Raw genomic sequence first — 62,137 nt, 5'->3', positions numbered from 1 at the left:
TATATATATATATATATATATATATCATGAACACAAGTCATTGTTTTTCTACAAGTCATTTTATCCCTAGCTTAATTGTTTCTCTTTTATTTCTTTCTACAAGTAATTGTTTTTCTTGTAGTGAATGCAATGACCAATCGTGTAGATTAAAATCTCATTTTTATCATATTAATTGCTCACTCCATGCCCACTTCATTTCTAAACCCAGCGATCCAAATTTACTTCCATCGTCCCTTCATATCTCGTCTCAACATCCCTCTGCAGTCCGTCGTATCCCCAAGTTTCGTCCTGCACCCTAGTTGCATATCTCAATCGTGTTTCGCGTATAAACGCTTCTCCAAAGATATTCTCAAAGATTGTGGGGCTTAGAGGTTTAGATTCGTTTATTGCAACAACATCATAATTTTTTCTTCCGTTTGTCACTGGCCGATCTATATTGTAGCATTTCTTTCTAATCTCCCTTTTTATGTTACTGATTTCTTATATTTCTTATTAATCCACACACACTCATTCTCTCACTTATTTGGTACGAATAATAAAAGGTGAATATGAATACACTTTTTGGTTAAATCTCCCACCTATACAATATACGAGCCTTTTTCATTGAAAATCCATCTTAGTAATCGAGATGCCATTTCTTTTTTCAAAAAAAGACCTCTCATTATTGCTGATTTCATTCTTTAATTATATTTATATATAATATATGCTATATATGATATGGTTCTATCTTATACAAAATATTTTTAATTGCAAATTGAAGCAAAGAAAAAAAATAGTATTCTCACATGTGTTTCCAAAAAAAAAAAAATAGTATTCTCACAAATTCATAAAATAATAAAATCTCTAAATTAACATCATTTATATATTTTTGTATCAACTTCTTTTTTATTACCTCCATCTATATATGTACTGTTTGTTTGTAAAAAATTGTTTTTTTTAATAACACTGTTCAAATTCCAAATACATCAAAATAAGCACACAATGTCTCAATTGATTGGGACAATTTTAAAATGATTCATATATTATCATAATTCACATGCTTCATCAACATAAAAAAAAAATTTATTCTATTTTTTGAAAAGATTATCATGCTCATGAAGACATGCAAAACAAATAGTAGGGAAGGTAAATTAATACATGACTCAATAACAAGTACAATGACTTTGTACTAAAAATGTGATCGACATATATGGATATACGAAAGCAGTAATGGTAGCCACCTGCATGCATGCAACAAATCCCTCCTAAGCTTGACAGTTTCACACTATGACCATTAGGCCAACTTGATACCCATAAGGCCATAACTAATAAGGAGGGAATGCAATAAAAATACATAACACCATTTAGAAGCAATGTAGGCTTTTGATATCTTCAGTGCAAAGATTGACATAAAGCTACACCTTTAACAATGACTTAATGAATAGTACAAAGTCATATGATCTTCAAACTTAATCTGCATTCCCACATTAAAAACAATCACAAAAAGATAGTTTGAAGGGAAGTTGGTTTATGCAAATCCTAGAAATAAGAAGAAGAAAAAGTTCCATAGTAGATGGTTTGTGCACATCCTAAAAGACATAAGTGTCTTTGACATCACTAAGCCAACAACACACATTAATTTATTTTTTATAGAAGGAAAACAAAACTTCAAAGAAAATTTAAATCAAATATGTGAGTTGAGATAGAAGACAATAAATCCCAACAAAATAGTCATTTACCAAACAAAATAGCAAGCAAACAAAAAACATCTTCAAGTGCACCAAAATAGAGAAACCAAGTGTGAAAATAAAATCATTAGAAAAATAAGTTGCCATATATCCTTACTTGCCAAGCAAGTCATGTGACATTAAAACTACCCCTTATACTATTGTCAAGTTTTTCGGCATTAACGTTCTATATTTTGAATCACAATAAAAATAAACTGAATACTGAGTGCATAATTTTGTGAGAAAAAGCTAAGATAGATGGCACATGGTATTTTACACACTCCTATCAAACTCTAATAATAATACATAAATTGAAAAAATTGGATCATTCATTAGTATTTTGTAGCGAACTCACTTGATCCTCGTGTATTTCAAATAACTTGGTCAGTTCATCAAGTAAAACATAAACTTCAAACTATATTATAAAAATCAATAAGAGATCAATTTTTCTCTCAATAGAGGTAATCCTATTTGTGTCTCTGTCGAGCACTAAATATGGTTTTATCTCCCATTCAAGAATCAAACATTGGTCTAAACAATAACTTAAGTAAATTATTCATGTATTGAAGATTCTTATTTTTCTAAAATTAAACTAGGAGCACTTACACACACTTCCCCAAGCATTTCATTAAACAAAATACAATCACCAAGAACATTAAATAATTATTGTGAAATAAGATCTGATCATAGTTTACTCAAATAAGAGTAAAATTTATGGTATAGCAAGTTATCTATTCTAAAGTTTCAAGTCATGCTGAGATGAATGGTTCAACTATCATGTGTAAAAAAATTTATTTACAATATAGTCTGCTCAAATAAGAGTAAAATTTACAATGAGAGGAGTGTTTAATTATTACTCTAATAATTCTACTAGAAATATATATACCTCATAAACCACCTACATTACATCAATATTCTATAATATCATATTATTATTTTAACTTAAAAATTTTAAGAGTCAATAATTTAAACAAGTCCTTTGATTTTTTGGTTTCAGATATATGCACACCATGATTGGTACATATAAAATTCTATTATGTGTTCTTTTATTTTTTCAAATGAGTTTGCAAGCCCAATGAGAAACTAATTATTAATTCCTCCAATTGGAAAAAGGTTTTTCTTGTAAATTCCTGTACGACATTCAGCTCTCGTTCCTTTAACACCAATTTCATCAATTATTTGAGTGTTTAAATCAACCCAAACTATCTCATCATCATATGTTTTGAAGCAAATGTTGCCCTTCTTCCCAACTCCAATGGGACACTCAATGAAAGGTAAGGGCCCAACAACGAATAGTGTAATCCATGATTTCTCTACGCCAAGTTCACCCAAAGTTGAAATATGAAAGGTACTTGTTTCGGGACAATTTGAGATCAAAGAAATTGACTCATTTAACACCACCAAGTGTCTCGCCATCTGTCCAAGTTTACAACCTTCATACATGTCTAACGATGCAGGTGTTGCAATCAACGCCTCGTTGATCAAGTCAAATGATACCAAATATTCTTCCAAAGATGAATATCTTCTACACCACCAATGACACATTCCATTGATGTGCACTCCGGTACCATTACAGAATTCATCAATATAGGTATAAGGCATGTCGATATCAAGTATCCTCCAAGAGTTACTACTAAAACTATAAATCTCTAACACGGGGTCAAACGATCTATCTTTCAATGGCACGTCTACTTCTTCGTCAGTGGTTGGGAGAAATTTTATATATCGAATGACTTTATAGTCATCTCTAATATGGTCATAACCAAATCCAATCAACTCCATAAAAGGGCTCCGATAAGGTGGTACACACTCTTCAGGGCTAGGAGGAATGACAAAGAATTCGGCAGTAGTCGGGTTCCATAATACAATTCGGAGTCTTAATGGACCTTCTCGACTAACACAAAAAATACCATTAATACTGTTGAAACCTAAAATAAAAATACCATAACCAAAATTGTCAATTGAAAAAGGCAAATCTAACTTGATCCTATTATCGAACCGCTCACTTTCACTAGAGAACAAATAAAATGAGCAATCACGATATTGTTCAGGTGGCGCAGGCGGATCAACATCATTGAGTAGGAGAAAGGTATTGCTGGAATCAGAATCGTTATTATTAGATAAGAAATTGTTGCGGAACATTTTCATGAAATTATGATTTTCAAATAAAATTGACCATGATTTTTTTATGCATTCAAAACGCTTCATAGATTTGAGAGGTAGTTTTGATAGAATGGAGAAAGCAAGATCGTCATGAATATGATTAAGTTTGTTTCTTGCCTTTAACTCTTCATTCGTCATAGCTACAAGTTTCTACATCTTCAACTCCAACAAGAACGAGTTTTGATTGCGATTTAGAAAATATTCAAAGTAAGCAAACCCAACAAAATTAGAGGTTTGTTAGCGAAACACATGCATAGCCCACCAATATGAAAAGGAGTTTTCCTCGTACTTTTTTTTATAATAATTAGCCATGTATTTTATTTTATAGGAAAAAAACATAAAATAATTAATATATTTTTTTTCAAAACAAATATTTTTTTTATCTTTATCTTTTTAAATATTTATTTTGGTTATTTATCTTTATTTAATTTTTTTTTGTAAGTGGTGAACTTTAATCTTTGTCACAATCACAATAAAATTATAACAACAATTGGTCATTGAGATCATTTTCGGCCAATATATATTTGATAATATTCTTAAAAAATATCAATTTAACCTAATAATAAGTTTGCACTTGAAAAAAGTTCTCTTGTATGTTTTGAAACACATGTAAACTCTTTGTAATAAAGGACATTTATCAAAATTCTATCTATATGCATCTCCTCTATGTTAGTTTTGCACATCTAACTTTATAAATGTTCTAAAATTAAACATCAACGATTTATGATAATAACATACTACTATTATGGTGAAAATGATTAAATTTCATCACTTATAAAAAATAAATAATAAAAATAAATAAAAAGAGATACATAATCAAAACAAATAATTAATAAAAAATAAAGGATAAATAACATATTTAAACCTAATTAATAAATATGATAACAGTTTTTTTGTTGTTGAAAATTACAGATTATGTTTTTACTTTTAGATAAGTAAATCCAAAGTTATTTTATAAATTATTAAACATTGTAAAATATCACTTTGGCACATAATTTTGTTTAAAATATCACTTTGGCACATAATTTTTTAAACTTGCAATTTGACACAAAATGTCCATTTCTGCAACAGAAATGACACTTGCCATTAAAGGATGAATGGTGATTTGGCTTAGTAAAGATATCATACATATTCTTAGCAATGGCAGATTTCTGACCATGTTTGACACTTCTGGTTTGCATATAACCAATACCATATCTATTTTTATTCCTTTTAACATGCATGTTTGGTGTATATCCTAAACCAGATTTTTCATGAACATGTCTTTGATTGCTAAGTATGACATTCAGTTTATCTTTACTATTAGCAAACTTTAACAAATCAGATTTTAATGATGCAACTGTATGTTCAAGTTCAATGCACTTTGCAGATTTTTCTTGTGAATCCTTTTTCAGTTGTTCACATAAATTTTCAATTTCTTTATGCTCAACATTTACTTGTTCAAGCATTTTCTTTGTGCTTAACAACTGTTTTATGGAGTTCACATAATCATCATGCAATTCATTGAAAGCTTCTTGAAGTTCATCATATGTTGGATTAAATTGTGAACTAACCTCTTTTTCCGATTCTGAATCTGAATTTGCCATGAGACACATATTGGCTTCTTCTTCATCCGAAGAGGCAGATGATTCATCATTATCGTTCCAAGCAATATACGCCTTCTTTGTTTTGGTGACTGGTTCTTTGCCTTTTGATTTTGCAGCTTTATTTTTGTTCTGCAATTTGTAGCATTCTGACTTTATGTGACCAGTCTTCCCACATTCATAACATGTAATTTGCTTGTTGTCGCTAGTCTTGGAGCTGGATGGTTTTCTGAATTTGTTATCTTTCTTCTTCAGAAATTTCTTAAATTTCTTGACAAGCAGTCCGATTTCTGGTTCTTCATTGTCACTGCTGGATTCATTTGAGCAGCTATCGGATTCAATTTTTGACTGATTTGCTTGAACCTTCAGAGATAAACCTTTCTTTTTCCTACTTTCCATTTCGGATTCATCCAGTCGTTGTAATTCCATTTCATGTTCCCTTAACTTTCCAAATAGTGTTGCTGTCGTCATCTTTGCAAGATCTCTAGACTCAGCTATGGCTGTTATCTTTGGCTGCCATTCTCTGGTTAAACATCTCATGATCTTTCCAATCTGCTGTTCATTATCCACATCTTTTCCTAGTGCATGCAGGTTGTTGACTATGTGTGTGAATCTGGTTTGCAAATCGCTGATTGACTCTTCTTTCTTCATGCTAAATAATTCATATTCGTGCATGAGCGTATTCACACGAGCTCTCTTAACATCAGTAGTACCTTCGTGAGTTTCTTGGAGGATGTCCCACATCTCTTTTGCTGACTTGCAATTGGACACTCTAAAGAACTCTTCTGCACATAGGGCGGACGTGATGATGTTCTTAGCCTTCGCATTGAAACCAACCTTCTTCTTGTCATCATCTGACCAGTCGGCTCTAGGCTTGATAATCATTGAGTTGTCAGTTCCTGCAATCTTGGGAATGTACGGACCGTTTTCAACAGCATCAAGGATATCTATGCCACTTGCTTCCAGAAATATGAGCATTCTTTGCTTCCAGTACATGTAGGCTGTACCGTTGAAAGCTGGTGGTCGTGCTAACGAAGCGCCTTCTCCCAGAACGTCAGTTGAGGCCATCTTCTTATAAGTTTTACCTCTCAAGAAGTTGGCTCTGATACCAATTGTTGGTATCAGTGACCTCGCAATAAAGAAAATATATCAGTTTTCGTTACCAAATTAATCTGTATCAAGCGCACAGCGGAAATTAAATTTTGAGGCATGCAACGTTAGCAATATAGAAAATTAAAGAGAGAGAGTTAGAGAAGAAGACACAGAGATTTATCCTGGTTCGGTTGTTCCACAACAACCTACGTCCAGTCCTGAAAATCCAATCGGATTTCAGATTTTCTTCTCCTTCAATAGAAAGAATCAATTACAAAGATTTTCCAGTTTCCTCCCTGAAACCTATCAATCTCTAATTATATCTTTCCTATTGAATACCCTCTGATCCTTGAAGACACTCAGCAGCCTATCACAGAATCAAAGTGCGACTCTTTCTTGTTGAGTCCTCTCAACCAAGAAAGTAGCCACCAGTTTCGAGCTGGCTTTTCTTGCGTTCTATTTCGTTCAAAGTTTTATTACAGAAAGAATAAAGATTGTAAAACAAAAGGGTCTTCAATCTTTATGAATGTTGCTCTTCACAAATCTGGATATTCATGGATTGTTCTTGAGCACATTATCATTTCTCTTAGATTGTCAACAAACTGTATTGAGATCTGTAATCACAATTATGAAGTTGTTAGTTTGTTGCCATGAACCGTTTTTGAGAGCATAAGAGAAATTATGAAAGTTAGGAAAAAGTTATGTAAAAGTTATGTAAAAGTTTTTAGAAGTTATGAGAATAAAGATTGAAAGACATCTTATATAGTTTCTGAAAAACCAACTACGAAATCGATTTCCCAATCGATTTTGTAAAGTTATAAAATGAGCTAAATCGATTTGCCAATCGATTATCGCGATCTTGGTTTTCTTTAATCTTGAAACTATACAAGCTAATCGATTTACCAATCGATTCTTTAAAACAACACTTTTCAGCAGAACATGTCCAGACCTGTATAAATCGATTGCCTAATCGATTTCTGGGAAACTGTTTTAATAAAACTATTTTCAATCGATTACTCAATCGATTTGCCAAACTTCAGAGTTCACTGTGTTTTCAACAAGTTTATTTCAATCGATTTGCCAATCGATTGTTTTCAAAACAGTGGCTCAGCTATTTGATATCAATCGACTTGTCAATCGATGTGATTCAAAATAGTGATTCAGTTTTAATATCAATCGATTTGCCAATCGATTGTTTTCAAAACAGTGGCTCAGCTATTTGATATCAATCGACTTGTCAATCGCTTTGGTGTCATGTTCCTGAAAAGTTTTTACCTGGTGTTTAGTTCAATCGATTTCCCAATCGATTGCAACCAAACTTTAACAAAATTGAAAGTGTTAACAATTGATTGTCCAATCGATTGTATTTGTCACAGGTGAGGTCATTTTTCAAATGATACTTTGTCAATCGATTTGCTAATCGATTCCCTCAGCACTGGAGTGCCACTGTGACTCATTCAATCGATTTACCAATCGATGTGTTACCATCAGGTTTGATTTGTGAAATGTTCAATCGATTTACCAATCGATTTCCTCCAAATCAGAGGCTACTGACTTGGGCATTTTTCATTTTTAATTGATCTAATCGATTGCCTAATCGATTGCACATTTACAAACACTTAAGATTTCCTTACACCCTTGTTATGAAATCGATTTCCCAATCGATTTACATATTCAGAATTCAACTTTTGTTGATTTCTTGTGTTCCAAGCAATTTGATCCAAGTGTGTAGGGTTTGATTATGGTTCCTGAAATCTTGCTCAATTCAAATATTAGATTTATCATGCATTGTATGAACATTGTTGAATTATTAATTATGTCAAAATTAGGAATTAAAGGATCAAAATCCAACAATCACATCCTCCCTTATTACTTTCTTTGATCCTACACTATATCTTTGTATATCTTTTGAGAAAGTATTAAGTATCAATCACTCTCATTCTACTTTGTAATTTCCTAGTGAGTGAAGCTTGGAAATATTTGGAAATTGATTGTAAGCTTGGTGAAGCTTGATAATACACAGTTGTAATCATCCTCGGGTTGAGGATTGATCTGTTTTGAAAGTTAGTGAAATGTCACAAGGGTGTGAGGACTGGACGTAGCCATCTTTGGGTGAACCAGTATAAAATTGTGTGTGTGTCCCTCATATTCTGCTCCTATTTTTTTTACTCAGCTTAGATCTAACGATTTAAAAATCTCATCCTCGAGCTAGCCATCCTCAGCAAGAGGATAGTTTTTAAAACACTTAAAAATTGTTTTTAACAGCAAAATCCCTATTCAACCCCCCCTTCTAGTGATATTTAGCTACAACACTTTCATGTTTAATCGATTCAATATTAGATGGTTCAAATTTATCTTGCATCTCACTCAACTATGATAAAATATAAACTTTTAAAATAATGTGTTCTTAGTTTTATAATTTTAATAATAAAATTTAATCAATGACATTTTACTCTTTAATACAAAATATTGCAATTTTGATTTTTTTTTAATAGTTAATAAACAATTTTTTGACAAAATTATTCAAAAATAATTGAAATTTACTTTAAATAAATACATTTGAAGTTTCAACAAATAAATACATAGTAATACTAAATTTAATTTGAACATTCATGTATCCTTTAAGTTATTATTTTCTTTTTAATATTCTTTTACAAAAACTTATTTTTAACTGAAAATATATTTCTTTTATAAATAAATGTTAGTAAATTAGTAGTTATATTATTTTTATCTGATTTTAAACTCAAAACCTCTTAGAAACTCTTAAGTATTCGTCTACAACTAAGTTATAACTTAATTCAAATATGTATTCATGATAAATTGATAATTCATTACATATAAATACATATGTTTTCAATGTAATTCATTATATATAAATACAAAATAAAGTATCGTTTAAATTGCAACAACAAAAAATTAATAAACTTTCAAAGAAAATGTTATATCTCTAAAGTTAACAGAAAATTTCGTAAAAAAAAAAAAAAATAGACAAATTGGAACTGAAGTGTATCTCGAAACATTTCAAATGTATATATTTTGAGTTTGAAAAATTGGATTTATATGTAAGAAAGAATTCAAGTATTTACACTTCTCATTCATTCTATTAGAATTTTATCACATATTTAGTATTATCTATATCAATTTGTAGTTTATGTCGTGTTAAAAAAATGTAGCTTATGTCCTCAAATATTTTTATCTATAAATTTGATGTGACCTTCAAATATGACCCATTTTATGTTTAATCAATTTAATATTAAATGATCCAAATTCATCACGCATCTCACTCAACCATGATAAAATATAGATTTTTAAACTAATTTAAACTTATTATATTTTTAGTTTTAATAAAAAGTTTGATCAACGACATTTTACTCTTTAATACAAAAGATTGCAATTTTAATCTTTTTTAATAGTTTGATAAAATTATGTGATAAATAATTGTTATTGAAAATTACCTTAAACAAAATGTTTCAAGTTTCAACAAATAAATACACACTAATACTAAAGTTAATTAGAAAATTCAGTTATCCTAAAAGTTACCATTTTACTTTTAATTTTCCTTCGCAAAAAAATAATAATGACATATTCAATATCATTATTAATAGTTTAAACATATTTTTTTATAAGTAAATATTAGTAAATTAGTGATTATATTAATTTTATTAGATTTTGAACTCGAAAAGTTTACCTTAAACAAAATGTTTCAAGTATCAACAAATAAATACACACTAATACTAAAATTAATAGAAAATTTCAGTTATATTAAAACTATTATTTTACTTTTAATCCTCCTTCACACAAAAAAATAATGACATATTCAATATCATTATTAATAGCTAAAACATATCTTTTTATAAGTAAATATTAGTAAATTAGTAGCTATATTAGTTTTATCAAATTTTGTACTTGAAACCTCTTTCTTAAAATTTTTCGGTGTCCCTCACTTAAATTCCACTAACAAAAAGTAAATGAAATGTTACATCTGTAACAAAAAGTACTCTAAAAGTCATTGCAAATATTTGGAACATTATTGTATGAAGATCTTAATGTAACATATTAAGATTGGTCTATCTTTGCTACACAAAATGATAAAGTACAAGTTGTTTTTTAAAGTGATTGTGTAGGATACATTTAAGAAATCATACACCTATCATTAAAAAACAATATCTTTTATTATGTGAATATAATACCATCTAGGCACAATTGCAAAGATTAATCACTCAAACCAAGTTGGACCACAATAGACGACAAAACTATCTCTAAAAAGATTTAACATTATTGTATTCCCATAACAATAAATATATAGTGTAACACATTTCCATATTTACAATCTAAATAAATTATATAATTGATTTTAGTTTTTTTATGTGTTAATGGTAACATATGTTGGCAATGAAAAACTTACAATTTAATTAATTATATTTAAAAAAGTTTTATTATAATGATTCAATCTTTTACTATTTAAAAATTAACTTCATTTTAAGAATATAAATAAATAGATTATTCAATCTTAGATGATTGTAGTTTTTTTCTCCCTCTATTCTATTGTTATCGGTATTTTCATTTTATTAATAATATTTTTAGGGTGCCTAAATATTTATAGGTAAATAGAAGTTTCACTACACTTGATATGTCAATTAATCACGATGGTGTATTTACACTTTCTAACTTTAAGTTTACAATACATTGTGAAAGTACTACAATAGTGACTTGTACAATCACATACCCTTTCCAACTGCCAAGAAAGTCTTAAAATACGTGAACTGTACACATCATCTCTGTCATACACATAAACAAAATCAGATCATAACATTCTAAATTCGATAAAGTTCAAATGATTGTCTTGCATTTATGTCACTCACGAGTTCTTTATTAGATTCTAGGATCAACCTTCATTGAATGGGTCTTATCCAAATAAGTCTCATCATGTCAAATAAAAAAAACAACATACACTTGTAAACATTCTCGACCTTCCTTAAAGAGTCTAGAGAGATTGAGTGATTGTAATTTGTTTCAAGTGCATTAAGTTTCAAAAAATATTGTTGGAAGTTTGTTGAGGCTAAGAGAATACATGGTGTATAGTCCAAGTGACTAAGAAGTTAAATGTGTATTCGTTTATGATGTTGTCAAGTATCATAGTGAAAATCTTACAAATGTGAATACTGAAGTAGCTCACGTTGGGTAAATAAGAATACTTCTTTTGTGTTAATATATATATATATATATATATCTCTTATCTTAACTTTAAGAATTAATTCTCAACTACACACATTTAACACTTAAGCTTAAGGAAAAATAAAATTGCTTTATACTTAATACTTTAGTAGGTTATACTAGTAGGTTCTGAACTTCACAAAGCTTTACCTACTAATTATTATACATCATCCAAGTTTATCCTGGAACATTTTATCTTTAGTACAAATTTTAAAAACGATCACAATTCAAATTTAACTTCGTGTGACTATTATTTCCACATCAATGTCGTCCTTCTCAAGGTCTCTCCCTATCTCAAACATCATTTGTTTTTAACATGATATGATAAATTAATTCAGAAGTTTATCATATATTGTCTCTCTAATCAAAATATAAATATAAATAAATAAAAATTTGATATTAAATTAAAAATAAAATATCAATAATTAATCTTTAAAAATATGTATGCTTTTATCACAAGGGTGATTTTTTTAATTTATGTAATCTTTAAAGTAAAAAACTAGTTGATCAAGAATATTTAAAAATAAAATTTTATTAAAAAATGAAAAATATAAATTTAATTTTTAAACATTAAATCTAATTTTATTATTAGAAGTCTTGTGCTATCAACTAAACTTATTAAATTATTGTAAAAAAAAAAAAACTAAACTTATTAAATGATAGAGCAGTCCTTTTTTAAGTATATAATACCATAAAAAAATACAAGAATTTTATTTTTAATTGCTGATTTTACTCTTTCATATTGTCTCTTTTAAGGATAAGAAGAAAAAATTGTACTTAGGTTTTAAGCAATTAATCGTACATTTTTTATTTTATAAAATCGTACATTAATTATTGTAATCTATTTTTTTTTTATAAATTATTGTAATCTATTAAATTATTTATTCTTTAAAATAAAAATAACTACAAATTAATTTCAAATATTCTTTAAAAAAACATCATAAAATACATATACTATTTTTTTTTACACGATTGACAGTCTTTTAACATGATATGGGATTATTCAACTAATTATATTCTTTCAACAAACTAATATAATTTAATCTTTTTTTTAGAAAATCTTTCAAATTTATTCTTTTCTTTTGTTACAGAAATCTTTTAAGATTTGTTACAATTATGTCAATTTTTTTATTTTCTTAGTCCGACTCTATTTTTTTCGAAAACTATCTTTTAGCAAACTATTTTTATTTTGACGAATCTTGTTGCAAATTTAAATTCAAACTAAATTTTAGTAGGTTTATAATTGTATCTTTTTTGTGTTGTGAAGTATTTCGACTATTTTATATAATTACAACATTACATAACACCATATTCGATCTTCAAAAGATGAAACTAAGAAGTTATTATATTTCTAAGATGACAATAGAAGTCAATGACTTCACTAGTAAAAAATATGAAGTGGTCGAAGCTCTTCTTCTAATACAAACGTCATTTTAAAAGGAGAAGACTATGAAAATAGTTTTAAAGGGAAAAAAATTGTGAAGAAACATATAGCAATTAAGTTTGTTCATCAAAAATCAATTCTAATGTTGCTATGAGAGATCATACCACCCTCCAAATATATCCGATTATCTACATATAATGCATCATGCAGCTATAGTAGGGAAACCATATGCCCTCAATATAAAAAAAATAGATTATCTAAATTTGTTGCATTGTGCAACTATAGTAGGGAATCTATACACCAATCAGATAGATCAATTGGATCCTCTATGTAACACCTTAAATTTTATAATAAATTATTTAATTAATTAAAATATTGTTTAAAGAATTAATTTGATATTAAAAATATTTTAGAATATATGTCAATAGATACTACGATTAATTTGATTTTTATGTGTGTTTTCCATTGTGTGAAATTCTTTATTCATATTTAATTGAGTGGTTAATATAAATTGTAAATATTTATTTATTATTTCAAAAAATTTAAAGTATTTTAACAAGAGTGAGGAATAAGATTATAATTATCGAAAAGTAAAATAAATTAATTTGGATTTTATTAAAGACTTGAGAAATAAAAAGTAAAAAAGGTTTGACACCATGATACTATTCACACCCCAGTTTCCCGATCCCAAGTTCACACTTTTTCTTTCAAATACAAGTTCATCTACATCCTAATTAGTCTCTACTACATGAAATTGCTTTGACCAAGTCCATATCATATGTCTCATTAAATTCATGCCTCTTGCAACTCAGCAGATATCCCTTTAACCATCGAATAGCATCCAATCACTTTGACTAAATTAAGCTTCTTCAACAATTGAGGATACATATGGATATTTGATATTAGCAAGCATCACACAACTTTTTGGACAATTTGGACCCCAAACTTAGGTCATAATTTGGGTTTTATGGCAGTTGTCCTTGTGATTTAAGCTTTGAGACCTTAGTTTCAAGAAACAAACAACATTTGGTATCCTCCTTGTCAAAGCCTTTAAGAAACACTACTCATTGGGTTTTTCGGTGAAGTTGACGTCAAACCCTTTCGGCACTCTGACGAGTCGATGAGACATTCTCTGCAGTTTTTTTTTACTCGTCATTTTGACTCTATTCTTGCTCCTAAAATTATTATTAATTATTTAATATTGATTTTTATGCTTTGCATAATTTATCAATCTTATCTCGGTGATTTTGTGATACACCGTTTATTCGGATTCATTGTCCATCTACAGTTGCTGTTGAAAAGTTTCATTGATTTCTATGTTTGAGAAAGCGTCAAAATAAAATAAGAGGCGAGAGAACGTTTAAATTCATGAGTATAATATAGTTAGATGAACGGAAAAACCGTATTTTCAAATGATTCATTCGGGGCTGACTACGTACGACAGTAACCCTTTGAGTGATAAATTGATCAATTTGAAAATATGAGAATTGTGAGATTAAAATGTGGAATGGAAATATTTATAAGCTGTTGATTAATTTAATTTCGTTAAATGTGTGATATTTAATATTATTGTGATATTTGATTTTTTTTTCTCATTAAATGTGTTGATATTTAATATTATTGTGATGTTGGATGTCAAATAAATTTGGTGCATATGTTGAATTAGATGAGTTTATGTGAGGTGATTATAAAATATGGATGCATTGTATGATATAAGTTTATTTGACGATGATGATGTATAAATTTTATAACATCACTATCAAACTTATAAAAAATTTATAACATCACTATCAAATTTATGATAGTGATGTTATAAATTTTTTATAAGTTTATCTGATGATGGTGATATTATAAATTTGTGTTGAGAATATGGAAGTACCTCATAATTGATGGAATAGTGATGATTTCAACTTGTGTTAAAGATAATGCTCTTAATGGAGTAGTCTAGGATAACGAGGGGAGAAAATAGATGTTGGGAATATTTCAAATTGATGTGAATTTTTGAAGTGGAGCTTGTTTTGTCATCATATAGGTACGGCCTGACCAGCCTAGTGATTTTGGGGAAGTACAACTGAATGAGTCTGATTTTGGCGGTCTATTGTTAAGCCTTAATGCAAGATTGTTAGACATTGGAGGTATTCGGGTAGGGAATTCCTAGGTGACTTGGAGGTAGCACTCCAAATGTCGGGAACTACCATGCAACACACGTTTACCTCAACTGTCGCGTATATGTGTCTTGGGTTGAGTTGAGGAGATTTATGAGGACAAGGCCAATTTGAATTATTCGTCCATCGGGATGGTGACATAGTATCATGTCTCATAACCAAGTACTTCAGAGTTAGAATGATACCAAATTGTGGAGTAGAGTCTAAACTCATACATAATAATGTATTTTTTTTTTTGTGATTGTGTTTGTTGTCGTTAATGTGTTTCAAAAATGATAATAGTTTCCCTTGGATGATGTGACAATGTATTGATTTTACTTGAGTGATTTCGACATTATAATATGATATTATTTTTCTTGAGTATTTTGATATATCATGATGTGTTATGATACAATCTATTATGATTGTTTGCGTGTTCTTCTTACTTATATTACACTATCAACATGATTTCAAAACTCATCTCCTTTATTGTTTGTGTTTGACTCGCTTGGTCATGCATTTGCGAAATCGCAGTTACTGCAAGTTAATGAGTCTTGAAGTTCAAGTTTGGAAGAAACTTCGCTCTTATAGGTGATATCTAGAATAAGAGTTGTAATTTGTAATTTTACTTTTACATATTTAATTAGAAAATACTTTTTGTATCAAAACCTTAAAAGTACTAGTAAATTTTTGGAATTAAATTAAAAAATTCTAGTTAAATTAAGTTTATGGAGATTGTCATTTTTTATAGGAGGAAAAAGGTTTAAAGTGTTCCTTTTGATTTTTGAGAAACATTATTTGCTAAATTAGCTATAAACGTTTTTATTTTCTTGGAAAAAAATTTCTTTATCCGCAGTGAATTTTGCTCAAAAAATCTAGTATAAATCATTATATATGTTATTTTGGGTTTAGGGTGTCACACTCTACCGTTGTTGCATCATCTGGTGATAGCATGGTATTCGTACACCCTCTAAATAGAAACAACAATGTTACTGTGAAAAATAATTTCCACTCTCCAGATATATGAATTGGATCTTTTGCAGCATTAGGAAAGTATATTAGAGGAACCATACATCTTCCAAATCACAACAATATTGTTCTGGAAAATAAATACCACCGTTAAGATATATCGATAATTCAAGAATCCATACACTTTCAAGATAACTACAATGTTGCTATGGAAAATGAATATCACCATTCAAATATACCATCAATTCAAGGTCTATCAATCAATATTATTGGATGTAGTATGCCTTTTGAGAAGAACCTTCAAAAAAGTGATTTGGAGAAGAGTCCTAATAAATTGTTTTTGAGCAAGAAACATGCAGAAACATATTTCTTGAATTTGTTGAGAGAATGTGAAGACGTTAAAAAAAGAATAGATGTCATTGTCTATGATTTGTACGGTACTACGCTATTCATGACATTCAAGATTTGAGCTAAAAAATAATATGTTCTCATGAGAGGATGAAAGATTTTTTTTTGAAGCACACAAATTGCAAGCAGGAGATTGTGTCATAGTGTCGATGTTTCGTCATTTTGAAATCGAGTGTGTTTTGCGTTTAGTGTGAGAAGATTCCTCACCAAAAATGAAAAAGTTCTTTAGATGTCTTTCCAGCTTATTTGTAGTCTTTTGTCAACAAAAAAAGAGAGTTTTAGTTTTGTTACTTGACGCAACTTCATGGAAATTGAAACTTAATTTTTTATTTTATTTTACTTATGATTGGGGATTATTCACTTGTAACTTGTAGAAAAATACGTTAATAAATTTTAAATTTATTTTGGAATTAAAGAAAACTATGTTTTTTTATGAGTGTTTATGGTTACAAAAATTAGAAAGATGCATTGATAGTTTGTCATTTTATTCTTTTTGACTTTATTTTGATAGGTTATAACCATGAATTAAACAATCTATTCAAAATAAAGTGAAAATATAATATTTCAAAATCACAAGAACAATGGTATGCATCATGAGATAAAAAGTGTTGTACATTAGTTTTTATATATATAAAACCATTCATTTATTATGTAGTGTTAAATTGATATTAATTTAGCCTTTAAAATATAAGTAACTGTGATATAATTTAAGAGACTCTTTCAAAATAAATTTAATTCCTAATATATGTGGTTTGATTTTTTTAAGGCCGATCAATCGATATATAATATTAATGGATGTAGTAAGTCTTTTGAGAATAATTTAAAAAAAAAATTGAAGAACATAAATTCAAAAAATGAATATTAATTTAGCATTAATTAATATTATATATATCTACAACTAATAAATCATTTAAATTATTTTAATATTTTTAAGATTTTCAATAATTATCTCAATCTTGTTATGTTAAAGATTAGAAATAAAAATTATGTTATTTTTAACTTTTTAAAAAAAAATCTTGTTGCGTATAAGATGAGAAGATCGCTGACCAATGCTTTATTTTTTTTTCATTCAAATTTGAACATGATAGGTTCAATTCTTTAAATCTTAGCTCAAATCACTCTCTCCAAATTTGAGTTTCGACAACCTTTTTTAGTTTTTTCGGATGAAACTATTTTCATTCTATTGATTTAACATTCAACAATGCTTAATCCCTCACCAAACATGGTGCTTTATATATATATATACATATATATATATATATAATATGCAGGGCTGAGTGTGGACAGTTGGATGGGTAAATTTGTGGATTAAAAAAAAAGGAATAGGAGAATTGAATGTTTATGCCAAGGGGAGGATGAAGGTGATACTTCATTAATTTCTTCTAATTATTTTTTATAAACGCTGACTCAAAATCATTAAGATGCAATATCATTTAAAAAATTGAATCATTTTGTCATGTCCTCAATTTTTAATTTATAAATGTTGTCGAGTATTAAAAGTTACAAAATCTAAAACTGTAAGTATTCAATCTAAAAGAATTTTTTTACAAAGACTAAATTTTTATAAGAATTTTAATTTTTAATAACTTTTTTTAACTCAACCTTCAATAACTTAGATATTCTTTCTTAGAGATTTTTTATTTTATAAAAATTAAATTTAATGTATATATCAAAAATAATTTTACGAAGAATTTTTCAAAATAATTTTTAATTTTAATTATTTTTTAAAATTTTATTATCGAAAAATAGATAGAACAAATAGATTAAATACTTAAAATGATATTTTATAATAAAAATTTAAACCAATTTTTCATTTGATGTTTAAATTTTAAAGTTATTTTTTCTTAAGTTATATATAACAAAAAAAAAAATCATATAAATCCTTTTTTAAAACTTCAACAAACATGTCCAATAACACTTCTTTCTTTCGTGTTCTTGAGTATAAGAAGTCATTTATATGAAACTTTATCACGAGTTCACCTGCCATGACCTCGTATCTTTCTTTTTGAGACAGTTTGTTTTAGATATTTATAAAGTAATTTTGTATTTTTATAAATGATTTTTATAAAAATTTATTTAAAAATAGTAGATATTATTTCAAACACATTTTTTATTTATATTTTATTATTCAAAAAATTGTTGAAATTCAGATAAAGTTGGCTAATATAAATATTATAAAACTGAAATAAACAAATTAAAATAAGACATAAATGGGCACGCTGATGATTGTATTTATGCTAGTTTATTATACTTATCACTTAAAATGAAAAGATTTTGATAATGAAAAATATATTCTAAATAAATAAAAAATAATTAACAAAAATATATTAACTTTATCAATGGTCATATTCGTGGAATATTAAATCTATATGGCTTAAGTCACAAAGGTGTGCAGTCTAATAATTTTTTGAAAATTGATAATCGATTGAAATTAATATTTTGTTTTGTTTTTTTCACTCTTTTAACATGATATGATATGGTAAGTTATTTTTTTTTAAAAAAAATTGTCCTAAATTTGAGTTAGGTTAGAAATAAGTAGAATAGGATAAAATATAATTTAATGTTACAGTTTAAAATATGATTTAAAATATAAAACTTTAAATCGGAAAAATTATAAATATAAATAAATAAAATTTGATACTAAATTAAAAATAAAATATCAATAATTAATCTTTTAAAATATGTATAGTTTTATCACAAGGGTAATTTTTTTTAATTTATGTAATCTTTAAAGCAAAAAACTAGCTGATTAAGAATATTTAAAAATAAAAAATAAGAAAATTTAATTTTTTAACATTAAATCAAATTTTATTATTAGAAGTCTTGCGCTAACTACTAAACTTATTAATTTATTGTAAAAAAACAAACAAACTTATTAAATCATAGAGTACTCCTTTTTTAAGTATATAAATCAATAAGAAAATACAATAATTTGATTTTTAATTGCTGATTTTATTCTTTCATATTGTCTCTTTCACAGCTTCAGCAAGAGCAACATATTCTGCTTCTGTTGTTGAAGATTAACTTTTCAACTGACTGTGTTGTTAAACATTGTGAACACATATCATGTAAGATATCTTCTTCTATCTAAATCTCCAGCAAAATCAGAGTCTACAAATCATTGGATTGGTCTTGAAGTTTATGAGCTTTTGTTGTATTCCAAACACATGCATTGAGTTCCCTTTAGGTACATTAGAATTCATTTGACAGCTTGTCAATGACTAGGGATGAAAATAGGCTAGGCCGTCCGGCAGGGGCCTATGGCCTGGCCTACTTATGGTCTGGTCTGGCCTGACTCATTTAATAAAAAAGTTAAACTCATACTATTTTTAAAACCTATTTATTTAAATAGATCAGGTTTAGGTTTATAAAAAAATCTATTAGGCCTAACAGGTCGGCCTATATATATTTTACTATTTATTAATGTTATTTATTATTATTATTTATTAGTAATATTATTTCCTATTTTAAAGTCTATCAATTAGGCAATTACTTAGTAGCTGTTCCATATTCGAGCCGTTCCATATTTGGTAGCGATTCCATATTCGGTAATGTTCAATCAAGCAATCACTCAGTAGTCGTTCCATATTTGTTTGAGAATAATGAGTGCATTTGTTTCAGAAAAAATTTCTATTATTTGAAACCAAAAAATATTTTTTAAGGTTTAAATGGTGTTTGTTTCAGATTTTTTTTAAAATATTTTGTTAGAAAAATCATTTTTTGTTTAATATATATAGATATGTAAAATATAACATTTAAATGTTTTAATGTTAATAAGACTTTTAAATAGGCTTTCAGGTCAGACCAGACTTTTAAAAAGATCAAGTTGGAAAAAAAAACATATGATAGGCCGTAGGTTAGACTTAGGCCGAAAAAATTTATCGTAGGCCAGACTCAGACCTTTCAAAGCCTGGTCTGGCCTATTCCCACCCTTATCAATGACTCATCCCTGGGTTTTCCATAAATCTGCTCGTGACACTTACAACATGAGTAATGTCTGGCCTTAAACAGAACATAACATACATAATACTCCAAAATATACTCTAACTTTAATTTAGCCACTTTTTCCAACCCCTTCTCCTGAGAAAACTGTTTTCATCTATTTTCTAGATGCACCCCCTTCTTGTTGTCCAATTATTACAAGAACATGATTGTTAGTAGTTCTTGTATTCATGTTTGCAATGAAGAGGAAATATGTTCTGGTCTTTTCCTACACTTGCACAAATATATTATACTCACATTCCAAACATTAATTATCTCAAGTAAGTCATCTTATAACACCATGGTTGTATTGTAAATATTTTTTAATTTGTTTGTTTTGTGAGGTCCACATATTGATTTTCTTTCTTTGTCCCTTTACTAAAATTTTGGATTTCCTTTTTTTCACTTCAATTTTTTGGATTTCCTTTTTTTCACTTCAATTTTTTGGATTTCTTTTGTGTTAAAAAGCAAAAGAATGGAAGAATCATGTTATATCTATATATACACCGTAGATCAATATTTAAAAAATTATTTGAAATTTCAACAATAATTAATAAAAGATATTAACGTTTAAATTAATGACTCTTTTTATGTTTATGACTGGTGACTTGATTATTATTGATATGACGAGTTAAATTTTGATAAATAATTCTTTTGTGAATACAAAAATCAATAGAGTCATTTGTTTCATCAATAAAAATAAATATGAAAAAAAAATGTTATCTTATACTTCTAAAAATTATTCAGATGATTTTTATGTACTTAACGGTAGATCACGTGTAAAAGTAGTTCACCATGACATACATCTTCACTATAATGCTCAAAATAGTTTGCACCGTAAATTGTGAAATTGTAATATATACCTATCTCATATCCTAATGAACCATCTTTTGTGTGAGGATGCAGTATATATATCCAAATAAAGGGACCATAATCTAGAAGCATTTGAGCTAACTCCTTGTGCAGAACATGCCAAGGAAAAAGAACCAGTGCATTCACCGTGTCCCAATAGTATGGAACATGCACCAAATCCATTAGCTTGTCAAGGGACCAACGAAACTACAACATCATCTGTCATGGACTAGACCCTTTTTACTAATGATGATGATATGAAGCACAACTAATGGGATCATCGTTGGATTCAAATGCGAGTGATTAAGTTTCATGTTGATTAAGAATGAAATAAATGTTGGATACAGAAGAGTAGTAATTCATATACCTAATGTCTTAAGACTTTAGGTGGAAACGAAGTGTCAAAATCTCTTATAATCCTAAAATATTTAGTCAGATGCGGCTCCATGTGCCCCCAAACTGTCCAACAATGATTGATGTGTACGAGAGCATCACAACATTTTGAAGTTAATTTATTGGTGGCAAATGATATCCTTTTAAGACGTCTTTCACATATTTTTCACATATTGCGCCCCACTCATAGTGTAGTAAAATAATAGTATTATCAAATTGATGTATTTTTAATCATACACAATAGTAATAGTTGCAATGCTTTTGATGAGGTTGATTTTTTAAAAAATATAAAGGATTTATCATGATGAATTTTAAGCCTTGTTTCCTTGGTTCGAAGCCATGTCCCTGCTGTACTCAATAATATGGACATATGATGATGAGGATGATAAGCAGAAGAACAACTTAGATAGTGTCTATGAAACTTTGAGAAAATTCTCGAAGTTAATTGTTGTAAATGATACCCAGTACCAGTCCTATTAAAACTATATATATAAAATAACTTTTTGAAAGCAAGCTCAAGCCAATTCATTAATAATAATTTGTTTAGATACATATTAACCAAGTCTAGAAGGATGCATCAATGTTACATTTATATAAATTCGGTGACACAGTATTGGAGATTTGCTAGATCCCTATGATAAGAATGATATGGTGGATTCATTTGAGCTTTTCCCAAAGTATCATATAGCTGTTTTCTTCTCATAATAGCTTGTGATTGTGATGTCGGTCTTATTGTCCCATCTCATATATATGCAGGTTTTTAACTGTCCAAATACTTGACACAACCATTTTATATAGCCCAGTCCAGAAAATAAGTCCAAAATTTATCTAGCTTGATAGTCCAAAAGATTATCCTTTTATATTTTTCAGTTGTTATTTGCACTCCATTTTGTCAAATACACCCCAATACTTAAATTCATGCCCATTCTATTCATTCAGTGGGATTACACTTAATTGTTACTCCATCCGTTATTTGTTATAAATAAATGAAAAATCCAACTTTTTATTCAGTAAATTTAACTAACTTTTGATTTTTAATTTTATTATTTTTATAATACTTTTTATTTAATTTTTGTAATAATTTTTTATATATTGATTGAATAATTCAAAAGAAACTTTTAGATTGTAGTTTTAGGTAGAGGATAGTAAATGAAAAAATCACAAAAAATAAATAAAAATATTTATATATATATATATATATATGATTTTTTAAACTTGTTTTTTTAATTTTTTTTATTAACTTTACTTAATTTCTTCAATAAATGTAATTAATTTTTTTTATAATAAGGAACGAGGGAGTAATTACTTATGAACTTCAGTAAAAAAAATTACTTACGAATGGTTAACCATATAAAATACACTTATTATTCTTTATATTTAGTCTATAAAGTACACTTATTAAGTACGATTGGCTAACCATATTAGAGCTTTCAAATTGTAGTAAGAGGTTAGACGGTAAATTGTAACTAGTTTATAATAATTAAATTAAATAAAGTTAAACAAAAGTACACTTATTATTCTTTACATTTAGTCTAATTTCTATTTAGGTGATTTTAATTTTTTTTCTTTGATTTGATCTATTAAGTTACATTTTATTTGTAATATTAAAGTTTGTTTGATTGTGATTTACTTTTTAGTTTTTAAAAATTATTTTATAAATAAATTTAAAAAAATGTTTTTAAAAAGATAATTTAAAAAATATATATATGTTTGACAACTCCAATTTTTAAAATAGTTTTTGACTAGAGAGTTAAAAAAACTGAAAAATGAAAAGTAAAAATCATTTATCTGTTTTTTTTTTTAGTTTTGAAAATTATAATATTAAAAATAGTTTTACAAAACAGTTTTTAAAAACAAGTCATTCAAACAAATTTTTTAGTTTTTAAATTTTAAAATATTAAAATAGAGTTTTTGAGATGTGAATCAAACAAACCCTTAGTCTTTTATTTTATTTTCAACAACATTTAGCACAATTGATAACATATAACAATTATAATCTCTACCAAATATTACAACAACATCACTCTTTCGCACCAATTCTTCATAAAACATTTATCAAACCTTGTAAATGATTTATATTATTGATTTTCTTTACAACTATTTATACATATATACAATTTTAAAAACATGATATAACATATCTATCTATATAATCAATGTAATTAATTTTTTTTATAATGTAAAATAATTTGGACAATCAACTCAACGTGAGATTCCAACTAAATCTTAACATTTTACGATAAATGTTAAAACATATGTCAAAATTAAAAATTACAAAATAATCTCATAAAAAAATATTGGTATAAATTAAATTCTTTAATTTATATACACTATAAATATAAAGAATTTTGACAGTGTCACTTAATCACAATAATTATAAGTGGGTATGTTTAAATTTTATAAAAATTACCATAAAATTAATTTTATATTAACAGATGGTAACAATTTAACTCAAAATAAAATATAATTTAAATGATGAAATTAAGTAAAGAATAATCTAAAGATTTAAAAATGTGATATTTTTTCCCTAAAGTTAAACTCATATTCTATCCAAGAAGGAGATAGGGTGTACCTAACTAAAATGAAAAACCTTATCTATGGTTAGTTTTTGCATCCCCTTTGCTTAGTTTATCTATCATTTCATTTGATGTCATCAGTAACCGCTCAACGATACACCATTCCACAGTTCCTCTGAGACTGAGGCATCGTCGCCATTTCCATTCAATGGCTTCTGCACATTCTTCAGCTCTCAATTCACTCTCTTCTTTCTCTCTCCGCCCCTCTTCTTCTTCTTCTTCTTCCTCTCGCTTCTCTCTCCTCTCTAATACAAACAAACTCACATTCCCTCTCCTCCCCAAAACTCCACTCTCTTTCCACCTCCAAATCCAAATCCTCCGACGAAACCGACAACTCCTTCTTCGACACATCCGTCCCCGAAGAAGACCTTACCTTCAACCCACCCGAAATCCCCGAAGGTTTCGTCGCTCCTCCCTCCATCGAAGACGGACCAGTCGAAAGCGAAGACGAAATCGCCGCCGCGTATGAGGAGCTTTACGGTACGGGGTACAGTGGAGTTAGCGTGTTGGGAAATGACATATACGCGATGGACTCGAAGGCAAAGAAGATGAGTGGGTTCGGTTCGGGATTGAAGAAGGAAAAGATAAGAGATGGGTTTGAAGAAAGGGTGGTTCAAGTTAGGAGGGTTACTAAGGTTGTGAAAGGAGGGAAACAAATGAGGTTTAGGGCTATAGTTGTTGTTGGTGATAAGAAAGGACAAGTTGGTGTTGGTGTTGGGAAGGCTAAGGAAGTTATTGCTGCTGTTCAGAAAGCTGCTATTAATGCTAGGAGGAATCTTGTTAGAGTTCCCATGACTAAGTACTTGACTTTTCCTCATAGGTAACTCTATTCTCCCTTCCTCAACTTTTTTCATTTGCATTTGCATTTTCAATCTCAATTTTCCTTTCATGCTCTTACTTAAATGATATTAGTTTAGAACATCATAATATCATTTGAAAAGGGTAACTTATTGACTCTAGAGCACACTCTGACATCGAACACGACACTGACTAGTTGCCACTTATAATAATTTGGAAAAATGGAAGAAATTGAATGTAACTATATGTAGACACCGGACACTAGACTAACCTTCAAGCTACACATCTTATTGAACAAAGTTATGTTGATTCGAGTGAATATGAACTATGACCCTTTCAATAAGATTTTGGATTCTTTTGCAAAGATTAGTCATAAGTAAAGTTGGTGAATACTTTGCACAGATGACGTGATAGTCAAAAGAATAGTGAAAGCTTAATGGGAAAGGGAAATCCTTGTGGATAATCTTTCTCCCACTCTCAATGGAACAATAAATTTGTTCCTTATGTTTGCCTGTTTCTATCAAGTTTTCATTTTTCTTTCTTGGGCTCTTAACGTTTTTCCTTGACAATTAGTCTATGACCTTGAATTATATAATTCATAATTCACCTTGTATCAGTGCTTCATTTGGATATCTGTATTACTGTGTTTATAGGAATTATCGGGTACCTCATTCCAAATTCAGGAAGCTATTTCACAATATAATGAGGCATTTTTTAACCTTGATTCTAATATTATCTTGATTACTTTGTGTACTTGAACATCGAGGTACAACAAACCTAATTTTTCTTTAACATGATAAAAGCCAAACTTGACTGATTAGGTTGTGTCTCACAGTGTTGTCAAATTGCCAGCGTTACTTTATGCCATGGCGGATTCTGTTCCAGGCAGCAGCACCTATTACACAAGCCATGTTTCTGCTGTAGGCTGCAACACCCTATTTTTACGGTGGATAATTGGCTGGCCGCCATTTATATTGGATGTTGTGGCCTATTGTGGAAGCTTCTTTATGTGTGATTCACTATGCTGAAATTTTATGTTTGACATGTCACTAACTATCAACTTCTTTATAAAAAATGAAAAGCGAATACGAAAGAGGTTGAAATCTGGACATGTAGTTGCTATTAGCATCGTATGATTTTACAGGCCTTCACTTGAGCATAAGCTGTATCCTGTTAGATTTCCTTAACTCAAATAGGAACTGAAAAACCAAGTTTCTTCCTGGTTAGAGATGAAACATTTATTTCAGATGAGAAGCTTATCAATAACTTTGATCAAATCCCTCATGTTCCAAGATGCTAGCATGTTAGTTAGATATGAATTTTGAGTTTCAAATTATCAATTTCTCCCATTCTTGATAACTGCTACTAATTTTATGTTTTTCCAGATCTGACGGAGATGTTGGAGCGGCAAAGGTGATGCTTAGACCCGCTTCTCCTGGTACCGGTGTTATTGCAGGTGGGTCTGTGCGAATTGTTCTTGAAATGGCAGGTGTTGAGAATGCTTTGGGGAAACAACTAGGAAGTGACAATGCACTCAACAATGCCAGGGCAACTGTTGTTGCAGTGCAGAGAATGAGGCAGTACAGTGAGGTCTCTGCGGAGCGTGGGATCCCTATGGAAGAGTTATGGAAGTAATGAAATTTGTGTATCCAATGTGATTTTCATACGACAATCATTGTGATGTTGAACTGGTGTTAGTACCTCAGAAAGTTTTCCAATTTCTTGGAAGTAAACAACTTCAAAATGTTACTTGATCAACCTGAATCATATTCTGTATTTATGATTGTCCAGTTTATGCTTGGCTTTGACAAAACTTAGATCATATTCCTTGTATTTATACTTTTAAATTCTCAAATTGAACAATCATACGTGGATATGTTTTCAACATTACTAGCCTCCATTAAGAATAAATTTATAATAAGGATCGTGAGAAACTTGGTATAAGTTCTGTCATTTCTCTCAATTTGGGACTCAATTATGCAACACTTGAATTGTGATACTTCTTTTTAGCCAAGAAAAGCGAAGCATCAAGTGGAGTTAAAAGTTTTTATATCCAAGACTCTTGACCTTTAATTTAGCTATAAAGGATTATATAAACTATAAATGACCAACCTTTCCTCCGAGCCTTCTAAACACTATTATTACATGGCAAATAATATGGAAAAGCCCTTAACAAATAGAGTACAAATTCACGAAAATTTACATCAAAGAATATAAGTTTCTTACATGTAACATATTTAATTTGATTACATGTCTACTGTCTACAGTAGATGGCGGCCTGGCCTCAGTCTACAGCCAAACAATTTCTTTCACTATATGACTAGCTACAAACAAATTTTTGCATTTACAGAAAAATTATCTAACAAATCCTAAAACCTAAAGCAGGGAAGGAAATTTACACCAAGAAACAAAGACAAACTGGAACTTCATTTCCATATTTTCACAGTAGAGTCACTGCTAGATGATGCAATAGTTTCATTTTGCTTACAAGCTGCTAATCCAGTGATTTGTCCACTATGTGCAGGAAAAAGATATACTTGCCCTGTCTCAGGAATCCACAATTCCATGTTCTGCAATTGAAGCAATAACTTTTTTATTTGTTACATATAACAATTAAAGACAACAAACAACTTCAAGATGAAATACTTAAAACATACAAGATTTTCATTTTGAAAGCAACACATATGAAAACAGCAGATTTCAATTCATAATTCAGCACAACAGGATAGTTTGATTACCAAAGCACCACCAATAACTAGTACATCAGGGTATCTAGGATGGAATATGATGGATCCAAACCTCTTCCCTTTTGATTGATACTCAAACATGCATTTTCCACGGACCGCAATTGACCAGACTCGTGCACAATCTTCAGTGACAGAGGCAACCATTTGCCCCTGTGCATCCCAACAGATGGAACGAACTTCTTTGTCATGTCCCTTATATATAGAGATCAATATTTAATCAGTCATGGTGTACTTCTATATATGATACTAAAACATTAACACTTCAATCAATTTATAAGTGAACCTCACTTGAAAACGGTTTTGAATTCTCCAAGACTGAATATCAAGTATGTTGATAACATTTCCATTAGCAACCGCCAAAGTCTTTCCAAACACAGGCTCAAATCTTACTTGTTGTCCCCCTACCTGAAAATTCATTCATTATTAAGTCATTATTATTCAGCTATGAATAATATTAAAAAAAAATGGATCATTATTCATATTAGCTAATGAATTTACTACATAGGAGTGAGAATTACTCACGAGAAAGTTTTTCAGCCTAACACACTGAATGAGATCCCATACTTCAAGTACATCAAAGTTATCAGATGAGCAAAGAATTGCTTCTAATGGATGAAAGTCCATTGACTTTACCCATTCATTATGTCCAACAAGATCAAACAATACTGTTCCAGGCTATATAAATGAATGCTCGTGTTACAAAAGGAATTAAGGGCTAATGCATAAGAGTGAGTAGAAAGGAAAATTTTATGAAAAGAAAAGAGACTACTCACTTTGTTTGAATTCCATAATTTTACTTTGTAATCATAGGAACAGGTTGCAAATATGGTTGTTTTTTGTTGAAATCTAACATCTGAGATGGGAGCTGAATGTGACTGTGATGTAGTAACACAATCACTAGTATCCATGTAGCAAATTATTGCCTGTGATTAGTTATAAACCACACTAAGCATTAATGCATATATGGCAGAAACACGCAATAGAATTGGAAAAATTGATCACATTATTACATATTCACCTTCTTCCCTAACCCACCACTTGCCACAATCTTTCCATCTGACGAAAAATCGCAGGACGAAAGCGAGTCATTGGTATCAAAACCTTTTAATAATATAATTTCAAACATTAATTAATTAATGTCTTCTGAAAATACAATATCAAACATATCCCAAATACATTTGAAGTGTATATATGTGAATTATGAAATTAAAAATATGTAGAGAGTGAAATTTTACCACTGAGGAATTTAACAGAAAATTTTTCTCCATGTCTTTGAAAGTTAGTGTCCCATATAGTAGGACCTGGATCCTTTACAGGTGCAACACCGTACTGCTGCAGTAGAGGATCTAATCTTGGTCTAGTACTAGGGTTTGCAGGTACAACATCATGTTGCTGCGGTAGAGGTTTTGATTGTGGTATAGTACCAACATTTTTAGTTACAACACCATACTTCTGCCGTAGAGAATCTAATCTTGGTCTAGTACTAGGGTTTACAGGTACAACATCATATTGCTGCGGTAGAGGATTTGATTGTTGTATAGTACCAACATTTTTAGGTACAACACCATATTGTTGCCGTAGAGAATCTAATCTTGGTACAGTACCTAGTTTTCTAGCTACACCGTCATATTGCTGCGGTAGAGAATTTAATTTTGGTACACTACCAACATTAATAGGTACAACACCATTCTGTTGCGTTGTTATAGTACCAACATTTATAGGTACAAAACCATTCTGAACATCATTCTGCTGCGTTGGTATAGCACCAACATTTACAGGTACAAAACCATTTTGAACACCATTCTGCTGCGTTGGTATAGCACCAACATTTACAGGTACAAAACCATTCTGAACACCATTCTGCTGCGTTGGTATAGGATCAACATTTACAGGTACAAAACCATTCTGAACACCATTCTGCTGCGTTGGTATTGTACCAACATTTACAGGTACAAAACCATTCTGAACATCATTCTGCTGCGTTGGTATAGTAGGTACAAAACCATTCTGAATACCATTCTGCTGCGTTGGTATTGTACCAATATTTAGGGCCTGAATATGGATTATAAATATAAAATATATAAATGGTAAATGCCATGGTTATACTAAAATTATGAATCCAAACCATGAAACAGTAATGAGTATTAATGGGCATTTAGCCATCCTCACCTGATTGGAGGATCCAAGAGGCATTTGTAGGCTAGGGCTAAAAATACCATTTTGGATAAAAATCCAAAAGTCATGCAAGAATCCATGTGGATGTTGATTAAATTCTGAAAACACAGTTAAAAAGAAAATCCGCCACGGAAATGAAAGAGAGTAAAAGCAAAAAATAATAATAACAATAAGATATAAAGAAATGAATACCAAAGGGAGGATGTCTAGTAACAAGGGCTTCAATTCGGAAAACTTCAGCCACGTATAACATTCCTCGCTTCTTCAGGTAATCATACATATACGTTCGAAAACTACAGAGTTCAAGAAACGAAATCAAAGAAACAAAATAAAAAAAGAATAATCTATTCGAGCAATTAATATTGTACTCACATATCTTCCTTTTGAGGTGTCGAATAATTCATGATATATGAGATGATGAGAGGTCAAGAATTGGTTATATGTATATTCTTGAAATTAAGAGAATCAAATGAGATTGATTTAAGGTGGAATTAATAATGAGTATGCAGTCTCATGCAAAAGAAGAATAAATATTTTATATGATGTTATTCTTTCTTTGCGATCGACGAGCTTTGTGCTGTGTTATTGTTATTGACTGCCTGACTACGTACTCTTTCAAGTTCCATTCGACACCATCCTGCGGCCTGCCACATATATACAAGATCAACGTGTCTCTCTAAATTCTCTCTCTCTTTTTTTTCTTATTATTTATATTTATGTAATTGTACTCCAAACTAAGAGTTTTTTTTTTTGAAATAATCCTATTTTTTTTAAAAAAAAATACCAAATCACCTTCTTTTGAAAAAAATATATCAAAATACTCTTTTTTATTTTTAATTATAAGTCGCCATTTAAAGTAGCGACTTACTTAAGGAAACTCAAGTTTCAAATAGCTACTTCCTACATTTTTTTTTTTTATTTAAAAAATTCAATTTTTTTTAATTTTTAATGGAATTATATATATAATTAATTAATATAACTCATAAAAATAAATAAATAAAAATTTTAAATTACGAATTTTTTTTAGTAAATCCAAGTTCTAAATAGACATTTCTCAAAAGTTTTTTTAAAAAAAAAATTAAATTAATTTTTATTGAAATAACAAAAGTAATATATATATATATAATTAATATAATTCATAAAAATAGATAAATAAAAATTTTAAATTACGATAAAATTTTAAGAAATTCAAATTCGAAATGCCGATTTCTCAAAGGTTTTTTTTTTATTAAATATTTCAATTTTTATTGAAATAACAAAAGTAATATATATATATATACATTTTGAACTTGTACTTCCCAAAATTTTATCGTAATTTAAATTTTTTATTTATCTATTTTTATGAATTATATATATATATATATATATATTACTTTTGTTATTTCAATAAAAATTGAAATAATTTTTTTAAAAAAAAAACCTTTGGAAAATCAACATTTCGAACTTGAATTTCCTAAAATTTTATCGTAATTTAAATTTTTTATTTATCTATTTTTATGAATTATATATATATATATATATATATTACTTTTGTTATTTCAATAAAAATTGAAATAATTTTTTTAAAAAAAAAACCTTTGGAAAATCAACATTTCGAACTTGAATTTCCTAAAATTTTATCGTAATTTAAATTTTTTATTTATCTATTTTTATGAATTATATATATATATATATATATATTACTTTTGTTATTTCAATAAAAATTGAAATAATTTTTTTAAAAAAAAAACCTTTGGAAAATCAACATTTCGAACTTGAATTTCCTAAAATTTTATCGTAATTTAAAATTTCTACTTATCTATTTTTATGAATTATATTAATTATATATATATTATTTTTGTTATTTCAATAAAAATTGAAATATTTAAAAAAAAAAAAAAACCTTTGGAAAATGCCCATTTAGAACTTGAATTTACTAAATTTTTTTCGTAATTTAAAATTTGTATTTATTTATTTTTATGAATTATATTAATTAATTATATATATAATTCTATTAAAAATTTACAAAAAAGATTAATTTTTTTTTTAAACCATGTGGGAAGTCGATTTGGAACTTGGGTTTCCTTAAGGAAGTCGTCAGTCCAAATGGCGACTTATAACTTAAAGTAAAAATAGAGTATTTTAATATATTTTTTTCAAATGGAGTAATTTGGTGTTTCTTTTTCAAAAAAGAGTTATTGAAAAAGAATACCCCCAAATTAAATAATAAATGAATCAAATTTAAATGTAAATTAATTATCTTTTGATCATCGCAATTAGAACTATTCATGGTTTGGTTTAGAAAATCAAATCAAACCAAACCATAAACAATGGTTCATAATAACCAAACTGAACCAGATTGATTTTCCCCAAACCAAATTAATGATTTGGATTCTTAATTCTGAACTGTAACTGTATCATTTTCTCCCGAAGCAAACAGTTTTGGTTTTGGTTAACCGAAATGCACTTAAGTGCTTGGGTAGAAAGGAAGCAAGAGGACAAAACAAAAAAACGATAAAATTATGAATAAGTTTTTTAGCAGATTAAATATTACTCATAAGGATATTTTGGATGTGCAGACTGAGTTTATGGAGAAGGACTGCACGCGGTTCCATTCTTACATAATTCTTGAGAAGGGAGCAAGAACGTTGTTTTAATTTGATTTGTTCTGTTTTTAGAGTCAGTTATGTTTTAATAAACAACATGATCGCAAGAGAGGAGACATAACAGAAAGGAATTGGAACAATTCAGTTTTAAGACTAATACAATTCATTTTCCATCTGAATATCTGATTACATCTCAATTACATGAACACTTCTATGACTAGCTACAAGACAAGTTGTATCTATACAACAAAGATTATGATTATGTAACAAATCCTAAAAACTGAAGCAGGGAAGGGAAGGAATTAACATCAAAGAACATAGACATTGACTAAAACTTCATTTCCATATCTTCACCATAGAGTCATTGCCAGCTGATGCAATGAGTTTACTTTCCGTACAAGCTGCTAGTCCAGTAATCGATAAATCAGAGGCCGTTATACTGCGTGTTTCCCCGGTATCAAGAATTAACAATTCCAAATTCTGCAATAAATTGTACACAGATTATTATTCACTGATACACAGATCATAATGGAAGCAGAGGGAAGAGTTTACCTGAAAACCACCAACAACTAAGACGTTTCGGAATCGAGGATGGAATATGACAGTCTGAAACCTCTTCCCTTTTGATGGATACTCATATAAGCATTTTCCTTCCATGTTAATCGTCCAGACACGTACTTCATCTTCGCTGACAGAGGCAATTGTTTGTCCAGTGACATCCCAACATATGGAACGAATATCTTTGACATGTCCCTAACAGCAAATGAGATTCGGACACATGGTCTATATTATGATACAAAACTCACATTTTAATCAATTATATATGATGATATGTGAACCTTACCTGAAAACGCTTCTCAACAGTCCAAGTCTTGAAATCGCGTAAGGTGATAACATTTCGATTAACAGATGCCAAAATCCTCCCTGATCCAGGCTGAAATCTCACTAGGCTTCCACCTGCCTGAAATTCATTTTATATATGTCACTGTATTCATGTGAGCAACGAGTAGTTACTAGTGTAAAATTCACCTTAAAGGTGTTCATCCTAACACGCCGATCAAGATTCCATTCTTCAATTACACCGTGGGTATCAGACGAGCAAAGAATTCCTTCTGTTGGGTGGAAGTCTAATGATTTTACTATCCAATTATGTCCAACAAAATCGTACAATACGGTTGCAGGCTATATATATAATTGAAACATCAAGACATAATTAATTAATTCTAAGTTAAAAAGGAAGGACTAGTGCAGAAGAGTGAGTAAAAGGGGATATGAAAAAAATGAGACTCACTCTTCTTGCATTCCATAATTTTACTGTTTTATCAGCAGAAGCTGTTGCAAATAAATTTGATTCTGGTTGAAATCTAACATCTAAGATGGTAGATGAATGTGACTCTGATGTAGTAACAGCATCACAGGTCTCCGCGTAGCACAGGAAAGGCTACAAAAACCACGGTGAAAGGATAAATACATCGATCAAACACGTTGAGGAAGTGACATGAAACAAATTGAATTGGAAGATTTAACGCATTGATTATTATTCACCTTCATCCCAATCCCTCCACTTGCTACAATCATTCCATCTGATGAAAAATCGCAGGACAAAAGCGTCTGTTTGCTTGAACAACCTTGTGTTAAAAAAAGAAATTCAAATAAACATTTAATCAATTAAATTTCCTACATTGTCAAACCAACAGAGAGGAATGTTTGAAAAATATTTTGGAAAAATCAAGTATATGGAGTATATGATTAATTGACAGAATTGTGAAGGCAAGATTTTGAGAATAGAAATTTACGTGAAAGACATCGAATAGAATATCGTTCACGAATTATTTGAGGGATAGAGTCAATTAAAGCACCAACATTTGTGGCCTGAAAATTGACAAATTAATGAATGAGTGAGTTGCACTATGAAACCAAGAACCATTAATTAACATTGAACAATAATATTAAGCCATTAGAACCTGATCACTCTTCCTGGAGAGTCCTGGTATTATCCAAGCTTGATATAAGTCATAGAATGAAACCCAAAATTCGTACAAGAATCCATATGGATCATATGGACGATTAAACTCTGAAAACACAATTAAATAAGAACAAAGGGTCACAGAAATGAATAAAAAAAGAAAGGAAAGAAAATATAATAATAAGATATATGTAGCAGTATTCACAGCATAATCACACAAGCGTATATTATAAGGCAACTGAATAAACGAAGAAACGAGAAATATATACATACGAGAGGAAGTTCGTGCAGTAATTTGAGCTTCATTTCGTAAAGTCTTGGCAGTTTGGGAGAATCCACGCTTCTTGAGGTAATCATAAAGAAAGACTCGAAAACTATACATAGAACACAACAAGGTAAATTAATGTAAAGTAAAAGAAAGCAGCGCATGCAAGAAAATGAAAGAACAGTATTGTAGTACTCACAGATCTTCCTTTGGTATTTTCGGGTCCATGATGTATAAAGGAAACTGCAATCAGATGAATGACGAGAGGTCAAGAACTTTGAAAGTGAATCAATCAGAAGACAGAGAAGCAAATGAGAGTGAAGTAAGGTGGAATTTATAGCGACCATGTACTCACGCAGTTTCTTGCAAAAGAAGAAATCTTTCATATATATGTTTTTTTTCTTCTCTATGATCGACTAGTGTTGTGTTTGTTATGATTTGTAAACAAATTGTTTTTTCTTTTACATTTAGTTTGTTTTCTGAATAACTTCTTAAATTTTGTAAACTGGTTCCTTATAAAAACAAATTGTATATTGGGTTCATATCCATTTTCGTTGGGCTTAACCCTTTTATTCTGACATTATATTACTATGCCATAAATGTGTAGTCTTTTTTTTTGGTAAAATGTGTGAATTTATAAAAATTGTGTTCTTTTTCTTGTTTTATATAATTATAAATTATATTTAATTATTAAACATCTGACTTCAATCCAACCGGAACAAACTTTTGAATCTTAAACCCGTGTCATATGACTTCAATCTAATTTTGATACATTGATCATTACACTCTTCAAGTGTCATTTGGCATCATGCTGCCACATAACATCAACTAATCCAGTTTACCTGCAATCAAAAATCCGAAATCACGCGACCATAATCGGCAGCATGGTTTATATTGGTTGCACATATTTCTACAATATAAACTGCACATGTAGGCTTTGGACAATCGATTCCTTCAAATCATCACTTCACAAGTCACCAAAAAACCATCAATACATGCAATAACACTCTCCCCAATACATGCAATTAACACTTGCAGTGGCACAAGACATCAAGAAGCCACACATCAAATAGAGGACAGTAAAGTATGTACAAAATTGAAAATCTATAACTATCTTCTTTTTTGGTGAATTGACCATGTACTCTAATTTGGTCATGTATACGTACATCACATGATCATGTAAAAACAATATACTCTAATTTGGTCGTGTATATGTATATCACATGATCATGAAAAAACAATATACTCTAATAGTTATTCACTCTTTTTGTTTGTCTCTAGAGCATCCTTAGGATTCAAGCCCATCTCTCGCATTTGATGTTCAATAGAGACTAAACCAGTTTCTGCAAGGAACCTGTAGGAAAAAGAAAAAATATTTAAGAGTACTGCATTGAAGGATCACCAGAACTGGCCGAACACATTCTAACCAACAACTGATCTCATAATTAGATGTTACAAGAAACCCAATGCATTTCATGAGTTTTACTTTGATATGTGATACAACAATAAAACATGCAGTTCCTTTTCTTTTGGTTTTCTCTTAGCAATTTTGCACCAGAAGGAAACCCAAAAGCGTCTATGAATCATTTCATCAAAAAAGAAAAGGCCTACGCAATCATGATACACCAACTAATAGTATAGGCACTTTTGTTTTGCTTCCTATTCTAATACACTGCAGAAAAAAATCACTAACTCGGTGAATAATGACATTATCAATCCATCACAAAGCATTTGACACAGCAATTCACAGGGCAACAAACACACCAACCCATTAAAACTTCACTAATACTTAAAGCATATTCAGCGTTAGAACATTTAGGAACATAGATGGGAAAAATCAAATTGTTTACACAGCATCAACATGAAAAAAAGAATGTTACATTACATGCTTAATGCAAAAGAGATAAAAGCAGGCATTTATATTACATATGGAATGGAACAGAGAGGTTCTTATATGTCATTTTCTTTTGTTCTAGCTCTTTCAGTGAAACCAAGATGCATTACCTTCTCAGTGCCATGTTCCTAGATGAGTTATTTATAGTGAGACCAAATGGTTAGCAGAATGGTAGTTAAAGATAGGGACACCTAGGAAATGTTAAACCATTTGAAAGGATATGATTTGTGATTAAAAATGGTTCTTGGTAGGACAATATCATTAAGTTGTTCCCCACCCTACGTAATGCGAAATGGACTTCAGTTATTACTGTTGTTGTCCAGGCTTGTTTTGTTCAAGTTTTGAAATATAGCAAGTATAGAATAGAACTCACTTCCAGCTCTATACCAATCTAACATGTCTACAAAAAACTACTTCAGATCTTGTAAAAGAAACTACTCTTTTAGACTAGTTTCTTTTGGATCCGGATTTTCTACCGTCAAGGAAAACATGTGGTCACACAGTCAAGAAAATAGATCTAAGCCAATCCATAAAGATCAGATGGTTCATATTTAATTTTGCCAAACAAGCTGTAAAATACAGCACAAAATATGATTCATTTTATCTCCATCCAAAGACTGAGATTTGTGACTGAGTGACAGCATAGTATCCAATTCCTTACATTTTGGCCATTTAAAGCTACACATACAATAAGAAGCAGCATACAGAAATACAAACAAAAGAGATTAATTGGTACATGAATGATGATGGAAATCCTAATTTCAATTTGACAGCGATTAGATTTACAGAAGGAGATAAATCTGAAAGTCAAAAGAATCAAAGTACCAGCTGAGGAGGAAGAAGAGGGTAAGGCAAATTAGAACAAGGAACCCAACATGGAGCACCAACGATGAATCACTGGAAGAGAATGCTAAGCCCAACATAACAGCAAGACATAGACCCAACATTAAAAACGCCGACTTTAAAGTATTCCATGTAGGTCCCTGAAACAAGAAACGTAAAACAAAATAAAGAAAATGGTAAAGCGTGGAATATTATGAAATTGAGAGAGGGAGAGGGAGGGAACGAGACTACAGACGTTAACACCGGGAGCTAGAGCTCCTAGGAGAACTGCTGTGGCTGAAGATACATCTCCACCATTTGATTGTGATTCTGAATGCTCATCATGTTCCATTTCGCAATGCAAATTTAAGTTAGTTAGTTAGTTAGGGTTTTGTGTTGCACTGCAAAAGAAGAGAGATTGGGGAAGAATTAAGCGCATAAGGCTTCAGCGAATCATGAAGCTCATACACTCTACTCCCTCTTACACTATCACAACCACTGTCATCATACATCATAATAACCAAAATTAACTATTGTTTTTAAATGCTCTTTTTATTTTATTTTTATTTTATTTTTATTCAAAAACTTTTAATATATATATATATAGATGAGTGTTTAACATTAGATCATTTGATTTATGATTTATATAAAAAATTTAAAAATAACACAGATAATAGTTTGTTTTTCTTTTTCTTTTTTTGTGATTGAAAGGGAATGATATTTATTAATAATTAATTTCTTTTAATAGAGATTTACAAATTAATCCACATCAAGTTGATGTCATATCAAGTTGTTTATACATATCACATTAATATATTGGATTAAATTTATGTTAAATTATAAAACTTTTATCATACATTTAAATATATTACTATAAAATAGTAATTCTTTAAAATATTATATTAAATCATTTAAAAATATGTTGGAATTTTTTCAGTATACTAATGGATCACATCACACTTTAATAAAGATCAATTTTGAACTTTAAAAAAAAAGAAAACAACTTATGATAGATAACAACTCAGACTCATATTTTAAAAATATTTACGGTCCTTATTCAAACATTGCAAAAATAGACTCGGTCTATCATAAAATTTCTGTGTATTCCTAAAATTATAATTCCGCCACACATTTTAATGAACACCCTATTTTACCTATTGTTTAAAAGAACAACTAAAATAAAATGCTAGCCGATTATCTTGAATGATGATTTTAGAAAAAATATTAAATATTTTATATCGACAAACTTAATTTTAAGTTTTGCATAATACACTTTGTTCGGGGTAAGACATTTTTTTTTTTTGGTTTATTTAAAAAAATTAAAGGGTTGTGAGTCAAAAAAAAATATTTTTTTAAGTATGAAAATGGTTTATATATCACTAATTTTCACTGTATCACTTTGATGGTTAAATTATTATATACTAAAATCACTTTTTATATAATTTGTAAGATATGGGTACTTGTTAGATCAGTTTTTTTTATTTATATTTCTTCCATGTAATTTAAAATTCTCAGTGTTTTTGTTTCTAATCTCATTTCATGTTCTAAATTATACTAACAGAAATTATGTATTATTGACGATAAAGATAAAAAATTAACTTTAAAAAAACCCTTATTATAGAAAAAAGAAATAAGATAGACCATAAATATTATTTTACAATGATTGAACAGTGGCATATGTAGTTTTGAAGATAGAAACTGAAATTAAAGACTTTTTTTCTTTTATATTTTCTTCTACGATTTATAGTTTTTCTGCTTTTCATCCTCATAATTATAATAATGTCATATTTTGATCACTCACCTAACTTATATGAGAAGATGAAATTAGATACTAAAACAATAGGAACTTAGTTGCATCAATAGAATCAAAAGAATAAAATCAAAATTCAATAGATAGGGACCCAAATTACAAATAGCACTAGAATGAAAGTAGCAAATGAACACCATCCGCTAACAATAAATATATCTTTTGATTAATGGAGCACTACACTTTTGGAGTCCAAGGGCAAAATTAGTGTCCTCTCATATAGCAAATTTAGTTATACAATGATATTACCATTAGTTAGAGAAACATATGGATTTCAAGCTATAGATACTGCATCACACATTTGAACTAGTGACCTTGACATAGAAAAGGACCGGTATCTATCTCTATTTAGCTAGCAACAATGGATTTACATTCACTAAACTATAATAGAAAACGTAGGAGCAAAAAACGGGACATTGCCCAAAGTCACGTTAAATCACAAATGACACAACAACAAAAATTCCATTAATTTATAACTTCTATACTATTTTTTCCTCCTATTTCCCACCTCTACCAAATGGGGAATTAATAAAGCCAATTAACATAAAGAGACTTTTTTCTTTTCTCTCAACATTTCAAACATACAAAAAAAAATTAAAAAAATTACACAGTACCTTGCCCATATATTAATCTAAAATGATAAACTTCAAACCAGGGCTTGCTTTCCTTTTACTAGCCTTGGCAATCACCATTGTAGCTGGTGAGGCTTCTGAAGTTAATGATTTCAGCTTTGAAAGTACCGTGAATGTGGGTGATTTAATTGGAGAGGAGAATGAGATGTTGATGGAGTCAGAGACAAATCGTCGAACACTTGAGGGGCAACAAAGGTACATTAGTTATGGTTCCCTTCAGGCTAATCAAGTCCCATGTGGTCGTCGAGGACAATCCTATTACAATTGTCAGCAGAGAGGTCAAGCGAACCCTTACAACCGTGGTTGCAGTCAAGCCACACATTGTGCTAGAGACACAAGTTAAATCACACAAACAAATTCAGGAACATATTTATTCGTACAACGTATATATAAAATATAAATAAATAATAATAACATATTGTGGCTGAATTTTTTATTCTTCAAGGATCAGTTGATTGTTGAAGAATATCACGTATATTTCTTGCCACATTTTCCTATAGACAACCTTTGAAGAACTTACGGTTTTCATATGGGAAGTTTATTTTTATTTGTCCAGGTTTTGCATAATCATTTCTGTTAATTTTCTCAGATGTTAATGTCTTAGGGATATTGGACCCCTGATTTTTTTACTTTTTATAATATAATAAAATGACCGTTATTTTTTTTGTTTAAATATGTATGTACACTCTTTTAAGATTAATCTTTGATAACATTTTATTCACTTCTCGTCTTTAATTTAATTTTATAAAAACTAAAAATATTATTTTTTAAAAAAAAATTAAATAACTAAAAATGAATAATTATTCTTTAAAAGATTAAAAATTAGAGAATTTTTTATAGGGGCTACAATTTATTTTAATCCTTATTTAAATTATTAAAATTTTTTTTTTTTATTAACTACTTAATTTTTAAAATTAGAACAAGACAAATGGTTCGTTTTTGTTATATATCATTTCTTTTTTTGGTGATATCTTATTTATATATTTGATGTAATAATAGCAATCGGTGTATAATTCTTTTCCTTCTTTCTATTTTTCAAAGGAAAAAAAAACACCCATGCAGATGTATAAAATATTTGACGTACATATATTCCTAAGGGTGTATATACTTTGAAAACTAAAGAGGTAAATAAGGTAAATAGAATGATTTGATATGATTTAATTAGTGTAGAAAAATTAGAAATATATGTTTATCATTGTTGCACGTATATAATATGACACATTCGATAATTCTTGACCACATTTTTTTTCTAAGAAAAAAAAGATATGAATTAAAAAGAGAATTATTCAAAATACATGCCATGTCAAGAATAATCAAACTTAATTTTACAATGTTAATAGGTGATTCCACGAATGAAACTAAATACATACTCCTTTAATTTTGCTTTGAGCCCGGAACAATATAACACCAATTGAGTCATTATACTTTTCTTTTGATTAAAAATATAATGATTACACTCTTTCTAAATTATTCAAAACGAAATAAAATTGAATTGAAAGCTATAATAATATATATATATCTACGGTTATATAAAATTTAAAATTAATCTTAAAGTCAATTGATAAAATAATTTTGAAGTATATTAATGATAAATCAAATAATTTGCTACTTATATAAATATTTTTAGTAGTAATCTATAAGTTTTACATAAGTAACTTAGTGAGTGTTAAAAAAACTTGAATTGGGCTTTTTACATTACTTTTTTAAAAAATATTTTATCTTAATTTATTTTATAGTTTTTGTGTCTATTGATCAAAATATTGATGAACCAATTTTAGTACTGATGAGATTATTCAGATAAATGCCAAGTTGCAAAAAAGACTTCAGTTGTATACGATAATATTAGTATAACTGCAACTTATGTCTAGTTTACATTGGACAAATATTTAAAAGTAAGGCTATAGATAAAATGTTATATAAGGAACTAATGATATGGTTTTATTTGATTGGTTAGTTGTAGGGGAAGTATATACATGAGTGTCATTGTAGGATTTTTAAGAAAACATGAAAGAAAATGGATGCACCGCTACAACGAGATCTATATAGGTAATAGGATTAGAAAAATAGAGCGGTGATGTCATGTGGGTGTGACTGATTGCTGAAGGTTGTTTTGATACAAAGCCAAAAAAAACGAAAAGAGGAAGTAATCTGGTGAAATAAGGAAACAAAGATTTAGACCGTTTCTTCTAAGTTGGGGCGTTAATGGTGTCTTCGGCTGCCAACAACATGGTTGATGGTGATGTATGGGAGAAGTCACATGAAAAGGCAAATGAATTGTCTCACAAACGAAATAATTTTGAGGAAGATTTCATATAGCCTTCACTATATTTAATGTCAGAGATAGAGTTCAACATAATTGATAAGTTAATGTGAAATCGCCACAATGGTAAGGAATTTATCGAGATTCAAGAAAGTTTTAATCCAAAAACTCAAAAGAAAAGACGCATCTCACTCACAATTTTCATTAGAGAAATTCTAATTCATTTCAAAGTTATCCAAAATGAGACTTTTACATAATATTTAAAAAAAGATTTACATTGTTCCTAAAATGAACCAAAAGTCAATTCTCTATACCCATATCGGGCTTACACCACTTAACTAAAATTATTACAATTCAAATTAAACACAAATAAAACTAAAAATTATTATAAAATTTTGACTTGAAATATTGTTTGTTTTTCATACTAATTAGCTCATTTTAGGTTCTCATCACATACAAAAGTTTCAAGTGATCTAAATCTCTTTAGCAGTATCATATTTTACTAGGTGCAAACCTATAGACAACTCAACAGAATTATTAATCCAAGTAATGATTTTTGAATTACTAACATTCCATGTTTTCAATTTTTTTGCATATTTAGCTTCATCCCATTTATCTCTAGACTTAACAGAATTTCTATCAACATAATCTCGCATATCTTTTTCGATAAAATAAAAATAAATAAAAAATTCATCACATAACTCCAATAAGAGTAATTTTGTCCATTAAGGTAGACCCTAACAACTTGTAGAAAATCATCATTAGCACTAACTATAATAAATAATGACAGAAAAATACGACGAATACAATCACTAAGATAAAATAAATTAAGGATAATTTGTCAATAGCATAGTCAACCAAGAACCAAACAAAATTGTGTGAAAATAGAAAAGCATAATCGCGTTGGAAATAGAAGAGCGGAATCGCGCCGAAAACAGAGAGATAGAATCAAATCAAAAACAGAGGGAGCAAATCGATATCGGCTGCAAAATATGTCCTACAAAAATTAACCAAAGCTCTTTGCAGTAAATCCTCACTAAGTTGTGGATCATTTTACAGTAGATCTCAAAATCAACCAAACTTATTTGATACCATGTTAACAATGATAAACATAGAAATGATGGAGATGAAGAGAAGAAGAAGAGAAAGAACCCACTAGGATTTCATAAACCAAATGAACAAAAGTTTAGTGTGATAGAATTAAAATAAGTATATATACAAGACAATAGTAAAGTCCAAAATACTCTTACTACTAATATATAATAATACTATCTAACATTAATCACATCCATTGGTTTTAATCTAGTGGCTTATAAGAATCCCCTCACTCTCATATTAACAATTCTTTCTCACTATATATATTAAATCTTAATCATACAAAGAATGGTCACGATTGACAATTGATTAAAAAAATCATAATTTTTTGTATATTTTTTTTTTTTAGGATTAAATGGTAAATAAATTTGCATATGATAGAATATAAACCAGATATGATATAAAGTTGGATAAAGATATAATATGATAGTGACAAAAATATTACCATATGATTAGTTTTTTTTAATTAACTTACTATATTTTAAATATTATAAATTAACAAAAAAAAAATACTAAAAATTTAAATAAGTAGTAAAATAATTTTATATTTAAAACTATCCATTGATACTACTAAATAAATAATTTAAATATTTAACAAAAATCATGAGTAATCAAATAATTCTATTTTATTTGTTAGAATGTAAATAAAGATATGGCATATATTATATATAAATGGAAAAAATACTCTAGTAAACAACTTATATTTATTTTAAAATTTCAATGGATTTTAATATTTTTATAATGTTGAATACTAATTTATTAAATTATATAAAAAGATAAAGGTATCCTTGTGATAAAATCAATAAATGTTTTTTAAATTAATTATTGATATTTCCTTTTTAAGTTTGATATCAAAATCTATTAATTATTTTTATATTTATATTTGATTAGATTTATATTTTTATATTTTATAAATTACTTTTATATGCATATTTTATTATATTTCACTTTTTATATTTTATAGAAATAATTCAGTAAATTAGTGTTTTTATCTTATTCTGCTGGTTTTTAACTCAACTCATATTTACAATAAAAATTTCAACTAAAGATATAAAATATGCTATAATTTTAAATTAATTTATAATATTTTATTTTTCATCAAACACTCGATTTATGATAATTTATTCATATATTATCTATTAAATAAACCTGAAATAAACAAAATGGGAATAAAATTAATTTAGTGGTTAAATGTTTAAGTTAATGAGTTGACTATTAAAAAAATGTCGTGGATTCAATCTTTGCTCCAAACATATTAGTAACAATTTTTTATAATATTAACATTATTATCATTGGTTGTTTAAATAAAAAACATCAAACAAGCACGTAAAGCAAAGGTCTTAGAACTTCTTAAAAAAAAAATTCTTCATATTTTTATATTAAAAAATTATGTACGACATATAAAATACCTCATAAGTGTAAAAATAGTACATCAAATGATATAATTAAAGTAAAATTGCATATCCTAAAAAATTATTTTTATTTACAATCAATGTTGACTTTATGACTAGAACTTTTCTCCATAAAATCTCCATAGATCCCATTACCCCGACTAGATATGCTCCTAATAATAATTTATGAATTGAGTTAACGAATAGTTAGTTAATTAATTCATATTCACATTTTTCCTTGAAGAAAATAAACATTCACAATTACAAATCGGAGTTGTCCGTTCTTTCCTCAAGCTAATAGTAAGCTATTAAGAGAAAGATTAACGGCTCAAATTTTATCCTTTTATCTATCTTAACGACTAAGTAAAAAAAAAAACTATTGTAATACATTACAAGAAAGGAGAATACGAAAACAAAAAATTAATATTAAAGGGGAAAGAAGATGAAGAAGACAATTTTACATACAATTGAAGTAAGATTCTTCAATTCTGTGCACAACCTATTAAAAATTTATTTCTGTAACTAATGAATGCAATGAACATAGATATGAATCTAAAACAAAATCTAAACGACAAAGAAGAAAAAGAAATGAAGAATTAAATTCAAGTAGTAGAAGAAGATGAAGGAGCCGAAGCTTTTGGAGAAGTTGTTGGAAATAGAGGAAGCAATTTGGGTTCAGAACCTCTTGGAGTATTTCTTGGTGAAGGGTGCAAGAAAAATCCTTTCTCTTTAATAGCTTTGTCTTCTGCCTCAGAGTTCAAAATAGGATTTGGATTGTGAGTCACATTCCCACATTGGCAACCGTTTCCACTGTCTGTAACGGTAGAACGGTTAAACGGATCGGGTATAAGAGGTGTAACAGGGCTAAGAACAAGTGAAGGGAAATCGAGGATGCTTGGAGACAAAACATCATGATTCCGAGGAGAAAAACCTGAACGGTTTGAATTTGAAGAGAAAACAGGTAGCAAAGGGTTTAGATGAAAATTCTTAAGAGAATTTCTTCGTTCATAGAGTTTGTAACCAGATTGTTGGTTATGTTTTTTTGGGATGGTTTTAATGGGTGGGATATGGTTTCTTTGGTTGTTGTTCGAAGATGTGGGTTCAATGGGTGGTTTTGAGTAGTTTGAAGAAGCATGTTTTACTGTTTCATTGGACCCAGTTAACATTTGAACAACTTGTTTGAATGAGGACACGTCAGCTTGAACGAATGTTGTCGGGTACGGGTTACCCGATTCGGATCTGTTGGTGGGTTTTGGAGAGAATAGTGATGGTGATGGTGGTTGAGGAAATAATCCTCCATTGTTGTTGCTACTACTTGCATTTGCATTGTGACTATTCCGAGGTGAAGGAAGTGAAGGGTGATGGTGGAAACTGTTGTTTCCTGGAGATTTCATGTTTTTGTTGGAGTCCATTATTGGATTGATTTTATGAGAGATATAATAAAAAATAAAAAATAAAAATAAAAATAAAAAGAGAGACAGAGACAGAGATATAATAGGGAGAATGAAAGGGCACCTGTCGTAACTTTTGTTTTGGTTTGACGAGAAATGTATTTGTAGGGTCTTGTGAAGCCATTCCTCTTTTTATGCGCTTTATATACTGTAATTTATATTTATTTTTTATGTCCAGTACATAGCACTCTGTTTCTCATATCATATCTAGTTAGACATGGAAAATTATTTTTTTACTTTTTGTATTTTAATATTTCTATTGTTCAATTGTTTTATTTGGAATTAATGTTATGATGACTATATAGTAAATTATTATAAAATGTTGTAATGACTCATGTAAAATCAAAAAATAATAAATTTAGTCAAATTTGCTAATGTCCGAAAAGAAAAGAAAATACATTATGTTCATTCATATAAAATATATGCATAAATAAAATATTTTCTTCCATAAAAGTTATATTTTCTTTCTTATTTTATAGTGAAACAAAGTTCAACATTTTTATGAAAAGGTCATAGTTGGAGTTATAGTTGGTATCTTTTATTTTTAAAAGAATGCAAATGCTTTTGGTCAATGGCTAGAATATATACATAATAATAAAAATTGGCAGTAAGCATATAACTGTATTTTTTGTCCAACAAATACATAACTGGTATCTTTATCATGTGTTACACGTGATAATGTGTAAAGTGATGACAAAATTTATCAACTTCCCATTTTCATATAGATTTAAAAATAATATTAGTTATGAAACCCAAAAAAAATATTAATTAGTTGACCATCACTTTAAACACTTTTTAAAAATAAAACTTAAAATTATAATATTCAATTCATAAGAAATTAAATTTTAATACAATGAACACAATAAGTAGTCTTAAAGGCATAACACATTAACATTAACTTTTTTTTATATATAAAAAATACTATTCATTCACTGAAATTAGTATAATATTTCTATTGATAAGAACACAAATACAAATTTAAAGTCACTAAAATTAAAACGATGAACATGCAAAAAGACTCACAACATCAAGGTTAATAAACATAAAATAATAAAATGCATATAAATATGACAAAATTAAATGCTCAAAATGTTATTCTCTCTAAATATGTAAGATTGACGATTTTAAATTTATTGATTGAATTTATAATAAATCAAAGTGACTCGGTCAATCAGAACCAGATGAATAATGCCACAAGACAGAAAAACAAACAACGAAGCACCAAAACGACAAACAAACCAATGTTGCACTAAAACTACAAAATCTAAAAAAACACTAAACCTAGGTGCAAATCACTTATTTATATAAAAGAGATAGAAAAAAAGTTAGATGAGTGATTTAGAACCAAAAATTAGTTATATTTACATCTAAAAATAAATAATTTATTAGCCGATAATGACAAACAATTGAATTTTAGAATAGCCAAATTCTCCTTAGTTCAAGTAAGATTAAGTATGCAAAGAAAAATTAAAAATTAACTATGAGTCAGTAGAATATTTCTAAGTTTATAGAAGTCCATAAAGATCATAGAAGCATAGGAATAGATCAAATATCAATTTAACTTGATAATTTGGCACTTGTACTCATGTTCCACCTTCTTATCACTGCTAAAAATAAATACAGAGGCACAATTTTAGTAAAAACACACATGCAAATATTGCCAACGAGACATGCTGAAAAGATAGTAAAAACGAGCTGATTGGAGGGCACAATGAATTTTCACAAACATAAATTATCACGCATTATCCACATAATTAGTCGAGTGATATTATATCTCTGTAGGCCATAATTCATGGTTAGTATGACTTGTTTTGCCTATAAATACAAATATTTGTAATATTTTTAGACACACTCAATTAATCAGATAAGCTTTGCCTATCATCTATTTTTCTATCAGTTAATTTACTCTTGAATTTCTTAGTCAAGTAGCTTAAACACAAATAGATTATACTTACCACTTATTTGAGTAGTTAAAGAACTCACAGCTGGAAAATAAAATTACTTCCTCACATAATCATTTAAAGAAGAAAGATTCATAAATTGAACTAACCGTTCCCTTGTGAAGAAATTGAACTAACTATAAAAATTAAATATAAAAAATGAAATTCGTTTTTTATTTTCCATCATTAATATAGTGATAGCATTAAAAACGATTTCCGCATTTTTCCTATTTTTAAATTATCTTTTTTATAAAAGAAAAGAGCTTAACTACTTTGCATATTTTTTTAAACATGCTTAAATAAAAGCATGCCAAATATTTTAGGAATATTTTCTATCATTAATATAGTATAAGGATATTTTAGGAATTAAATTAAAAATAAGTGGTAAATTGAGTTCTTTGACCGAATGTGTATGTAAAAAAAAAATATATTATATGCAAATTTAAATTATATTCAAAATAAAATTTAATGTGAGGCGATGATGTTTTAATTAAAAGTAAATAACACCTTATACTAGAAAAGACAATTACAAATAAATTTATATTTATATATTTTCAAAGAAACTACTAGACTCAAATATATAATGTACATATCTAAATCATATCCTTTTACCACTAAATTAATTCTTTTGATTTAAAAACTTTTATTGTATACAAGTTATTTCAAATATTCAATGTAACACATATTATTACAACTATGCTTGTAAACTTCAATTAAAAAAACTACGTTGTCAAACTCAATTTTAATTATTACATTTAGATGGAAACAAAAAATAAAATAAAATACGATACATTTTTTTTATTTACCAAAAAATATTCTTTTTCACTCAATACCTTTCCATCTTAGGAGACCAAAATAATTTAACTCAAGTTAAACCAAGTCAAAACAAGCATGCCTTATACATTGGTATATTTTTAATGTAAAAATTAAATAAATTAAACAATTGAATAATATTATATTAAGTACTAAAAAAATTATATGAAGTCAATATGTATACAAAACTTTAAATAATATTTTTTTGAGAAAAACTTCAAATACATTAGTCATTAATAGACGAGTAGTTTTATATAGAACACATGTTGAATGCATTGACTAAAAGTAAAAGAAAAATTTATCCTATATTCCATATATGTTTTTTTTTTTTTTTAATTTTTCGATACAAAAAATTTCTACTTAAAAACTTTTTTAAAGTTTATTGATACATAAGATTTTTATGAGAATCTTTTTTTAAAGTTTTCCAGTACTAATTTAAAAAAAAAAATTAAAAATTGAACTTCTTCAACAGAAAACCTACATACCAATTTTTTTTAAAAAATAACTTCTGTTTTGAAAACTTTCAAAAAAATTTCTGGGTAACTATTTTATCGGAAAACATGGAAGTTTTTTTTGGAATATACCTTTTTTATTAGAGAATTTGAAAAAAAAATTCTGAAATATACGTTGTATACTGGAAAATCTAAAAAATATTTTTCAATAAAATTGAAAAAAAAATTATAAATTTTAAGATTTATACAAAAAAAAAAAATTATTTTCCTACATTTGTGGAAGTAAAGATTAAATGTGATAGATATATGATAGAATTTTCAAAGTAAAAAACAGGCAAATATCAACAATGACAACCATTATTTTCTCATATAAATAGGCAAATATTTTAAACAATAACAGGTCAACGAGAAATCTTAAAACATTTATAAAAAAAATCTAAAACTTTATATTTTAAACAAAATAAACTTTTTGTTTTTTGACAGCACAAAATAGGCTTTTTGAAAACTTAACTTATATTTAATAAATAGATAGATATTTTCATCTAAAACAATCTAGATTATGTATTTCTAACAATTAAACGATCTTCTCATCCCCACCAAACTAGAAAAAACAGCCAAATACTTCAAATGTAAATAAAAGAAACTGACAATCAAATTTGAATGCGTGAAACACACAACTAGACTCAATTAAAAAAAATATCTTAATATAATTTTAATTAATTTAATTAATTTAACTAATTTAATGATATTATTCATAAAATATTATTTAATTAATTTAGATTTTATTTTTAATAACATTTTTTTCATAGAAAATCTCTAATGAATTACACTTTTAAAACATGATTAATTTTTTAGTATTAAAATATAAATGAATTAAAATTCTTAAATCATCAAAATTAAATATTTTAACCGACAATATATACCGGAGTATGTGGTTGTATTTCTCATAGATGTAAGACCATTCACAATAGAGCATTTTATTTTGGTTACCTAAACGGACTTTATAGTTATAGATATTTTTATAATTTTTTAATTATAATACCTAATAGATACTCATTTTCTTATATACAACATCTGAACTACAAATTATTAAATATATTAAATAGATTCTACCAATAACTTTATATCATTATATTTTAATAAATATATTTATTTTAATACAATTTATTAAACGTAGTCCAACAAAAAGGAAGAGAGTGAGAGGATGTTTATATACCACTCTCCTTAATAAGCACCCAAATTTTTTCTCCACAATGGGAGTGATTATTTTGCTTGGTGCTAAAACAAGGAAGCGCCCCATAGGAGATGACCTAAGAGTTAGTTAAGTAGTTTTTTTTTTTTTTCCTAGAATTCATGTGAAACACACGGAAAAGTGAAATATGTTATTTGTAGCTTCTTTCAGGGTGTTTGATTTAAAAGATGGAAAGAGAGATGAGAGATTTAAATAGAGGGGGAGGGAGGGGAGAGAATGAGAATATCTATGTGTTTGTTTCAAAAGAGGGAATGAAATTTATTTAATCCTTTTGTGATTGGTTCAAGGCAAGGAGAGATATTTTAATTGATTTTTTAGCTGTATTGATTATCTCCCTTCTAAATTCCTTTAAAATGGAGGTAGACCAAAATAAATTCTACACAAGAACTTAAAAACATTATTTTGGAAAGCCATTTCAGTCTTTGGAAAGCTAGATGGAATAATATATAGTAAATGTATTTTATTTAAAATTATGCTAATACTAACTACTTGGAAATCCACTAAATACCTCTTTAAGGTACAAATATAGTTTTATCTAATAGAACTAGTAGCAGATGACTAATATTTGTGTAGGTGAATACCCTTTGCCATACTTAATATAAACTATACATAGAAAAAATATTTGTCATTAGTTAATTAATTAAAAGATCTTAAATAAATCAATTAGTTAAAAAATAAATATATATTTTATTAAATGTAGACATTGGTGTTCAGTAAGAAGATAAAAATCCAACTCCATCACCAAACAAAAAACCCTAAATCTCTTTTATATTGATCCGTATAAGATAAAAATCTTATAATTCTTGCAGTTCAGTAAGATAAAATTGTGCTTTTATTTACAATTTACTAGGAATCCTGGTAAACAAAAAACAAAAAACAAAGACTTGATCTTCCTATAATTACTGGACAAATTTTCATCTAGTAATCTACTTTCTTTACTGGTGCTTCTGTAAGTCAATCCATACAATTCCTCACCCACTAAATGATCCATGTAATGCAGATTTGACAAAAAAATTGCTTTGCTTGTTTTTCCTTTTTATACGGTAGGTGATCTGTGTCCAATCAGAATTATCCTTACTATTCCTCATGCGCAGTATTAACTTCATTATTGTTTTGTTCAGCTACTGCAAAATTTTCTGAAGCAATGGAGTTGTCTCCATTCTGCACAAAAACTAAACACTATTAGAGTTGTCAAAGCAACCTAAATAATCCACTCGAAGATCATATATATATATATATATCTCTCAAAACATGAGCACACTTCAAATGCTTCGTTTGGGTAAATAAATGACAATGAGTAAGAGATCAATTTGGCGTGGGATATACTTTCAATTTGGGCTAGTATATTTGAAAATCTCAAACATTATTTCTATAGAATAAGTGATCAACTTGCCCTATCATCACTCCTGACTCCACCTCTCCATAAAATAGTCCAGCAAAAAGTAAAATTTAAGGAGGAAAACCACCTGGTGAAACTATCACTAGTGGAGAGAAACTCAATTATTGCTCATCATCATAAACTTCTATTAATTGATGATGCGCAAAAACAGGGCATTTAATGAATTGTGTAATTCAAATTGATGCATTTCCAATTTTTTAATTGCCAACCTCCTATGATTCTTTGTAATAATTGACATACAGGTGACAGTGGCATTTAAATTTACAAAGTGAACCCCTCCCCAAAAAGGGTGCCAGTATCAACTACCATTAGGTATGTTCCCTACAAGTAATACAAAAGTCCAAGTCATTCTTATTATAGGTTACAATTTACAAATAGATATAGAACATTTTAGTGAAAATTTCTAATTTTTGTGACAACTAATACAGATACCAAACATCATCAATTGAAGGATCATTAGTAACCAAAAACCAAAAAGGTTAACACAGATTTTAGTTTTAATCCTTCGAACAAACCTCAGGATATTTTATAAATAGGCTTGTAACTGAGATAAAGCAGATAGAGATTTACCTGTTTAGTGAGACCATGAACTGACATAACTTCATAAAGCTTGCGCATAAGCATTTCTTCTTCTACCTAACAACCAGAACTCCAAAATTTAGGGGATTCCAATTTTTTGAAGATGTTATGTGATTTATGTATTCAAAATAACAATTACCAAAGCAAAGATTGACTCTAGTTAATTATTTCTTGGATATTGATCGCAGCAAAATGAAACAACAAAACTATCCGATACAATTATAGCCAAACAACATAAAATGAGGAACAAAGTCAGGAGTATAAGCCAGCTTGAAATTAGAGAAAGAAAACAACCAATTTTTAAATGTTTTCCTCCCATCCTCTGAGTAATAAACATTTTACAGTAACCAAGGCAACTGATAGAATGTGTCATCATATGTTACAATAACCATATGTTAAAATGTGTCATCATTCATAAAATAAAAAAAGATAAATCAAGCAACTATATGATAAATTGAAAGGGAAGACTATTTTGCGGCAAGAGACTGGAATCAAATGGTAAGTTCATGGAAATATAAAATTTCCCACAAGATTAGCATCACATTGGAAAGATAAAGAAGCCAATATTGTGATATAAGCATCTCAATCTCGTGCACAGGATAAATCAGCCAAAGAGCTGATATATCAATATGCAGGATAATTATGTGTCAAAATATTGACATCAAATGAGCCAAAATTATGAGGTAATTGAATTTTCCATCATGAAATAATATCACATTTTAAAAACATCACTTTTCTCTCTCGAAAGTGTCAGCCACATGTCCTTGTTGCCATTGTTAATGAATAGTCGTTTCCTAAATTGATAGGAGAATAAAGCCAAGAGTGAGGCAAAATATACACAACCAGTGATGTAAGACTACAGATCCCAATAAAGGGATTGTGTAAGCAAGTGAAATATAACAACCTGAAGTTTTTGCATTTCATGCAACATGGATCTGTATGCTTCCATAAGGACCTCATTCTGCTTATCCATATGCCTATTCACCAGAAACATAGACATAGTAGCAATTCAAAAAACAGTTCAAAGAATAGAAACAACAGATCAGTCACATAATGAAAAACACAAAGTAAAGAGGAGTACTTCAACAACTCTCCAGAGTTTCTTGGGTCAAATTTTCCAGATTCCATCGTTATTGTTATACTATAGTTGAAGGTCAAATCTGAAAATAACCGCACATGTTATATAGTAAATCCAAAAGGAAACACTTCAGCATAATGCAAGATCATGCTGAAACTGAATATAATCAACATGAAAACCTAATTGCACCTTAAAAGTAATAATTATAATCATATATATAAAGTTTATAAACAAAAACTTGTACAACCAATGAATATTTATATCAACAAGAACTATGTCATTAAAAAAGAAGTTTATTCATTATATGCCAAATTGCAAATAGTTACGTCAACTCAGCAATACTAAGGTACATGTTTCTAAAACACAAACAACAATTCAAAGCGATGAACATTCAAGATAATTATTGATTGCATCATGCATAGTGTATGCCATCCAAGCCAGATAAAACTGCACATCCTGCAACTGGAATTTAACTTCTAACTTACAACCAACGATCATGAGTCAAAATTAGCATTAAGACCAATGACACCAAGTGCACTGTTTCACTCCCAAATGTGCCTTCTAAAACAAACATCAAAATTAAGATCTTTACAATAAAGCAAACAAGTAAAAAACAGCACAACCAGGAATTACTCAAACCAAATGATAGGACACTAGATATTGGGCCTTGGCCCAATACATAGGTTGATTAGAGAATAAGAGTTGGTTAGTATATTCACTGACTCTATGGAATTCTGTTACAGATTTCTGTTATAAAAGAGAGGGAAGGGTAGTTAGAAAAGGATTGAGAAAGATGTTGTTAGGCAGTTAGGAGAGTCTCTCTCTTGATTCGGAGCAGATTATGCTCTGGTAGGAGTTCCTGGAACTCGGGTTGTTTTCTTTTCTTCCTGATTTCACCATTGAAGAGCTTGCTGCTCATCACTTTCATTCAATGTGATTCCATTTTCATTCTGTAAATTCTGGTTCCTATCACCAAACCAATACATCCTCCAAAAAAAGAAAAAGTGTGCAACGAATACACAAACATTTCTAGTGCCAAGGTCAATCACATAAGTCATGATTACCTAGCAACTAAAGACAAAGAAAGAAACTCAAAAAGTCATAGCAGTAGAAAAGACCAAACATGGTTAAAATTTCCAGTCATAATGTACTGATGTCTAATGCAACGAGGAAAAAACACAGATGAGTAGAAAATTCTTAATCTTCTCAATGCCAACCTTGCTGCTCTTGCTATCAACTTCCCACAGAAGTAAGAAGTTGTAGTTAGTTATTGTAGATAAATTTAGACCATCAAGTCATTCAGAAGCACTGAAACCCAATTTCCTTGTGATATTCTTCATTCCCATTAATTGCTATTTCCTAAACTCATCAATTTACTCACGGTCACAGAGCACATGGCCAGTGTCACAATCAAAACATCAGTTTATCTTTGATTTTTGCTATTTCCCAAATTTCGACTCACTCACTCAAATTCACTGATGCAAAACACACAGAGATTACTTTAGTCTTTACTCAGTACTCAAAAAGCAGATTCTGATTCAATCATTCAAAGATGCAAAACTCGTCACTTTACCTTTGTTTTTTTTTTTTTATGTTTTCCAAATTCCAAACTCACTCAAATTCACTCTGTCACAGTCATAAATCACAATCACGGATGCAAAAACATAATCAGATTCAAACACAATTTATCATCCATTGAAACAAGTTATCAAACTCAGAGGCAGTATCAAAATCATAGAGATTCAGACATGCAATCAAATTCAATGAGTCAATGAGTGACTCACATCAGTGGGGCGCGCGCGAGGAGGGAGACGTCTAAGTACTGACGAATACGAAGTGATAAGAGAACGGCGCGACTGCGCTGTGGCCAGACGCAGTGAAAACGGATGTGTCGCGTCGCGCGAAGCTTACGAAGGGAACCGGAGACGGAGGTGGAGACGGACGAGCGACGACTGACGACAGAGTGGCTGCAGGGCCCGCGATTCTGCGAATGGAGGGAGAAAGAGGGAGGAGATGATGAGTTGTCACGGGAGAGCGAGAGAGATTTCAGAAGCTACAGATTTTAGGGTTTAGATATGTTTGTTATTTTCTAATTTCACTGATGGTAATTCGGACATTTCACCTATTAAAAAATTTCCATGTGGCATACCAACTTAGAGATACAAGATCATATTTCGAAAGCCATGAATCACCAACAACACTAATAAAGCCCTCCATCAATGATTTTATATTAAAAATGATTAAACATCACAATCACTATCAATGCCACTAACAATCACAAAAACTCCAAATTTAGAATAATAACACAAAATTGAAATCCACAATTTTGATCGTTTCAAAAACTCTACCAATTATTTCACCAGACACATATATTACTAATAGACTCAATTTCATAATCAATCAACAATTTATCGCAATTAGAATTATATAAGAAATCCAAAATACAAACCCTAAATAATGAATTTTTTAGATTCATTGCTATATTTTATGTTTTTGGAGGCCGAATCAAATGTTGGATAGGAGGGAAAAATAAAATTATTTTTATTGCTTTTGTTTGATTTGATGCCTCTAATTCTCTATGTATTTTTTATTCTCAAATTATTGAAATTTAAATTTAGAGGAATCAATAAAATATATATGTTTGGTAATCAACATTTTTCATAAAGTTTTACTCAACCAGTTTCACAGTCTATTAACAAAAAAACAATCATAAAAACAATCATAAAAACACTGATGTGTTGTTCCTGCAACAATACCACAAAGGCTACATACAAAAACAATATACAACATCGACTCCAAAGATTATCATTTTTAAGTAATTACGAACGATAGGCCAAATAAAAAGAGATCTGAGGTATATATTAATTAACCCAAATGGATTTATGAATATTTATGAACATATGTTGATATATATTTGTTCAAATATAATACCTTAAAATACATAAATAGGTTTTGCAAAATAAAATGTAACTTAATATTTCAATCAACACATTAATAAAATTAAGAAACAAACTTTGGTGCATTTAGTACCATATTTTCTAACTAATACTAAGAAAGAAATTTGGTACAATTTGAACTATCTTTTTCTCACTCATTCCTAAACCATGAGTTTTTTCTTTAATTTTCACTGCAACTTTGTCATGAATCAATATATAAGTTACTATAAATTAACACCATCAAGAGACTAAAAAAATATCATTATCACTTAGCCAACTCATAATTTGCAAGTCATGTTCACCCCCTTTCTTTGATCCCCAACTATCCTCCCCTTAATAATATCTATTTTCATAGAGATGTTATAGTACACCGTCATTTATCTCCATCTTATGAAGTAGACACAAATCATAAATACTACTATCAACATCACCAACACTATTTTCAACTTTTTGCTTTTTAATTTTTCTTTATTTCTTTATATAAATTTTCTTATATGTTGATATCGAGTGTGTAACACCCCAAATTTTTATTAATTACTTTTAAACCCTAAGAGTTAGTTGTGTTAATTATTAGTTATTGGGATGTTTAGACATAATGGAGGGTAGTTGTAAAATGTAAATGACTATTTAAAGGCAATTAATCAATTAATAGATAGTATAAATGAATTAAGAAAGAGATTGATCAATTAATGCAAGACATGTACACAACAATCCTATTTTGACTTGATGAATCGACTAACTCTTTGTTGTCCATTAATCAATTAATGTCAGACTAAAATTAAAAAGTAACAATTTTTTATTTTTATTTAAATTTTGTGTAGCCAATTCTACATTAGATATTTGGTTTGTCATCTGATTAGATAACCTAGCTCATTACCAAGGCTTTAAATTTATAAATTTACAAGTTTTCAAATTGATAAGTTTAATTCTCTAAAATTTCTAAACCGAATTCCATTCAATTTGTTGTTGTATGTTCAATTATTCGAGAAGCCTTAAACCGTATAGAAGGTATAGATAAGTCGATTAGGGAGGGTTGATTAATAAAATAAGTTGAGATTAGGCACTGAATACATTAAATTAAGTCAACATGAAATAAAATAATTAGTATAAAATAAAATGTCTGTAATTTGTATTGAAGTATGAGAAAAATGACTATGCATTGTGAGAGTAAACCTATTTTACAAGAGAATTAATAAAAATAATTGATTTTACTATCTCTATACAAAATTATAACTGACATGATAAAATAACTACACAATCATTGAGTTTACTCACTTGAGCTTAATGAGAGATCAGATATAATACACTTTTAACAATATCTAATATATTTAATATTGATGTCAATTTAAGAAAATTATGTATCCCACTATCCTTTTAGAGAAATAATAGTATTATATTAAAAATTAATTGAAATATAATATTAAATTTGTACGTTATGAAAATGCAAAAAATTATTTGTTTATTTCAAGATATGCATATACTAATATATTAATAATATCGAAATGATAAATATATAATATTTTAATTTTAAATATGAAGAATAAATTTATTATTTTAATAAATAAGAGAAAAGTAATCAATTTCGACCCTCACCGTTAATGACGGGAAAGAATGGACATACTTGTCGGAGATACTCGACTATTTGCCGAAAAGTGAATGAAAAGATCGTAATTAATGGTGCCAATAACAATAAAGGTCGATCAGTTATACATCCTCCTCAAAACTCTTTAAATTTGCGATTCTTTCGAATTCTTTTTGTAATCATAATGACTTATAGACAAGAAATAGCTCCTACCAAGCCTCTCCTCAATGAAGACTTTGAAATTGTTAGTGAACTGAGAGTTGATTTTCTCAAATTTGGCTACAAAGGATTATTACTTTAGAACAAGGCTTGTAGAAATGGGTTTTACACACTTTTTCAACTTTGAAGCCAGACCCATCTACGACGAGTTGATCAAGGAATTTAAGAATGATATGCCTTTGTGAATGAGTTTATATGAATTTATATCCCTCTTATCACAACCACAATAAAAAAGCAATGGTGTTGAAGGTTCCATTAGCAATGAAGACAACTAGTTTCGTTGTGGCTAATGCGCACCAGAATGAGATTGGAAGAAAAGATTAGAGTTTGTGATTTTTCACATCGGGGCTTTTTAAGGGGAAACATTATGACTTCATTCTCAATTTAGACCTTGAACACTTCAACATCCATGTCACTATATATCTCCATACATTAGCATCCTTGATGGAAGTTAACATCACACATTAGCATTTATTTGGATGGATTTGACTGCCCTTGTTAATGCCAAGAATTAAAATGACCAATGTATTAAACATTGCAGGATTTAATTGAGTTTTCGTTTGAGTTAGGATGAATATGACAACGCTTTACATTTCTATGGACTAAAATGGTTGTTTTCTCCTTTATTGAACACAAAGATATTACAATGCAATTATTAAAATATTACCTATCGTTAGGTGCTCATACTCTATGGAATGTGTTGTGTATAATATATAGATGCAAAAAGTAATGAAAAAGTGATAAAAACAGAATTAGAGTAGTAATCAAATTAAACAAAAGCGATAAACATAATTTCTCATACTGAAAATCTTACAAGAACCATCATCAATCACACATAATATCACTCTTTATTGTCCACTGATAATTCAAGCTAACAAACACCATATAAAAAAAACACCAAAGTAGAGGAAACCAAGGCCTAACTAAAAGGCAGCAATCTATATATAAACTAAATATTTTGTTATTGTAGTTATTTTCTTAACGAGGGCATTTGGGCTCAAATGCAAGAGGCCCAACAGTGTAGAGCAGAAAGTGAAGGCCCTTAGACACATAGGGCTTCTCGGGCCTAAGTACAGCACCAGTGACACCACCATGAAGATTTGAGGCCTTAAGCCCATTTGGTGCACTGACCAAAACGACATTACACTTGTGAGCTGCATAGCTAGTAATTGTCTTTGGGGCTTCAATAAAGAAGTAACCGTTCTTATCTGACTCGTCTTTTATGACCAACTTGTACTTGGTGTTGTTGCATTGGAGCTTCACAACGGCACCTTCAATTTGAATTTCAAACAACATAATAATGATCATTGTCTTTTACATCAAAAAATAGTAATGACGTTGTCGTGTCAATGCAAAAGGTACCAACAACAATAATGTCCTATTCTCAGTAACCGTGCAGCTTTACTAAAACGACAAAGTAGCTTTAGAATAAAGCTTTCTCTCCACCACACAAACCAACACACTGTTCCCTTAATTGCAAACAAATGATAAAGTTTCCGGGGAAACATAACTTTTTACGTAATTTGTAATAAACACCCAATAGTTTTTATGAAGGTTCAGATTTATTAATAATTTAATAGGATTAGTGGTGTGGTCCGAGGCCTTTTCTAGGAGCACTTGATTTACAACTATGGAGCTAAAACCAGCTTCTATACTATAGTTCTCTCTGCTAGGTTTTAGGAGCTTATAATTCATAATTTACAATATTTTTTGAAAAATTCATTTAAGTAACTTCTAAAAAATTTAAGAGTGTATTTTTTATTTATATATCATTTAGAGTATTATGTTTTCTTAAGACGAATGTAGTATTTAATTTTGATTGAATTTTTTTTATCATTTAGAGTATTTGTTTTAATTATTAAAATGCTTTCCACTAATATTATGCAAAGTATAACATTTTTTGCAAGCAATAATTAAAGATATGTAAATAATTACTTAAAAAAAAATAAATATTAATTAGTAAACTATATTTTTAATTAAAAATGTCAATTTACATTTAATCTAATTGAAGCAATAACCATGCCAAAACAAATATTTGTCAAATTTTATCAACTTTAACAACTATAAGCTATATACTATAAACTAATTTTGTCAAAACTAAATCTAATAATATTCAGACTAAAAATAAAATGAGACTAAATTTTTCCAGTTTATTTAAAAAATGTATTTAATTCTTTTAAAACTAAATTGGATCTCTAAATTTTATTCTTTACTCTAAAATTTTCTCTCCAGTATTTAAACATTATTAATTTAACTATTTATTTATCACAATAATTTTTTAATTTAACTTGTTATCCCACTTCTTAAAATAGGTGGTATAGGTTAGCAAATCTTTAGAAAAAAAAGAATTAGCAAATCTCATTAAATAAATAAATCTTTTTAAAAAATTTAAAACCAATAAAAGATTCACAAAATAACAATTTTAAATTCTAACATTAGAACTTCATTCCCAAGTAAATGTAGTTGATTTCGCTTTAATGTGTGATTAAAGCTCCTTTTGCGACTTATTAAGTTAAATAAAATGTAAATACGAAGTTTCTTGTTTTTCCAAATAAATTAAGTGTTTAAACTTAAAATAAATAAAATGTAAATACCCCAAACATCACAAATTACTTTAAAGTAAATAATTACTAGCTGGCCTCAGTAGATCTATGTAATGTACATGCTGATCCTAACTACTAAAAATAATTAGGGTAAAATTCAGCAACAAAATAATAATAATTAGGGTTTAAAAAATGGAAAAAGAAATTCCAGAGTTGAAATAACCCAATTTATTTATTTAATAAAAAGGAAAAATAAAATGCAAGATGATTCTAACAGTGGAAATGCTCACCGAATCACAAAAGATCTAGCGAAAGAAATGAAAATGACTGTAACTAGAGAGATCTATTCAGTCCAAAAAAAATGATGTAAAAAACTACATTTTTTAGTAGATGTTGTTGAAACAGAGTAAAAAAAAAAAGAGTAACTAGTAGCAAGTTTGTGTACTTGGATAATGCAAAGAAAGATTCAACTATTTTGAAGCATAAAGAGGAAATAATAAAGGTGAAAGTTGAGAGTGACAAACCAATAAGTGAAGTAGCTCCCAAGAGGGTATCAACCCCAGAATATTTGCATGATTTGACATAAACAACACCTTGAACTGCAATAAAGCTTCTAGGAATGGGAGTGGAATGAAATGGTGGGTGAGCTGGAACTGAAGGGGGGTGCAATGGTGGGTGAGCTGGAACAGGGGGGTGCAGTGGTGGGTGAGTTGGAACAGGTGTGTACAATGGTGGATGGGTTACAATAGGTGTGTGAACAGGTGGTTTAACAGGGGGAGGAGGGTGGTGATGGACATGGTGGTGATGAGTTGGTGGTTTAGCAGGTACAGGGGTAGAAGGGTAGGGAGAATGTGTAGGAGGAGCAGGGTGGACATTAACAGGGGTAGGAGCAGGGGATGGTGAGTGAATGTGGTGGTGGTGATGATGGTGGTGAGGGGCGTTCGCCGGTGGGTGAACCGGTGACTTAGTTGGAGGGTAACTGGGGGAAAGA

General features: G+C 29.0%; 8 protein-coding genes and 1 pseudogene across 14 annotated transcripts in view; 2 read left to right on the top strand and 7 right to left on the bottom strand.

Annotated features, from left to right (window-relative positions):
• Positions 1-2,789: 2,789 nt before the first annotated feature.
• Positions 2,790-4,007, bottom strand: LOC101496678 (putative F-box protein At3g20705). The gene has a single exon (XM_004505327.3). The coding sequence runs from the start codon at positions 4,005-4,007 to the stop codon at positions 2,790-2,792; it is 1,218 nt and encodes a 405-aa protein (XP_004505384.1).
• A 20,474-nt stretch (positions 4,008-24,481) lies between these two features.
• LOC101511461 (small ribosomal subunit protein uS5c) lies at positions 24,482-27,150 on the top strand. The gene is given in 3 exon segments (XM_004505016.4): positions 24,482-24,730; positions 24,732-25,285; positions 26,649-27,150. Coding segments are annotated over 3 exon segments (921 nt in total). The 5' UTR covers positions 24,482-24,613; the 3' UTR covers positions 26,899-27,150.
• Positions 27,151-27,421: 271 nt separating this feature from the next.
• LOC101511148 (uncharacterized) lies at positions 27,422-30,789 on the bottom strand. 4 transcript variants are annotated; one of them, XM_004505015.4, is made up of 10 exons: positions 30,558-30,789; positions 30,378-30,478; positions 30,180-30,283; positions 29,246-30,062; positions 29,029-29,111; positions 28,784-28,933; positions 28,533-28,685; positions 28,299-28,415; positions 28,002-28,202; positions 27,422-27,833 (listed from the first exon to the last, which is right to left on the bottom strand). In XM_004505015.4, the coding sequence occupies exons 1-10, from the start codon at positions 30,587-30,589 to the stop codon at positions 27,690-27,692; spliced, it is 1,902 nt and encodes a 633-aa protein (XP_004505072.1). In that variant the 5' UTR covers positions 30,590-30,789; the 3' UTR covers positions 27,422-27,689. The 4 variants fall into 4 exon arrangements, with proteins under 4 accessions (XP_004505072.1, XP_027191027.1, XP_073225879.1 ...); XM_027335226.2 differs by having other exon boundaries at positions 28,063-28,202; XM_073369778.1 differs by having other exon boundaries at positions 29,029-29,066.
• A 2,126-nt stretch (positions 30,790-32,915) lies between these two features.
• LOC101496351 (transcriptional corepressor LEUNIG-like) lies at positions 32,916-35,973 on the bottom strand. The gene is made up of 11 exons (XM_004505326.4): positions 35,844-35,973; positions 35,201-35,244; positions 35,010-35,110; positions 34,735-34,844; positions 34,567-34,642; positions 34,316-34,398; positions 34,062-34,211; positions 33,800-33,952; positions 33,615-33,731; positions 33,323-33,523; positions 32,916-33,250 (listed from the first exon to the last, which is right to left on the bottom strand). The coding sequence occupies exons 2-11, from the start codon at positions 35,227-35,229 to the stop codon at positions 33,107-33,109; spliced, it is 1,164 nt and encodes a 387-aa protein (XP_004505383.1). The 5' UTR covers positions 35,230-35,244; positions 35,844-35,973; the 3' UTR covers positions 32,916-33,106.
• Positions 35,938-38,230, bottom strand: LOC101510827 (uncharacterized). The gene is made up of 3 exons (XM_004505014.4): positions 37,974-38,230; positions 37,721-37,878; positions 35,938-36,355 (listed from the first exon to the last, which is right to left on the bottom strand). The coding sequence occupies exons 1-3, from the start codon at positions 38,067-38,069 to the stop codon at positions 36,256-36,258; spliced, it is 354 nt and encodes a 117-aa protein (XP_004505071.1). The 5' UTR covers positions 38,070-38,230; the 3' UTR covers positions 35,938-36,255.
• A 1,930-nt stretch (positions 38,231-40,160) lies between these two features.
• Positions 40,161-40,499, top strand: LOC101510498 (protein RALF-like 19). The gene has a single exon (XM_073369437.1). The coding sequence runs from the start codon at positions 40,161-40,163 to the stop codon at positions 40,497-40,499; it is 339 nt and encodes a 112-aa protein (XP_073225538.1).
• Positions 40,500-45,305: 4,806 nt separating this feature from the next.
• Positions 45,306-46,436, bottom strand: LOC101496014 (VQ motif-containing protein 4-like). Its single transcript, XM_004505325.4, has one exon. It carries the CDS (start codon positions 46,312-46,314, stop codon positions 45,505-45,507), a length of 810 nt encoding a protein of 269 aa, XP_004505382.1. The 5' UTR covers positions 46,315-46,436; the 3' UTR covers positions 45,306-45,504.
• A 5,117-nt stretch (positions 46,437-51,553) lies between these two features.
• LOC101509967 (uncharacterized) lies at positions 51,554-56,043 on the bottom strand. 3 transcript variants are annotated; one of them, XM_073369496.1, is made up of 6 exons: positions 55,651-56,043; positions 55,084-55,341; positions 53,870-53,948; positions 53,693-53,765; positions 52,780-52,845; positions 51,554-51,971 (listed from the first exon to the last, which is right to left on the bottom strand). In XM_073369496.1, exons 3-6 carry the CDS (start codon positions 53,914-53,916, stop codon positions 51,888-51,890), a joined length of 270 nt encoding a protein of 89 aa, XP_073225597.1. In that variant the 5' UTR covers positions 53,917-53,948; positions 55,084-55,341; positions 55,651-56,043; the 3' UTR covers positions 51,554-51,887. The 3 variants fall into 3 exon arrangements, with proteins under 3 accessions (XP_073225597.1, XP_073225598.1, XP_004505068.1); XM_073369497.1 differs by lacking the exon at positions 55,651-56,043 and adding an exon at positions 55,440-55,492; XM_004505011.4 differs by lacking the exon at positions 55,084-55,341 and having other exon boundaries at positions 55,651-56,040.
• Positions 56,044-59,372: 3,329 nt separating this feature from the next.
• LOC101509641 (uncharacterized) overlaps positions 59,373-62,137 on the bottom strand; it is a 2,978-nt pseudogene continuing 213 nt past the window's right edge. The window contains exons 1-2 of the transcript XR_012163562.1: positions 61,671-62,137; positions 59,373-59,874 (exon numbers count right to left, since the gene is read on the bottom strand). The exon at positions 61,671-62,137 is cut by the window's right edge and continues 213 nt beyond it. The product of XR_012163562.1 is annotated as an uncharacterized protein (transcript). The remainder of the gene's footprint in view (positions 59,875-61,670) is intronic.

Source organism: Cicer arietinum, chromosome 6 (genome assembly GCF_000331145.2).
Source record: "Cicer arietinum cultivar CDC Frontier isolate Library 1 chromosome 6, Cicar.CDCFrontier_v2.0, whole genome shotgun sequence".
NCBI classification, from domain to species: Eukaryota; Viridiplantae; Streptophyta; class Magnoliopsida; order Fabales; family Fabaceae; genus Cicer; species Cicer arietinum.
This window is presented reverse-complemented; position numbering and strand designations above follow the sequence as displayed.

What these genes read in the sequence shown, in the direction of transcription:
- LOC101496014 (XM_004505325.4), bottom strand. Translation starts at nt 46,314, where the DNA reads ATGGACTCCAACAAAAACATGAAATCTCCAGGAAACAACAGTTTCCAC.
- LOC101510827 (XM_004505014.4), bottom strand. Translation starts at nt 38,069, where the DNA reads ATGGAACATGATGAGCATTCAGAATCACAATCAAATGGTGGAGATGTA. An exon ending in CTCTAGCTCCCGGTGTTAAC is followed by an intron (nt 37,879 to 37,973) that starts GTCTGTAGTCTC and finishes TTCTTGTTTCAG; the next exon opens with GGACCTACATGGAATACTTT. An exon ending in CTCTTCTTCCTCCTCAGCTG is followed by an intron (nt 36,356 to 37,720) that starts GTACTTTGATTC and finishes TTTTTCCTACAG; the next exon opens with GTTCCTTGCAGAAACTGGTT.
- LOC101510498 (XM_073369437.1), top strand. Translation starts at nt 40,161, where the DNA reads ATGATAAACTTCAAACCAGGGCTTGCTTTCCTTTTACTAGCCTTGGCA.
- LOC101509967 (XM_073369496.1), bottom strand. Translation starts at nt 53,916, where the DNA reads ATGGAATCTGGAAAATTTGACCCAAGAAACTCTGGAGAGTTGTTGAA. An exon ending in AACTCTGGAGAGTTGTTGAA is followed by an intron (nt 53,766 to 53,869) that starts GTACTCCTCTTT and finishes TCTGGTGAATAG; the next exon opens with GCATATGGATAAGCAGAATG. An exon ending in TTCATGGTCTCACTAAACAG is followed by an intron (nt 51,972 to 52,779) that starts GTAAATCTCTAT and finishes GTTTTTGTGCAG; the next exon opens with AATGGAGACAACTCCATTGC.
- LOC101496351 (XM_004505326.4), bottom strand. Translation starts at nt 35,229, where the DNA reads ATGGACCCGAAAATACCAAAGGAAGATCT. An exon ending in TCTCCAGGAAGAGTGATCAG is followed by an intron (nt 34,643 to 34,734) that starts GTTCTAATGGCT and finishes GTCAATTTTCAG; the next exon opens with GCCACAAATGTTGGTGCTTT. An exon ending in CTGTTGAGAAGCGTTTTCAG is followed by an intron (nt 33,524 to 33,614) that starts GTAAGGTTCACA and finishes ATTTGCTGTTAG; the next exon opens with GGACATGTCAAAGATATTCG.
- LOC101496678 (XM_004505327.3), bottom strand. Translation starts at nt 4,007, where the DNA reads ATGACGAATGAAGAGTTAAAGGCAAGAAACAAACTTAATCATATTCAT.
- LOC101511148 (XM_004505015.4), bottom strand. Translation starts at nt 30,589, where the DNA reads ATGAATTATTCGACACCTCAAAAGGAAGATAT. An exon ending in CTCTTGGATCCTCCAATCAG is followed by an intron (nt 30,063 to 30,179) that starts GTGAGGATGGCT and finishes ATCCATATTCAG; the next exon opens with GCCCTAAATATTGGTACAAT. An exon ending in TAGTTATTGGTGGTGCTTTG is followed by an intron (nt 27,834 to 28,001) that starts GTAATCAAACTA and finishes CTTCAATTGCAG; the next exon opens with AACATGGAATTGTGGATTCC.